Below are 72,089 nucleotides of genomic sequence, written 5' to 3' on the forward strand. Positions count from 1 at the left end.
TCAGAAACCTTGAGTAAGTTTGAACACCAGCTGCTGGCACTTTAAGGGGCCTTGGGGCAGGAGCCTCCCCCCTCCCTGCACTCAGACAACTGGAGTTGGTGAGGGCTGAATACAGGGAAATGGTAGAGAGGGGTTAAAAGTCAGCTGCGGTCTACCCAGCACAGGCTCTATGAGGTGGCAGATAAGGCAGGGAAACTCCTTGCTTGGCTAGGTAGAAGGGAGATGGAACCAAGGTGGTTACAGGAGATAGTGACTCTGGACGGAGTTAGATCGTCCTCAAAGAAAGACTTTGCGGAGGCCTTTGCCTGCTATTATAGTGACTTGTATAAGGCAGGTCCATTAAAAGACGCTTGTCACATTGCAGAATATTTGCAGAACATATCTGTCCCTGTCCTGGATGCAGAGACTCAGGCAGATTTAGAAGGGGATATCATCTTGGAAGAGGTTACAGCCGCCTTGACACGGCTTTGCCCGGGCAAAGTTCCTGGCCCCCAACAGGTTCCCGGATGAGCTATTTTACAGACTATGAGATATCCTAGCTCCCCCATCTTCTAGATATGTTCTTCGAGGTCAAACGGCAAGGAGTTCACCCTGCTGATTTGAGAAGGGCCAAAATAGCTGTTATTCACAACAAAGGAAGGCCTAAATTGTCATATGCATTCTATAGACCAATTTCTCTCCTTAATGTGGAGGTGAAAGTCCTAGCCACGGTATAAGCAACCTGCCTTCAATGTGTTATTCCACCCCTAGTTCATAAAAAACAATCTGGCTTCATGCCGGGACGCTCTACAAGACACAATCGGAGGCGAACACACAACTGGCTGAATGCCAAACTGGAACGCCCAGATCCACGCATATTTCTGGCCCTTGAGGCTGAGAAAGCATTTGATGCAGTGCACTGGCCATTCTTGGAAGCCACACTAGTGCGATTCGGATTTGGCCCTCAATATAGGGAATGGGTGAGGCTGCTCTACTGTAATCCAGTGGCGGCAGTGAAAGTAAATGGGATTCTTCCATCTGAATTCCCCATTGCGCGGAGTACTAGGCAGGGATGTCCCCTGTCCCTTTTGTTGTTTGCTCTCACTATAGAATCCCAGGCATGCAGGATTCACACCCACCCCGGGCTACATTGCTTCAAGTTGAGGGAGGAAGGGACTGATGAGAAGCACATTTCCTTGTATGATGATCATATACACCTGTACGCCGCGAGGCCTACAATCCCTTCTGCAACTTTTCTACCTGTTTCAGGAATATGGGAGATACTCAGGGTATCGGATTAACTGAGACAAATCAATATTATATGCCCCACAGAAAGACACAGCAATCCATTCTCTCCCTATTCATCTGCAACGCTCAAGTGAGGGATTCAAATATCTTGGTATTTTCATGACACATAGGGCAGACCTCTGTCATACTAATAATCTAGGGAGGGTGATGAGCCTGCCGAGCTGACCTGGACCGTTGGAGCTCTTCCTCTCACATTGATGGGAAGGTGGCCATGTTTAAGATGATTCCTCTCCTGAAGCTCCTATATGTTGTGCAAAATTGAAAATGTCACTTACCCAGTGTACATCTGTTCGTGGCATTAGTCGCTGCAGATTCACATGTTAAGCACAGTCCGCTGCCTGGTGTTGGGCTCGGAGTATTACAAGTTGTTTTTCTTCGAAGAAGTCTTTTTTGGTCACGGGACCGAAGGACTCCTCCCTCTTCGGCTCCATTGCGCATGGGCGTCAACTCCATCTTAGATTGTTTTCCCCGCAGAGGGTGAGGCTGGAGTTGTTTGCTATAAATAGTGCCCATGCAATGGAGTGAATACTCCCGGGGAGGCGGGAGGGCACATGTGAATCTGCAGCGACTAATGCCACGAACAGATGTACACTGGGTAAGTGACATTTTCAGTTCGATGGCATATGTTGCTGCAGATACACATGTTGAGCATAGACTATAAAGCAGTTACCTCCCCTAAAAGTGGTGGTTTAGCCTGTAGGAGTTGAAGTAGTTTGGAATAATGTTCTTAGTACAGCTTGGCCCACTGTAGCTTGTTGTGCATTTAGTACATCTACACAGTAGTGTTTAGTAAATGTATGAGGCGTAGACCAGGTTGCAGCCTTACATATTTCGCTCATAGGAATGTTTCCTAGAAAGGCCATTGTAGCACCTTTCTTTCTGGTTGAGTGTGCTTTTGGTGTAATAGGCAATTCTCTCTTGGCTTTAAGATAGCATGTTTGAATACATCTGACTATCCATCTAGCAATGCCTTGTTTAGAGATTGGATTTCCTATGTGTGGTTTTTGAAAAGCTATGAACAGTTGTTTTGTTTTCCTGATTAACTTTGTTCTGTCAATGTAGTACATTAGTGCTCTTTTGATGTCTAATGTATGTAGTGCCCTTTCAGCCACGGAATCTGGCTGTGGGAAGAACACTGGTAATTCTACTGTTTGATTTAAATGGAATGGGGAGTTTACTTTTGGTAGAAATTTTGGATTTGTTCTTAGAACTATTTTATTTTTGTGTATTTGAATAAATTGGTTCTTGTATGGTAAATGCCTGTATTTCACTTACTCTTCTGAGGGATGTGATTGCAATGAGAAATGCGACTTTCCACGTTAAATATTGCATTTCACAGGAATGCATGGGTTCAAAAGGTGGACCCATGAGTCTTGTTAAGACGATGTTAAGGTTCCATGAAGGAACTGGTGGTGTTCTTGGTGGTATAATTCTTTTTAGCCCTTCCATGAATGCTTTAATAACTGGTATTCTAAATAGAGACGATGAATGAGTAGTTTGTAGGTAAGCAGATATTGCTGCGAGGTGTATTTTTATAGATGAAAAAGCGAGGGTTGCTTTTTGCAAATGTAGTAAGTATCCCACTATGTCCTTTGTAGAGGCATGCAATGGTTGGATTTGATTGGTATGGCAGTAGCAAACAAATCTTTTCCACTTAGATGCATAGCAGTGTCTAGTGGAAGCTTTTCTAGCTTGTTTTATGACCTCCATACATTCTTGTGTGAGGTCTAAGTGTCCGAATTCTAGGATTTCAGGAGCCAAATTGCTAGATTCAATGATGCTGGGTTTGGATGCCTGATCTGTTGTTTGTGTTGTGTTAACAGATCTGGTCTGTTGGGTAGTTTGACATGCGGTACTAGTGAAAGGTCTAGTAGAGTTGTATACCAAGGTTGTCTTGCCCATGTGGGTGCTATCAGTATGAGTTTGAGTTGGTTTTGACTCAATTTGTTTACTAGATATGGAAGGAGAGGGAGCGGGGGAAAAGTGTATGCCAATATCCCTGACCAACTCATCCATAGATCATTGCCTTGTGATTCGCGGTGTGGGTACCTGGATGCGAAGTTTTGGCATTTTGCGTTTTCTTTTGTTGCGAACAAATCTATCTGGGGTGTTCCCCAAATTTGAAAGTAATTGTTCCGAACTTGGGGGTGAATTTCCCATTCGTGGACTTGTTGGTGATCTCGCGAAAGGTTGTCTGCTAGTTGGTTTTGGATCCCTGGAATAAATTGTGCTATTAGGCGAATGTGGTTGTGAATTGCCCACTGCCATATTTTTTGTGTTAGGAGACACAATTGTGTTGAGTGTGTTCCTCCTTGTTTGTTTAAATAATACATTGTTGTCATGTTGTCTGTTTAGGCAAGAATGTATTTGTGTGTTATTATGGGTTGAAAGGCTTTTAACGCTAGAAATACTGCTAACAGTTCTAGGTAATTTATATGAAATTTTGTTTGGTGTACGTCCCATTGTCCTTGAATGCTGTGGTGATTGAGGTGTGCTCCCCACCCTGTCATGGAAGCATCTGTTGTTATAACGTATTGAGGCACTGGGTCCTGAAATGTCCGCCCTTTGTTTAAATTGTTGCTGTTCCACCATAGAAGCGAGAGGTATGTTTGGCGGTCTACCAACACCAGATCTAGAAGTTGACCCTGTGCTTGTGACCATTGTGATGCTAGGCACTGTTGTAAGGGTCGCATGTGTAGTCTTGCGTTTGGGACAATGGCTATGCATGATGACATCATGCCTAGAAGTTTTAGCACAAATTTTGCTTGTATCTTTTGGTTTGGAAACATAGCACTTATTACCTTGTGGAATGCTTGAACTCTTTGTGGACTTGGAGTGGCAATTCCTTTTGATGTGTTGATGGTTGCCCCTAGATATTGTTGTGTCTGAAACGGTTCGAGGTGTGACTTTGTATAGTTGATGGAGAAACCCAGTTTGTGAAGGGTTTGTATGACATATGTGGTGTTGTTTGTGCACTTTCTTACTGTGTTGGTCTTGATTAGCCAATCGTCTAGGTAAGGAAACACATGTATTTGTTATCTCCTGATATGTGCTGCTACTACTGCTAGACATTTTGTGAATACTCTTGGTGCAGTTGTTATTCCGAATGGCAACACCTTGAATTGGTAATGTATTCCTTTGAATACGAACCTTAGGTACTTTCTGTGAGAAGGATGTATCGGTATATGAAAGTACGCATCTTTTAGGTCTAATGTGGTCATGTAATCTTGCTGTTTGAGCAGTGAAATGATGTCTTGTAGTGTGACCATGTGAAAGTGGTCCGATATGATGTAGGTATTTAGTGTCCTGAGATCTAATATTGGTCTTAATGTTTTGTCTTTTTTTGGAATTAGAAAGTACAGGGAGTAAACTCCTGTGTTTTTTTGTTGTACTGGTACTAATTCTATTGCATCCTTTTGCAGTAGTGCTTGAACTTCTAGTCCTAAAAGTTCTAAATGTTGTAGTGACATTTTGCGTGTTTTTGGAGGGATGTTTGGTGGGAATTTGTGGAATTCTATGCAATAGCCATGTTGGATTATTGCTGGTACCCAATTGTCTGTTGTAATCTGCTGCCAAGATTGGTAGAATTGGCTTAGTCTTCCCCCCACTGGTGTTGAGTGAAGGGGTTGTGTGACTTGAAAGTCACTGTTTAGGTGGAGGTGTTTTTGGAGTTTGGAATTTTCCCCTACTCCTTGGGAATTGACCCCCTCTATATCCCCTGAAACCTCCCCTTTGGAATGAACCCTGATAGGGTGTGGTTCTTCTTTGTTGGCTGGTGGTGTCTGTGGGTTGGCCACGAAACCCCCCTCTAAATGGAGTTTTTCTAAAAGAGCCTCTGCTCTGCGGGGAGTAGAGTGCGCCCATGGCTTTGGCCGTGTCTGTGTCCTTTTTAAGTTTTCCAATGGCTGTGTCCACTTCAAGGCCAAAAAGTTGTTTTTCGTTGAAGGGCATATTAAGGACAGCCTGCTGGATTTCAGGTTTGAACCGTGAAGTGCGGAGCCATGCGTGTCTCCTTATGGTGACAGCAGTGTTGACTGTTCTTGCTGCAGTATCGGCTGCGTCCATTGAAGAGCGGATTTGATTGTTCAAGATCGTTTGTCCCTCTTCAACTATTTGCTGCGCCCTTTTTTGGTATTCCTGGGGAAGATGGTCTATGAGAAGTTGCATCTCATCCCAGTGTGCGCGGTCATATCGGGCTAGCAGCGCTTGAGAATTTGCGATGCGCCATTGGTTGGCTGCCTGTGATGCGACTCTTTTTCCTGCCGCATCAAATTTTCGGCTTTCTTTGTTCGGAGGTGGGGCGTCGCCAGATGTATGGGAATTTGCTCTTTTGCGAGCTGCCCCTACTACTACGGAGTCAGGTGGTAACTGCAAAGTAATAAACACTGGGTCTGTGGGTGGTGGTTTATATTTCTTATCCACCCTTGGGGTGATGGCTCTTGATTTTACGGGCTCTTCAAAAATTTGTTTTGCGTGCCGTAACATCCCTGGTAGCATTGGGAGACATTGATATTGGCTATGTGTAGCCGAGAGGGTGTTAAATAAAAAATCATCCTCTATAGGATCGGAATGCAGTTGGACATTGTGGAATTCTGCTGCCCTAGCCACCAGTTGCGAGTATGAGGTACTGTCCTCTGGCGGTGACGGCTTTGTGGGGTATGAATCGGGATCATTGTCCGGCACTGGGGTGTCGTATAAGTCCCAAGCGTCTTGATCCTGATTATCTTGACTTATAGTAGTTTGCGCTGGTGAGTGCATTTGTGGCGGAGTTTGTGCCGGCGATGCCTGTTGTGGTGGAGAGGGCGGAGGCGTGACTTTTTTAACCACTTTGGCTTGTGGTTGTGCGTCATCCTTGAGAAATCCGATCCTTCTTTTTCTCATTATTGGGGGAAGGGTTGATATCTTCCCTGTGTCTTGTTGGATGTACAGTCTCTTTTGTGTGTAGTCTGATTCTACACTTTGGAGCTCTTGTCCAAATCTGTGCATCTGGCCACTTATTCCTTGTTCCTCTGTGTAGGAAGGAGGTGTGGAACTTTTCGGCGCTGAGAGAGAATCTTTTTTCGGCTTCGGTACCGACTGAATTTTTGTGGCTTTCGGCAGTGTGTCTCGGTGCCGATGTTTTTCGGTGCCGGCATCTTGTTTTTGCTTCTCGGAGCCGCTATCTCGGCTCCGAGGTTGCTTTATGGCGGTCCCTCGACCGGAGTCGGGTGTCTTCGCTATGGGCGTGCCCTTTTTCGGTGCCTTCGACGGGTCGCCGGTTTTATGGGTCGAGCCATGGCCTGTTGGCAGTGGCGTCCCCTGGGCTTTTGTTTTTTCGATGGTCTTTATTTTCAACGTCTTACTCACTGTTTGTTGTTGTTGTTCGACGTCGGAGTCTCCGGATTCTGAGTCCGGAACCGAGAATGTTTTCTCTTCGTCGTCGAAACGTTGTTTTGTCGGCGTGGACGCCATTTGTAGACGCCTGGCTCTTCGGTCCCGGAGTGTTTTTCTGGACCGGAAGGCTCGACAGGCCTCACAGGTATCCTCCTTGTGCTCGGGGGACAAGCACAAGTTACAGACCAAGTGCTGATCTGTATAAGGATACTTACTGTGACATTTTGGGCAGAAACGGAACGGGGTCCGTTCCATCGGCTTCGGCGTCACACGCGGTCGGGCCGACCAGGCCCCGATGGGGGATCGAAGCTACCCCAAAGTCTTCCGATGATCGGTGTCGATGTACCTAACTATCCCGATACCAAACGGAACAATACCGACGCTTTCTTCCGAGATTCTGACTAACTTTCCGAACCGAAACACGGAGCGAAAAGGAACACGTCCGAACACGACAGCGGAAAAAAACAATCTAAGATGGAGTCGACGCCCATGCGCAATGGAGCCGAAGAGGGAGGAGTCCTTCGGTCCCGTGACCAAAAAAGACTTCTTCGAAGAAAAACAACTTGTAATACTCCGAGCCCAACACCAGGCAGCGGACTGTGCTCAACATGTGTATCTGCAGCAACATATGCCATCGAACACATATTTCCAGATAGCCTGGGGACTTCTCATGACCTTAGCACGACACATGTGGCTCTTCCTGTGGGAGGGGAAACCCCCGAGAATTGCTCTCAAAATGCTACAGCGCAATCAATATACAGGGGACCTATCTCTCCCAGACCCGGAGGCATATTAATGGGCAGCCCACCTGATTAACATAAATGACTGGATGTTTGCATCTGAGGATCATCCCACCTTCCAATTAAAGAGATTGCAATGGGAAGGGAAATACTGTATTCACTACTTATACAGAGGAGGGTGGAGACAACATCTACTGCCGGACACTCCGGTGTTCCTCAGGGCACGGCCTAGGGCTACAACAGTAATGGATGGCATCACCGACCCATGAGGGGAAACCCCCGTATGGGAGGGATGTTGGTTGCCGGAAATTAGTAAAAAGGTGGGAGATGTGATGAAAGGGGGTGACATCATGCCTTGTGCGTCCTTTTAAGCAGAATATGCACTTAGCAAGGCACAATGCCTCATGTATACGCACCTGCGACACATATGGAAAACGGAGGACCTCCCGGGAGAGAGGGTACCTGACTATGCCCCACTGGAAGGTAGGTTTTTGATGGAGGGCTTAGACACAAAAGCGATGTCTCTGACGTATAGGACTATCAATAATAACATGTCAGACACACTTCTAAAACTGCGTGGATGGTGGGTGACCGACTTAGGGGAATTAAAGGATACAGACTGGGAGGCAGCGCTGATGTTCCCAAGAGAAGTGGCTATCAGGTCGAGACTCAGACTGATCCAATTTAAAATCCTTCACAGGATATATTATGATAGACAACGTTTACATAGTATGGGAAGGGTGCAACAACCGAATTGTCTTAGATGTTGTAGGAATACTGGCACCTTCCTACACATGCTTCTTTGGTGCTCCGAGATATGTACCACTGTGGATGCATGGAGAAGGGGGTTGGATGAGTTTATGATGGCAGAAAAGGTAACATACATGAATAGAGGCTGTCTGTGGAAGTTTGGGAGGGTGTTGGGGGGAGGGGGGGACTGGAAGGCATGTTACTCCTTGGATGAATAGATGCCTGCTGAGTCTTGACTCTACAGGTCATGCCGAAGAATATATACTGCTGAATGGCATCTAGATTATGATGTTGACAGATGGCGAAAGAGACCAGTGACTTTATGGATCAACTATATGTTCATGTGTCTGTGCGTGGTTGGAGGAGGGGGAACTGTTTGTTATTTCTCTCTAGTTCTGGTGCTTTGATGATATACCAGTATGTAAAGCTAATTTGGATATGCTATGCACCTGTTGAAAATCAAATAAAAAGATTTATTTAAAAAAACAACATACAAGCCCTCTCACCAGGGGCTAACAACAATCTTCACAGTGAAAACCCCCATCATTGACCAGACAAACCCTTGCCTACCATAGTAATCTGGGAGATGACATGCAACAATATACTGTAAAATAATGTGATGACAACCAACTGCTAAAGTTTTACTGGCTTTAACAAAGGCTTTTCACAACAAATAAGCTAGACCGACTGCCTTTGTCATAAGGTTTTATAATAAGCAAAGTAGGCCTAGGCATCAGACATAATATCTCCCAGTGCACCAATCAGGTCTAGAGCTTGTTTCCATAACCAACTCAGGCCTACAGCATTGAGTGTACACTATTCCACAAAGCAACCATCAGGCACAGAGTCCTAAAATTAAAAATATATGCAAAATTACAGTTGGCTAAGAAAAATACTATTTCTCTGAAGAGGGCCTAACAAGGATTCTCTCACAGCAAACCTTCTATATCCATGGTTTGTCACACTGGGTAACCAGCACCAAAATTCTTGCCTACCATGGTAATCTGTGCAATTCCATGTTAAAAAAAAGCCTGTAGGATACACTAAAAAGAATCCATCCTTAAATGCTTATTGACTTTAGCATATGCTTTTCACAATCAATACATCAGGCCTGGTGCCTTCATCATAGCATTTCATAAGAAACAGGTCAGGTGGATAACCGTGACCATTGGCTTTCCACCTTAATTAACAGAGTCCTGCTGTATCAAGTATATGATTTGCCACAATTCAAAAAGTGCAATACAACTAGCCTTTTTATTGGCCCAGTCAAATCATGTACTCAGGTGACCAATCATGTGGTGGGGCCTATTCCCCACTTTCATTAGTACTCAGAAAGTTCACTGTTGTTTATCACATATGGCCACACACGCCAGAACTAAAAAATCAGTGTTGATTAGTGGAGCCCTGTGCATCCCATACTGCTCTCTAACACAAAACTGCACTCTAAAGTCTTAAGGTTAATGACGGAAGGGAAAGGTTAAGGGACTCCAATACATTCCTCATGACTGTCCTTCTCCCATTTGTGCTGCTGCCACACAAACACACACACACGCACTATAAATGACTTTGCAGTCTAAGACATTTTAACAACATTACAATGCCATGGTGTATCCCTGAAAGTTTAAGCTCAGGTAGCCATACTGCTGCTGGGTCAGGCAGATGGCTAAATAAACAAAATAATCACAGCTGCATGCAGAAGAAGCACATTCTTCTGTGGAAGCACATAATTTCTGCACAATCAAAATATGTAGTCTGGCTACCAACATGTGGCCAGAGCCAAATACCCTCTGTATTATGCTACTGAAAGCTCTTTTCTAGGTTGACCAGATTATGCCTGGCGCTATCTACGCTGTCAAGCCAGACCTAATAATGGGCCCGACAAGGATCCATTTTAAAGACAGTTTTTGATTACCACTAGGTCTTCAAATTTCCTCTTACAAAAGTGCTTATTAGTGCCTTTCAGAAAAAAGCTGTAGCTATAGGGGTGCCAGTTCATTTAAATAGGATTAATAAGGCCGGCGCAAAGAAACCCAGAAGCGTAGTGTGTGCTACCTAAGTGCTGTTTGCAGTTCTTGTAAAGAGGGAGCATGTTATTTGTTGGTCCGGAAAGCCGTATATAGCCAAAATTAGGAGCATACAATATTTTTGCGCAACAAAAGTATAGGTGCTTATTTTGTATGTTCTATTGGCACCACATACCTGTATTTAATTTCCAGCTCCACTTTTTGTGGGGTTAGAACAATTGCACCTGCGATTCCTTACACATGCATGGAATAATCATAAATACCTGGATAGGTGGGGAAAAACACATTAACGGAGACATGGTGATAGAAGGAAGTTTGCCCTTAAGAATGATAAAATATGATTTAATCAGTCACAAAGGCACGTTTTTGGAGAGTTCCACACCTCTCGTTACAAAATCCAGTGGCACATTACAGGCCACAGAATGGCAACTTAAGTGTCCTTGAAGCTGTAACTTGCTTTGTCTTCAGTTAGGCCAATACAAAAACACACAAAAAATTCGAACCGCAGAAGTGACGTGGCGGCAGCAATACTAGGATGCAGAAATGCAGACAGCAGTAGGACAGAATTGGACATGCCTGTGCAGATGGCAGTCTCTACCCTCCAACTCACATCATTGAATGTGCACAGAAATGATGTGAGTTGGAGGGTAGAGACTGCCATCTGCACAGGCATGTCCAATTCTGTCCTAGAACAGCAGGACAGACCAAGGTGCAAGTCTAGAAAAGAAAAGTCTGTCTCAAGAATCTCACTTGCTTACATACATTTCGTTCAGAGTCGGGATTCAATAAAGCAATACATTTTGGTTATGCAATGACTTTGTACAATAAATACAATGTTATATACACACGTCTACTTTGGGATGCCAGTTCTGCGTCACATGTATGCTGTTCTGTAGCACTGCAGGAAGTGTCCGTATCTTATGCCAGGTTATGTCCAGGCCAAGATTTCCCCCGACGCTCCACTGTGACAGGCACATGGCATATCGTCTCGAAGGGCAGAAGGGACACACAGCTGCTCGTCTGTACACGTCCTAAAGTGGAGCATGCTCCAGCAGCTGGGCGTCGTGGAAGATGAATGCCACGCGCCCTAAGCATTCGTGAACTCTGCCGCATTCGATGGAACGGTCCTTTTCAAAGCTGCGCGTGCATCCTTAACTAGGTCTACATGCAGAGTGGGAGCGTTGCCTAATGAGTTACCAATGCAGAGGCATCATGCAAGCAGCAAAGAACAACGGTGTGGAGCGAGAAAAAAATCTGCAAAACATATTTAACTGAGTGCATCATCCGGTCATATTCAACCATAGAGGCATCAACCAATCAGTAAAAACCAACAGAGGCCTAATTTACAGTCATATGACTACTAAAAGCAAAACCTAATTGAAAAAAAAAAAACAATCGAGTGGCATACAGTTATCAATAATGACAATGAGGGGCGTTGCTCTATCACCGTAATCAAATAAGACAATTCACATAATTTAATGGAGAAGCATCTCACAGTCATAGCATCCAACTTTGAATTTCAACCCATCAAAGCATCTAATGCCATGACTTCACCCTATCGCAGCACCCAACAGAGATGCTTTACACAATCATCTCATCCTATGGCAGCAGTACCAAACTACCACCAGACTGAATTGTTTTCCCAGTAACTGGCATCTAACGGATTTGCGTCATATGACTAAGAATATCTACAAGAACTGAAGAACCCAGTTGGATAAAATAAACTATTTTATACGTGCTAACATTGCTTTTGTTTTGTTCTGTAGGCCATTTAAATAAATATGTACAAACACATACTCTTAAGCAGGATACTGTTTGAAGCGCATGCAAATATTTCAATTTGTAAACAAATATATATATATACATATATTCCTATAAAAATAGAAAAAGTGTCATAGGACGATGGAGATTTCCTTTTCTCAGCTCCTTAAAGGTATGCTCACAAGAAGTGAGTTGATTAGAAGGGTAGCAATGTTTCCACCTACACCTCGGAACCTATAGAAAAGGCATGTCTTTTGTCATTAAAAAGAGTTCAGTGTCACCAAAAATCCTCTTTCAGCGCTCTGGAACATGTTGCTCGTCATCTGAGTCCTGCAGAGGGCGAGACAAAACAAGATGGTCACAAATTAAGCTAACGGGATCAACAGTCGGCCAGAAGTGCCTGGTGTACAAAACTATTAAGTCTTTAAATCGCATTGCAGCCTGGAACATGATGAAGGTTTGATGAAGGTTTGGTTGGGAGGCAAAACTCATTATTTTCCCCTCTCACTACCATGTCGATCTGAGTTAATTATTGAAAATATAAATTAAGCAAATAAGCTATTTTATTATCTGAAACCTAGAAATAAGTTGGCCCCCAAGACACGTTTGAGTCCCTCATGTCGCAGCAGCGCTGAATTGGAAAGCTGGACCCATGCTGCTCCACTGGGATGCACAACCCCCTGACACCCAACCACGGTAGCGGCTGTGGTGAAACGAGTGCACACATCTCCATACTGACATTCGGCTATATCCACGGACTATTCTTACAAGGCCACGTTTGTGCACTAAAGGGTTTTCTAACGGTAACGTTATTTGCCTTTTTTTTTTTTAACAGGGATTGCTAGTATGTGGCATCACCTTGCAGTGACAATAGTATCTAACTGCAGCCATGTCCCCAAACAGTCTTACCCTTTTAATTCCACCCTGACTCAGCAGCAAATATTTTCCCTAGTGCTGTACCCCGGCAGTGCATCCTTCTTTAACAGACCCTCTGAATAGGGACAGATGTGGGCAACAGTTAGACTGACAGCCACACCGCAGTACTCAGCCTCAGGGTTTGGCTCTTACGATCGAGTAGAGTTAGCTCTAGATGTGTCGCCACCCTGAACAAATATCCCATAAAGGACTAATAACATAACTTTAGTGCAAGACGTGTGCCAAGTGCGACTTACATCAATGCAGTTGGCACATCCCAGGCACATGCGCATCAGGCATCCGGGCTTCCTGTCCATGCCGGTCCTGTGTAAGAGAGAGATTTAACATGCAGAGTGGTCACAGATATGTAAAACAAATGTTGGGGGAGGGTGGCTTCAGTACAACAAGATACATTCTCAATCACCTCACGTAGATCCGCATCATCTACAACTTCGACTCACTCATCCGAAGCGGCATTATCCAGGTCTGACACCACCAAAGTTCTGGAAGTGCAGCTGCGCCCGGTTATGTTATTCTTATTTGTAGAGGGCACATATCAACAGAGGGTGTTCTGGTGCATGTGAAAGAGCAGACTGGCCTGTCTGGGGAGCCTACTGGGACAGCTGGGTCTTCAGTTTCTTCAGAATTCAAGGACAAAGTTGGCTGATCCGATGTGGAAGGGGAGAGTGTACCACACTTTGAGGGTGATGTATGAGAAAGACAGTCCCCCAGCTTTGGCTTGTCCCATGCAGGGGGCGAGAGCGAGGAGTAGGCTGGCTGAGGCGAGATGCCTGGTGGGGTGGGGAAATGGATGCATTTGTTGAGGTAGACTGGACCCGAGTTGTGTAGAATGTTGTGGGTGTGTAAGGAGCTTGGAGAGTTTGTGCTTCTGGATCGGAAGCCGGTGGAGTTCTTGGACAGGCTTGGTTATGCGAGTTTGATGAGGTGGGGGTTGCTGCAGTCAAGCCTGCTAGTGATGAGGGAAATGTGTTACTGGCCTGCAGGTGCCCGGTGGGAGCCATTTGAAGACCCCAAAAGGAACCACATATAGCTCTGCCAATGCACCTTAATGCTGAACTGCAGCAGTCCACGCTTTTTTATTATGGCATCACACACAGTTGTAAACTCGCTACGTCTGTAATACATCCACTACACCAACATATACACATCAGCCTGCGCTCCTCAGACCTATTCATCATCACCCATCCCCTTTCCCAGCACTGGGATCCATACTCACAGATGTGTCAATGCGTCTCAATCATGACCTGCAGTGGGGTCACACTACAGAGACATTGCCAAAGAATGTAATATGGCATACGGAAAGCAGTACACAAGGCACACAAGTTAATGTGTCAGTGAGTGTTAGCAATTATACAGTTTGCAGCAGGCATTCAGTTTCAGAAGGACTGGTGGGCCACCAGACATATGACAGGCAAGGGCCTTTAGCTCATGACAAATAGTGCATTAGGTGCACAAGGAACGAGGGAATGATGTGCACGAATCCTGCGTAGAATGACCTACCTGCTCACGAGGCACGTGGTGCATACAAAAAAACCAAAAAACAAGTGGGTATAAGGAACATACTGTAGACTGCATGAGGACCACGAGCCATTTGATATACAATCCAGACAGCGCACAAGGCACATGAAGCAAGCTTATCTCACCTATGCAAAAGATTAAACATCCCATAACATCTAATTCTACCCTCCCCCAGACACTCACTCTTTGGAGACTTCGATGGAAGACTTCTTGACGCTCTTCCTTCGCGTTCCAAGAACACCATTCTTCCTCCCCATTCTCACCAGCAGCAGCACCACCACGACCGTTGATGGTGCAAACACCAGGATAGACAAGAGTGTAGTTTCAGAGAGTTGAAAAAAGATGCCTTTTGAGAGAAGAAGTGAACAGGTACCTTAGGTAAACCAGTGCACGAAAACATGTACTTCAGAAATCTCATTGAACACGACTGAACGTGCAGTTACAATTGAGAATACAAAACAAAAAAAGTTAATACACCACCTTAAAAGGCATTAATTGAAGCATCTGTTACTGATTCCATAGTTGGAAAATCTGATGCTTATTAAGTGGCTGGGATTTCAGGATGTGTAATAAGCAAACGACCATATTAAAATTGGTAATAGGAAGAAATGATAGTTTTTCTCTTAGTGAAGAGGGAAGAATCGCTTAAGATCTTCAAAAGGCTCATACTTAAAATGACAGCAGAGGACCTGCAAATGGAAGAAATCTGAACTCTGCGAAGGTTGTCTCTCAACAACTTGTTCAAAGAAAGCAACAGATCAGTTTCATAGGCAATACACTGGATAATGGCACTGGGATGATCAGATTATATTCAAGCGGTTTGATTTATGCATCTGATTAGAATCAAATGGTTTAAGTGCAAAGTGTTAAAAAAATATATTGATTTGAATCTAAGTCCTTAATTCTAAACTTAATTTTCATCTTTAACACTATCAATCTCCCTTGCTTTTATGAAACTCTTCTCCCAAGAATAAAGCTTACGTTTATCCTTACTTTTAACGCTTGCATTGACCCAACGCCTACCCTCAACCCATATCATAATGTTAATATTAACCCTATATCTAACATTCGCACTAACTCTTCACTTGTATCTACTATCGCTCCACCTCAACTAATCTCCATCTACAATTTTGTGTCTCGCTATTCAAACCATTAGGTTCAAAGTAGGTGCAATTAAATCACAATGAGTCAGACTAGTTACTGAATAAAAATGTATACACACTGGACCATGCGCTGCTCAACCTCATCCTTGAGAGCTGCTCAACCTCATACTTGAAGCACTTACTTTTCTCAGTCACTGTGAACACTGTGTGTGGAAGGTTGCTGAAGACGTCGGGGGGATTTTTGACGGTGCAATAGAAGGTCCCATTGTCTTGTAGGGTCAGGCCTTCAACGGCAATAGAAGCATCTTTCCAAGGTATGCTCCCCTTCCACAAGATGCGGCCCTTAAAGATGCCAGTGGTTGTCGGATATGCTTCACCCTGGTAATGCAAAATCTACGAAAGAAAAAGTATGCCTTGTAACATTTGCAGTGGAAAAAAACACTAACACATAACATTTGCAGTGGAAATAAAACACCAACACAAGGACGATAACCATAACTTAATTGCAGTACACCATCAGTATTTCTAGGTTTCGGAACCTCGTTCAGACAACTCACCATCTCCAGGGGACCTCCATTCTGTGGCTTGTACTTCCAGTCCACAGTCACCTTCTCAGAGATCGCAAAGTCAGACTTAAAGCTGCACGGAAGTTTTGCCTGACCCCCAATAACTCCGAACACTTCAGAATCCATCTTGACAGTCACAGAGAGAACTCTAGATACACCTGCTGAGAAAAGAAGCAGGGTTAGTCTCAGAGGTAAGGTGAGATCGATTTAGAAAAGGCAGCTCTCCCCTTATTCCGTCCTCTTCATTTCTCCTCATCCCACAAACAAAATCTTCACTCCCATCTCTTCTTCTTCCTCTGCCAACCTTATGCTCAAGCTATGCCCTACCAGCAATCTTTCTTTCTCCCATTACACCTCCACCACCCTCCATTCAAACATTATATTCGCCTCTCCCTCCTTCTCCTCTGTCCACACCTGTGTCATCACATTCTCTCCAACATTTGCCCATCCATAACAATGTCTCCAATCTTATTCGAGCTTCTCTAGAATCTATCACCAATGTATCTTCCTACACTACTAACTTCCGCTGAATGCTCCACAACTGCAGATCTACTGAAAAACCAAGACTTGGACTGCAGTCTCAATCAACAACATAGACCATATGCTCTTGATAAAAACCTGATTCAACAACACCGCTCGGTCATTCCTAGACTTTCTGATTCCCCTATAACTAGGTTATCACACGTTCCAACAAAGAAGACAAAAAATGTGGCAGAGACGCAGTAATTCACACAGGATCTGTTCCCTTCAAATGTGCAGGAACAGAGGTTTGACCATCTTTTTAATGTCTCACTGTAGACATTGAGCCCTAAACCCTCAAACCCATTAAAGTCAACATTATCTATTATCCACCCAGGAACAACAAATCCTTTGCTGAACATTGTATTGTCTTCATCACCTCACATCTGGATCTGTCTAACCATCATCATGTATCCCTGGGAGACTCATCTCCACACGGATGACCCTAGGGACAAGGCCTTCCAAACCTTTGAAACCTTCCTTTGGGATTCAGCAGAATCCCACTCGTATAAAAGGGGCTACACTAGACTTGATCACACAGGGAAAGATCTCATAAGTGCCTTCCACCCCATTCCTGTCAAATGGTCTGACCCACATTAAGTTTCTTTTGAGCTATCTTTCTCTAAGGCTATGACACCTGGTCTACCAAAAAGACCTAAAATAATGACCAGAGGCACCAACAACATTATTCTTGCCGACCTCGTGTCTTTGCTGACTCTGAGATTCCCACACCCTAGTGCTTAACAGTACACTCATTTCGCAAACAACCTTTTTCAGGAACCCACTGAGTGATGAATTTGCCCTCTTCTTTGACACGGAGATAAAAAATACAATTCTAATCACTTCCACCATTCCATACAGTACTCCCATTGATAAATCACCCACCAACTTGTCTACTTTCAGGGGCATCTCCAGGTGAGCTCATGATCACCACCACCTAACCTTCAAATCACTTCCATGATGCCCTTTCTGTTCAGCATGCCAAAGAAAGGAGAAATGTCCTCATGCCCCAGTGGGCCAGCCTTATCAATCTGTCTCAACACGAAGGATTGTTTCTTGATTCATTGTAAATTGGACAACTTTTCCCAGGACTAAAACGCCCTCTGATTTTCCTGACACCCTCAGCTACTATTGTTTAATCTTAGGACTTAAACTTTGCCAAAATACAACTCAACCAGTTCATTAAAGAGAACAATCTGCACAACACGTTTCAATCGGTTTCAGGCCTGGTCAGAGTACTGAGACTGAGATTCTGTAAATAACTGATGATGGACTCATGATTTTGAACAAAGGCATTATTTGTCTCCTTATTCTCCTGGCAACTTTTGGCATAGTCAAGCACAAAATCCTTATCCACACTCTAAAAGACTGCATGGGTGTTAGAAGCCCAGTACTGAATTGATTCACCTCCTACCTAGGTAAATCATCCACATCTCGTGAAGGTGGAACATGCTGTCACACCTGGTATCCATTATCCCATGTGTTCCACAAAGATCTGTGCTTGCCCCACTCTGTACAATCGGCCAATTAAATTGACCAATAATCTTGTCAAAATGTCATTCTGCATGATCTCACCCCATCTCAAGCTTAATCCAAGTTAAACCACTTCTTTCTCTTTTCACCACAGCCTCCCTCTCTGCCCAGGCAAAAGTGGCCAAGCTCAAACAGCATTCCTGGCTGCTCCCCATCGACTACCAATAACACCAAGTATCTTGGCTTCACCCTGGACAACTTCAGTCATGCTGCTAAACATGCAAACTACCAACTCAAAGTCATTCATAGCATCGAACCGTTCCTTCCTGAATAAGACCTCAAAGAAGTAATCCAAGCTATTTTCCTTTCAAGACTTATTATAGGAGCGCCATGTCTCCTGCTATTCCCAATATCTCACCTACTCCCATTAAAGCCTCTTTGAACACTGTTGCTTGTATGGCCACATGATCTTGTTACTTTCATCACATCTCCCCAGTACTGTCACCTTATTGACTACAGATCCAGGTACAAAATTGCCTGCATAGTTCAACGTTTTGCACATGGACAATCTCATTATTTGGCCAGCAAACTGAAGCTTTGCAGCAGCACTCATCAACTCCGGAGCACTGACTCTCTTATTCATGGAGTCTCAACATTCCAGAAAATTAGCATATGACTGAACTCTCAGGCTTGTGTATAGTTGCTCTTATTTTCTCTAATTTAGACTTATTGTAACTTGTCACCTATTGAGGTTTTCCATCCCACTCGGTCTCTCTCCTATTTGCTATCCTTCTCCATGCTTAGTTTCTGCTTTTTTCTGTATGTTTTTTTTGCTGGCATTTGCAAAGCTCTTGGCCTTTGTACCTTGGCCCTGATATGTGCTTGATAAAAATTTGAATAAATAAATAGCTTGACAGGTTTCCACTTCAACTCTAAAGAAATCTTCAGCAGAAAAAAAAATCTATTATTTCACCGGCTGGCACACTATAAGACCAAAATCTCATGTTGCTGTATTAAAAGTGCCTGAATGGGAGGCTGGCTCCGATTTATTAAAATGTATGATTACTCCGGAGATAAATCATAAAATGGAAGGTTCATACTGGTGAGGAGCAAAAAATAAATGAACGAAAAGATTGTGGTTATAAACAGGTTGCCATTAGTGGGAGGGTTGGGGCCTGGGAAGTAAATAATTTGATCGCCAAGTCAAAAGGCACAGTGATAGTGACTGTCCTGAAGGAGGCCAATTGCCAAATTCCTATTGAAATAGAGCAGATCACCAACAGTGGCACCACAGCATCTCCAGCATCATACGGCAAACATCTTGGCCTGGATTCCCTACTCCATTTCCAAATTCCCAACCTCCTTGGAACACAGCTCTCTCCGTCTCTGATGACACACTACCAAAACATAATTCTCAGACTACAGACCTCCTACAGCTCAATGAAAGTGATTGATATCCTCCTATCCACCCTGCATCTCCTCCTGCCTGAGAGTTGCTCCCCACTATCCACACCAAAACAATGGATAGAAAGACTCCCTTCCACAAATGAAAGAAATTGTCTGGCACAGAAATGGCTGCTGTGGTGCGTCTCCATCTGTCTTCGTTGGGGTCTTTTAGCAGACCAGACAATCTTCTCACTGGCTCTCCACCACAAACCCTATAACTGAACACACAAACAAATCCCACCATTTCTTTAAGCAGAGACTCGAATTCAACTTGTTGTAACATTTGGTTCCCTACGTTTCCTAAACCCTGACAAAGTACCCAGTTTCACCACCTAATGTTCTACCTTTTAGGCCACTTTTGAAATTACAGGTGACAGCAATCATACCCCTCACTTAAAACCCCTTTGCTATTCTCCATCCCCTGCTACGGGGTGACTTCTAGGGTTTTAAACTTACTCCAGGACAGCACAACACTATGTTATGCACCCATCTAAAGCTTGTCTTTTCAAGTCAAAATTGTGAAGCTCATTAATTCAATTGAGATGCACCAAGACTACAGCTCTCACAATATATTAGAATTTTGAAATAATCCCTTAAGTGGGTAAACCTGGTATCCAGCCACGATTCAGCAATATGGGAACGTCATGTACTAACCTACCCACCCTTCTTCTATTAGACTGTATAACAGCCAGCCTTTAGCAGGCGTATACCTCACTACCCATAACCTCGCAAACCCTTCATGGTTTACAACTATGGTAACAGCTTTAGGTGAGCAAGCCAAGCAATGCTAACATGGCTCAAATGTCTGGCTCAGCCTATGGACCAAGGGTACTTGGCTGTCAAAAAAGAGCCGGACTTAAATACTGCACACTTCCCTTCCTCTTATGTAGTTTTTAGCACAAAAGCTGCTAAGTGCAGAATATTTTAGTGCAAATAAAATCTAAAGTGTTTGTCTGAGCTTAAACGCTTCTCAACAGTTCAACTTCAGAACATGTGAAACTTTTTGCAGACGACCTACATTCTTCTATGTGTTTCATTGAAGACTTGTAGCACCATAAGTGCCAACTCTCTGGGATCCCAGATACCTTTTTTTTTTTTACTAATATGTGTAATTGCCTTTTCCGGAGTGTTTATCCTTCCTGAAAATAGTTTTGTTTTTTTAAGTCAGAAGAAGTAACATGCACATAATAACAAACACATTGTGCTGTGCTTTCCCTTAAGATCAAAATTGTTTTTAAGTAGAGTTTTCCACAGGCGATCAGTGCATTTATGTAACACAGTGAATTTTTTAGCTCCTGCCACACATTAACTACCAGCACTGTCTTATGGGTTTGAACGGGATAAAGAAGACATGAATAGTTTTCTTGTCAGTCTAGTGGCTAAATTGCTCAACGTGTTACCAGGAAGCACAGGATCAAATACTGGCTTCCACCGTGTACCAAATGATGCAATCTTGGTAAAGCCATTTTACTTCACTGTGTTCTTTTCCTTGATCGTCACATTTAAGAGCCCCTTTAACTGATTCAGTTCAGAGTGTGCCATAAACAAAAAAAGCCTCTTGTGTTTTGGTTTGATAGAATATAGTGCTAATCTATTTATAAAACCACAGGTCGTACTATTTCAGAGTGCTCCCGCTCCGAATGGGAAGGTCTGATTCTACCTTATGTCTGAGCAGCTGAGGGCAAGTGGGAACCTTTACACATACTATGGGGCTGCACTAAAATTCAGTGTTTCTGACGGGAGTGGTATGGATAATGGGCCAAGTCACTGGACAAGAGATCCCCCCCCCTGACGGTCAAATGGCACCTCCTAAATATCAGAGGTGAGGAGATATGGCATAGGTACCGGACAACTCGGTTGGTTGCCGTAGCTGGGGAGGCTACGTGCAATATAAAATGGACTTGATGAGCGTGAAATCCCCCCCTCCACCTGGCATTGTGGATTGGGAAATTTATATGGATTGGTGCCAACGGGCGCAGCAAGCAGTTTATAAAAGTCCAGCTTGGGGAGGGGGGTTAAGATTGTCATCTATGCGTACTGAAAAAAAGTCAGTTCACAATACCTGTGACATCCAGGTAAACGATACAATTTACGCTGATCAATGTATACACTGTACGACTAACTTGTTCATCGTGTTGCGGTCTACTGTGCAATTGTTCAATAAAAAAGTTTTTTAAAAATCTATATATAAAACCAATACTAGCTATATGTAAAGGCAGATTACAATCGACATTCCTCTTAATTGACTTATGGCGTTGTTGTCAAGGGGGTGGGTTCAGGAATGGTTTTAAGTGCAAGTTCAGAACATTTTATTAAGTGTCATCTGATGCAGTGATGTATCAAATCAAAACACTACAGAGTGTTAAAGAAACACACTTTTAACTATTTAAAGCTTTTATCATATTTTATATGACTTTTGTTGCTAAATTTATATAGCAAATATTGCAATAGCAGACCTATTGGCTTTGCTGTTCGAGATTCTGGAAATGTGACTAACAAGTTAGCAGCCCGGTCTTACCTTGGGCGAGACTCCGTTCCGACGACGACACACCTAGGAGGTGCCCGTTAAAAAGCTAATGATTAATAGTTCGTCAGGGAGCCTTGACATGTACCTACGTAAATTAATTTATCCCAACACTTAACAAGATAAGGGCCCTGGTGCAGGTATAATCGTTCACCAAGGTAAGACAGAGGGAGCGAGAGAGGGGTTTGAAACAATTGTTCGGGCAGGCCTTCATCTGATGAGGGGCATTGTTTCATACACAATCACTTTTTTGTGTAACTCCATGATTGAATCTACAAGTGTGATAGCAAATCTCTTCTTCTATACACGCGCGATGTCAAACATCCCGCCGAAGGCACATTTTGGGACAAGGAGAAACGAAAACAAGCATTGGGAAAGCCAATAAGTCTGGCTTTGGCTGTCGCCTTTGTGCTTTGTCAAAGCGTATTTTCTCATGTTTTTTGTTAAACTTTATTTTGAGCGATGTGACAGGCTCGCGATATTATTATTTTTTTTAAATACGTTGTCTAAAAGCAAAAAAAACAAAAAAACATGGTTGTCAAAAAGCTCAAATTGCAAGAGTGGCCCCTGGCGCTGAAGTAAACTACTTTGAGTGTGGACGTTCTCCTTGTGAAAGAGCAGAATGTCGTCACTCGCAATGAAGTTAAAGACAGTGAAATGGATTCACCCCCCCCCCACACACGCTGTACGCCACAGTGGGCAGAAAAATATGTGAATAGCACAACAAACTAATGGATGAAGAGGGGTGGCAGAAAGCACTTCTAAGTACATATTATATATAATCTTACAAAGTCTTGACTAATGCTGTACCTAAAAGTAGGGAACTAGAAACCATCAGAGAAGAGAGGAAGCCAAACATATAAACCACATTCCCTAGTCAAAGCAGACAACACAGTTGGAGCCCCTTAAAATCGAAAACTCAGCTGGTCCTGGAAGACTAGATCGGATTTATGCACAAGTTACATGCATTAAATTTTATTTTACTGGTCCTGTTTACTTGTTAACATAAGACTGCTCCCTAGCCTAGTGCGCACTGCAGATGTGTGGTGTGTGTAAACTTCAGGTCAGAAGCTCCATGCACAGCAGTGCAAACTCAGTATTCATCTACATGCGGTTGATAGAATGAGCACAACTTGGAAGACCAATGGGAACCTGAAATTTAGAACGCACCAATATGAGGTTTCAGTAATAGGTGAGCATTATATAAATGATTAAATAAAATATAGGGGTGAACGGCCTAGTGAGTGCAAAAAAGGGAGAAAGAGGCTACAATGACCCTGCGGTGACAAGTTTCAAAACTTTAAAGAAATGTCACTGAACTGCTATGGGACAACTTGCTAATCATTCTAGAGGACAAGGCAGAGGCTTATATCTCATTACCCTTAATTCGACATATGTTGCTGAGTGTTCTAGAAAAGTCAATAAACCTGCTATAAAAGCTTGCTCAGCATTCGTGTGTCGTTGCTTGCTTAGAATTCTAAAAGGAAGTCACTTAGGGTGCTTTGACAAAGCATGCTCGGCATTCATAAAAATACCATTAACATAGAGGCAGGGTTCAGCTTTTCAAATATGCGGTTTTCAAGATGAAGGAAGAATAATATATGGGGAAATTGAAAACTGGAAGACGTCTGTATCACTTTTATGACACCTAAATCCAAGCTTGTCAAGAGGTCCTAGATATGATGACAAAGTAAAACCAAACAACTCACACTGGAAAAACATCTGCAGTTTCGTTGTTTACAACTGGAACATGGACAAGATCTGATCACAAAAAAGTAAATAACAGCTCGTCTTAGCCATGACATTTAGAAAAGATCTGACGGGGAATGTGTGAGCCATTTTCAGGCATCAGATTCTGACTGTACAACTCCAGCTGAAAATCTTCTGACTGTACGAAGAAGAACCAGAGACACTGGTGTATGTTCATAGACTTTACAAGCATGTTCACAACCATCACAAAATGCCCTACCACACCTCCATTACGTACAGGCCTGAATATGGTATGTTAGACTCATAAACATTTCTATTACACGTGCGAAGTTTCCCAATCTCTTGTTATATGAAAGTTTCTGAGTTTTGAAAGCACAAAAACTTTGCACAATTTTTAGGCGGAGGCCAGATTTGAGCAAAGAAAAACTCTCATGAGGGTCTATATTGAGCAAAAATGTTCTCACAAGGTAATGTTTAAAGCAGGAAATGTCTTGCGGGAGACTAATTCGACCAGAAAACGTCTTTCAAACTGGTTCCAGCAGAAAAAGTATTGTGAAAGAAACTTTTTCTTCGTGAGTGTCCCCTAGCCCGTATCTAGGGTGACCTTTGAACATGAGGTTTACACTAGGGCTCAATTATCATGTGAGGGGCCAAAAATAAATAAATTTAACAAAGTTTTGTGTTTTTTGCGCACATCCTGTGAAATTTCACAAAACATTCGCATTTCTTCACTCCTCTGGTACATAGCAACAATGCAGATCTGGCACAGAGCTGGCTCAGAACCATCAATAGTGCCACATGTGACATTCCTTGGATAGTTCTGAAGATCCACAGCAAACACCAGGACACCGCAACATATGTTTCAAAGTATCACAAATGTGCTGTGTAAGGCCTTTTAGTATGTTGAAAATGATTGGAAACACCAAATCTGATATCTCAGTGTTTGCCAATGGCCTAGCAAGTATGTTCAGAGCCAAAACAAGCAGTTCATATGATATCCAGGATGCTCAGAACCAAGCACCTCATCTGACATCATATGATATCCGCGAGAATGTTAAGGATTTCAAACAACCCATGTGATAACTAATGGTACGGTTATGACCATGACAAACATGCTGAACCATGCACACACCTTAGGTAACATTTCCATTGAAAACCACTGCAAACAGCCCATATGATACCTCATTATGTGTTCAAAAACCCCACATACAGCCAAAAGTGACCTCTGTGCACGTTTATACCCTCTCAAACACCCCCTATAGCATTTTCATGTATGTCTGAACCATCAGAATTGTCATATGCAACACATCAATAGATGCAATTAAAGTCACCAACATCTTTTGTGAAACCAAAGTGTATTTCAGAACCCTGACAAACACTTTAAGTAACGCCTCAATGTACGGCTACAACTTTTGAAACCATTTTTAGCGCTTTCCCAAAGCACCACTTCTGAAAAACAGGTATATATTCACATCTGTTGCAAGGACCACATGGAAATCTCAGTGTATGTTTTGAACCATTAGAGTATAAGATGATTCAATATAGATTCATAATCACCACAAATGCCACATAGGAGTGGGACAACTGTGTGAGCAGACCATCACAAGCTCTCCACGTGTCACTTCATGATATGATCAGAACCATGGTAAATGTTACATGTAAAACCTTGGTGTAGGTTTAGAGACACTGCAAACAGCCCATGTGACACTTTTCATTTATTTTCAGACTTGCATACCGATCCAGTGTAACATCTCAAGGCTTGTCAGTACCATCGCACACTCCCCCTCTGACATCTTAATTTATGTTCAGATGAAACATCCCATCTAACACCCAAGAAGTATATGCCAGTGTCTCATGTCCTATTCAGTTATGAAACCAAGTCCTTGACCACCAGTGGCGAAAAGTGAGAGTTAATGGACTGTACCATAGAGAGAAGGCTTTGCTCCCCTGGGTGGAACTACACCTAGCATACACCTCTTGGAAGACATCTTCTGACAGTGGTCTTGCAGTGGACACAGATAATGGGATAAGTTATAGACCTTGGGATGTTGATGTACGATGGTGTCTATTCTCCAAAACGTTTATCGTCCCCTTTCGTATACCTACTGTCAAGGTGTCAAGTACAATTCCTGAAGGAGCAGCAATCTCACATAAAAGAAAAAGGAGGAACACATGACCTGGAATTCAGGCCACTCACATTAAAGACAACTAACCTGGACAAAATCAATCCTTGGGAAGGCAATGAGTATGCAATCATTTATCATCGCACGTAAAACATAGGCATTCACACATTCTGTTTTTTTTACGCACAAGTGCAGTTTATTACGCGAAGGCATTCCCAACTGGTTTTACCAGGGCTGGGGGAAGATTTTTCAAAAAAATGCTTTGGGTGCTGAATCCATACAAGAGATAAGTGAATGTGACAAACAGCACGATGATTGATGTACCTTGCAAATATAAAATAGTAACTTATGCGTCCATCATGCACTTCCTTTGTGGTGGCGGGATAAACGAAATAGCCATCAGCTTCAGGTGACAGAGTAAAACTCCCTCTGGGTGGAACCAAACGTCGCAGTACCATTCTTTAAATAATTCGTAACTATATGTTCTAAAGACAGCTGCACTGTCAAGCCAGACTTAAAAAGACTTGACAAACATAATGTGGTCCCTGTATCGCAGGACTGCACCGCCTACAAACACATCGCTCTTCCCTACACAGTAATTAGGCTTTCACACTCTGCAGAATCGGGTGCCAATGTGCCACGACAGAGCGGCTGTCATCCAACTGCTGCCTCGGCTGTTCCTGGCAAGAGCACATTATTGATTGTAAAGGAAGCCAAGAAAAAAACAGGAAGAAGATGCATCAGTTGCGCAAAAGGCCCTGTAAGCCGGATGACAGGCGTTGTGCGTATCCCTGCAATGCAGCCCTGGTAGTCAGGCTGGGCAGGATGCACAGGAAGTGACTTCAACATACCAGGTGAGGCATCACTCCTAACAGAAGCCTCTGGCCGAAAATCCCTCAGTTGCAAATTGCCGTAAGTCATACGCAAAACTTTCAGCCAACCCTAGTTTTCTATCAACAGCAGGTTGCATTCTATTACTTGTAGTTATGTTGTTCACTGCAGGTACGAGGGTAATAAAATACAAAAAACAGGTTAGTATTGAAGGTGGTGTTGGCTAGAAAGCCACGGCTTGCCAAGGTGTGAAACGTTCCCAGGGGTCAACAACTAGAGATATGAATAGCCAGAAAGCCTTCCAAGAGGAAACACTCCAGAAAGCAAAGACTGGAAAACAGACTAACTAAAAACTGCTAAAATATCTCCAACATATAAATCTCCCTCGGGAAAAATGGCAACCGATTGCATATTTCTAATTCCAACCGAACTCACTTCCTACCACTTAAGTGTGGGGCTAGGGCAACTTACTATTTTTAATCTAATGCCAGTTTATGTGACAGCAAAAGCTCTGTAATGAATATGTAGGCCAGTCAACACTTTTGTACAGAGATATTGATGAACGGCCATTAATTTGGTGTAAGATATATAGATTTTTTTTTTTTTTTAACTTTCTTTGTTAAATGTTCATATGTTGCACCGCAATGGAACAGCAGTGTGCACAAAACACAACACATCTACCCAGTCTAAGGATCCAGCATAGTACAGACAGGTCAATCCATGGCAGGCATACAGCCACACCTTCCTCTTCCTCGCAACCCCCATGCAAAGACAGCAGCTTCACCAAAGGGACTACAGTCTCCCCTCCGGGGGGGGGGGGGGGCGCCCAGATCCCTCGTTTTATTAGTGGCAGGTGAAGTTAAGGTGTGTTCCCCAGCCAGAGAGCTCCTCCCTCCAGGGAGATCCACTACATCCTCCGCCCCTTCAACAAAGCTATCCAGGAGCACCACCCCTGTCTGCGCGTTCTCTTGCACCTTGCCATCTCGTCTAGACAATTTAATGTGCTTCTGTCCTGCTAGGACCCATCCCTTAACATCTTTGTAAAATAAGGGAAACTGAGGGCTCCTGCTACTCAATCAGCAGACCGCAACTCGTCTGTGAGCTCATACCAGCGCTAAGTTCAGGAATTTATGTTGGATCTTTCTTCCTTAGGTGCCACTCCCAGGATACCTTGCAGCACCCAGGGCTCCATTGGGAGGCCTGTAACCGCTGTCAATGTAGCGAAGACAAACTCCTAGTAACGCCACACCAGCGGGGCAATTCCAGGCTAATTACAAGAAAAGAGCCCTCGCCGCAGGTACATGGGACACGCGGACATCCCCTTCCACCCCACATAAACCTTCGAGGGATCACCGGAGTAAAACACATAGGATTTAAGAAATTGTGTTGTATAAGCTGGATTTGTGCATTACTCAAGACTGCTCGCACCTGATTACATGCCCTATCCCACTCCTCATCCAGGAGCTGGACACCAATATCAATTGTCTAATTGGACTTCCTCCTTGATTCTCAGTAGCATCACCCTTTAGGGCTCTCTACATGTGCATTTTGGTGTATCACAAGATGTCCAGTTGCAGGACAGCTTCTAATGTCAGGGCGGGAGGAGGGGCTTGTGGGAAACTAATCCAGATCCCCCTAGCCATCCTTGCCAGCTTTTCATATTGGAGGAACTGACCAGTGCCCACATCAAACAAGCCTGTGCTTCAGAGAACGAAAGAAAGGTGTCACTCGGGTACACATCCCCCAGGGTCTCAACTTCCCTCCCGCCATTGTCATTGTCTCCGGTATCTGTCTGAATGGCTGGAGCTGCCAAATAAAGTACATGCATTGTGCCGGTATGCAGGAGTCCTGCATGAGAAGCGCCACCGCTTAATTATCTCCAAGCATTCCCCTTAAGAGTCTTCCTTCCAGGCTGTCCTCCCCAGTTGCCCATCTAGTGGCATATTGTATATGGGACATGTAGTAATAGGCCTGCAAGTCCCAGAGTCTCAGACCTCCCTCCTTCTTAAGATTGCTCTTTAATAAACCTAAGGAGACCCTGCCTCGCCCACCCGCCCGCTCAGACCAGTGTTTTCGGCAGGCTATCCAGCGCTATAAATGTGGCCAAGGGGAGAGGACAAATCGAATTCTGCAGAGTATGCAGGTAGCACGGCAGAACCAGCATTTTTGCTAACGCCACCAGTCCCATGACAGAGTGTGGCAGCAATGTCCAGAGGTCAATCGACGACCGGAGACCCCTAATCACTCTCTCCATATCATACTCATATGGTTTGTCGCAGGTATGAGCAAACAGTAACCCCAGATATCGAAATTTGTCAGGCTCCCACCTCAGTGCTAAATCCGGGAGCACATGAGGTGGGCAAAAACAGTCCCTCCATGGGGAATAGGAGGCTCTTCCGAACGTTGATAGGTGGACCAGAGACCTACCCAACGTGATCCAGACACCTCAACAGAAGAGGGACTGGTGACTGTGGCAGTAGCAGGAGCAGCAGCGCATTAGTGGCATACAGGGACACCAGGTGAGTGACATCTCCCACTCTGATTCCCCACTCTGCCATGTTTGATTGAATGTGGGGCGCTAAAGCTCAATAGCAAGTGGCAACAATAACGGGGACAGAGGGCACCCCTGCCATGTCACCTGCTGTACGGCCCACGCTGCGGACCTGCATGAAACCTGCCGATGGGTTGCTCATAGACCAATTTAAGCCCTTTACAGAAACCCAGACCAAACCCCATACGATTCAACACCTCTCACAAGTACCCCCAGTTAAGCCTATCGAAAGCCTTTTTCAGGTCGATTGACACAGACATTTTTAATGAGATAAATTTTTCAGTCCATTATTTTAGTGCCTACATTCACATACTACTCTTTAACTACAGATACACCTTTGGTTTTGATCATATGGAACTGTTCATGGACTGCATGTCTGTACTAGTCCTTTAATTCTAGAGCGATCCAGTGCTCACAGACAAGTTCTTTGACCCTCCTACACACTTTGTTCCTCACGGCAACAGCGAAAAAGCTGCTTGTTGCCCTGAACAGATACAAATATGATTTTAAAGCTTGTGGAATAGATTTTTGCAGCTTCTGAAATAAGCACTCTCTACCGTTAGTTACATTGACAGATTGTTCTATTTATTTTTATTTTAGGTCCTATTGAGATAGTCTGATAACCTAATCCCACAAGCATCACTAAAGTAGAGTAATTAAAACCAAACAATTAATGATAATTGTATTGTCTTGCAATGTGTATATATAGCACTTACTACCCCTATGTTTGACACTAAAGCGCTTGCCTATATGGGTAACACACTACTCCGTGTAGGGAGAGTGATTGGAAGTGTATTGTCTTTGTTTTGATCCTGGGTGGGAAACTTTTCTAAGGCGTGCAATATGACCACTGAGGAGCGGTTACAATGTTACTGGACGCAGCGCTTAGCAGTGTGGGAGGCAGGCACGCACTTAAGGGTTTTCGGTAAACTTCCATCTTTGAAATAATCTGTATCTTTCTTTGTGGCATTTCATATACTCATGGCACACTCAGCTGGTAACTTCACTGGTATGTCCATTCTGAGACATTTTGTTTAAATGTTATGCTCCACACCAGGCATAGGATAGTGGGAAAATGGTCACGAAATCTGAGGAGATAAACTTTGTTAATTACATTGCATATCTGTTGTCATTGTGAGGTGTCAAGAAGTGGTCACAATAACTTACTTTATAGAGACCTGGAACGGAGGACAAACTTAAAGACCTCCATTGGCCAGCAGCATCCAACATTTCTCTTCAGTTTCTCCATGCCTGTTCAATTGGTAATAGGTGTTTTTTTTTTGGTGTGTCCTGGCACAATACTAGGTGATGAACATGACCTTTAGCAATTTTAGCGCATGCATGTGTGTGTGTGTGTGTATGTACCCTATATGAACTACAATCAACTGTGCGACTGCTAAGACTTATATTAGAATTAGTTTGGGTTATATTTTGTATTGTAACTACATTTGTATAATACTACACCGTTCAAGGCGTGGTAGCACTTTACACCTGGCAGTTTACTGCTCCGGAAACCCCAGGGATTATTTTTTTTTTGGTTGTTGTTGGTTATTGAGATTAGTATTATGCTCCAAAGGAAACCATTACATGCACTTACTCCAGGTCCTAGGTGGTAGACTAAATTAACAGTAGTTGGGTTAGATCTTTAGTAGAAAAAAGGGGGGGGGGGGTTAATTGATGCACCTATTGTCAGTGTTAATAGATGAGCTACAGGGAATTAGGTATTGTTAGGTTGCAGATTATGACTCTTAAATGACAGGTTTTGATCTTTGAGGTGAGTTGTGGAATGAGGTGTGGGAAATTTGCAGGGATAAATTAATAGGGTTTAATGCAAACATACATGCGACTTGGAGTAGGCTGTGCTCATAGAGGAGGCATGTCGAGGATGGAAAGGAAGGAGAGAGTTGGAAGGTTGTAAATAGTGGTCAGTTTTCATGCACTGCTAGCAAGCAAAACTATAGAAAGACCATCAACAGCGGCTCCTCTGCAATTGTGGAGGTGCGTCGCCCCACTGGCTAAGCGCCAGCAGCTGAAAAAGAAAACAGTATTTTGTTTTAGCTGAGTCAGCATGTGGAGGGAGGGGGCGGGGTTGGGCCGTGGGAGGCAGGAGGAGGAATATAGTACACTCAAGTGCACATGTTAGTTTAGCTGGCCGTCTTAGGCTGGCCAAAGTGACATGCAGACTTAGGTTTCCCCAAACCAGCTGTATTACACAGCCGGGTTGGAGAAACAGCACAGACTCCTGTGCAGTGAGAAGCGGCAGACCAAGCTGCTCAGACTATTCCCGACGCTGTTCTCATGAGAGGTATAGCATGAGAGCAGCTTCATGATTGTGTGTTGTGGGGGGGGGGGGGGAGGGGGGGAGACCTGTGCTGGTGTCCCAGGGACTGCTGGGACACTTTCAGAGGAGAGAAGTGAGGAGGTCGGCAGCGCCAGGACAGGTACGTTTTTTTATTTATTTTTTATTTGCCCCTCGCACCCCTCCCCCTCTTCATGAGGTTTGCAGCAGCCACCACTGAAAACCATGTCAGTTAATTTATGTTATTTATGGCTTTTACAGTTAAATACCAGCACAATCCATCAATTCAGGTCAATAGAGTGCAGCACTCTGGGGGGAAAAAAACAAAATCACATTATACAAGTGAGAAACCACTGTTGAAAAAACACACCAATAATCAGGGATATGGAATTCCTATTTCCCAATGACCGGGACATATTGTTTAGGGTCAAGGGCAAAAAGTTTTTATGTTTATTTTGTCCTTTGGACAAGTAGGCGGGAACCGTTTGCAGCTGAGGTAATGTGTGTCCATATGTTAATGCTGTTCGAACTTTTATTTAGGGTTCAATAATGAGAAGCCTTCATTATAAGGGTAAGCGGTGTAAATAAATGTATTAATGTCAGACTGGATAAGGACAGTAGTTCCATAAAAATAAAAATAAAAGTGTACACATGTTTGAAAAGTTTAGCAATATGAGGCTAAGTATAATGCTCCCAGAATGCTCTCTAATTAGATGCAAATGTTTGCAGAAGCTTGTAAGCAAGGGTGATGATTACTTTCAAAATAAAATGTTCAGAAAAAATGCAAATAAGGAAAATAATGTTTTGCTACTATGAAAATGTAGGTGCTATTTCTTTAAAAAGTAATTTAGTAAAAGGTGTTGATGCATGCTATTATTTCCAATAATCAGTGTAACCGTTTTTAACAAGATTATCGGAAGCATGAAAATAAACAAGCACTGGCAAAGCCAACCGATCCAACATTTTTTGTGAGCCTTTTGGTTTCGTCAACACGTGTCTTGTTTGACCTGGCTTTTATAACACTTTATTGTTGTGGGAGCTGCAAGTCCCTCACCATTGTAACAAACACTGGCAAAAAGAAAAAAAGGTTTTGGTCTCAAAAAACGCACATTGCTACCAGTGAAGTAACAGGAGCCCCGCCGCTCCATCCAGGTGGCCCCGTCAGCACAGCACCTGCCATGAGTGAGGCTGGGGTGAGGACCCCCTCCATGTTCTTTGCAGCGGGCCCCCTCTAGTTTGGTTACACCACTGATTGCCACAGTAGTTCCTGGCACTGAACAAAACTACTTTATGTGCCAATATGCTCCTTTTTGAAGAGCAGAGTGTGATCACCCACATTAAAGGCAGCCTATTGATAGAGAGACAAATAAAAGTTTAATAAAAACAAAATGTCTTTGTTAACGCCAGACCTAATTAGGGACCCAATTCTTAAAGAAAAATCACAACAAAGGTGTACCCATGGTATATGCCTTTGAATTAGTGGCTTTCATGAAGTCACAAGAACTTACAGAAGTAGACCAGGAAACTGTACACCTAGAAAATATTTGTGAACTGTATTTTAGCTCAAGCAAATAGGCATGTGTAGATTTGTTCATATGAAAATCTATTGAGCGTTTGTATGTTCACTTTCCTCTAACCACTTTTTTTCCAACCCTGAAAGAACTTCTACTTCTGCCATTGTCAGGAGTACATTTACTACCTTTCTCATTATGGAAAAAGATTAGAGAAGAGCTGGTGAAAAATCCTTAAAACATACAAGTGAGTAGGTTTGCAGACTCAAAATCATTCCAGCCCTAGAACTATTGCTTACTGCTTCCTCCAGCCCTAGTATGCAGATCTGCGGAAAGGTGGCAAAATAAGGAAATTGCTATAGTAGGGATTGAAATTGCAAGTATTCAAGCCCTATTATGGTAGTAGCTCTGGCATAATCAGAGAGGCTAGTATCAGAGCTCTTACATAATGAGATTGCTGCCATAATGTGTCGCCGTACTACATGGCACCAAAGGGACAAGTAGATTTTTTTTACAGGACAAGTAGTTTTAAGAAGCAATCAGTCCCATGGACAAGTAGATATTTTCTTAAATTCCACACCCATGAATAATAGTTGTGAAATATGATAAAAGGTTATTTTCCTAAACCTGACCTGCACACTGTGGTGCAACATAATGAGAAGGGTACCCGAAGGCTGTTAAGTGTGAAAATTGTTATTGAAATTTTAAATTTTACAACTTCACACTTCTGGACAATTTTTCAATATTTTAAGGAACACAATCTATCATCTAGGCTGATTCGCGTAAGTCCACTTTGCACGGTCAAGGAACATTGTAAAGTTCTGCTAGCTAAAAAAAAACAAAAAAAAAAAAACAATGAGTGACAAAGGTGTCACACATATGCAACGCAAATATTATGGGACCAACAAACACTTCCCTATTATAGTTGGGTTGATATCTCACGCTCTCTGATATCGTGCTGAAGAAATTTAATTTCAACAGTAAAATCCTCCCAAAGAATCAACAAGCTATCCACCTAAAGATGTAATTGCAATAAATGCACAGAAGCACGCAATTGTTTAATAGCTCATAAGCAACCCTAGAAGCAAGCACCTTCCCATTCACTTGCCCATTTCCCAAGAAACACAGATATCACACGTCCAACTTTACTCTTAACTACTCAATGCTTCTTATGTTCCATGGAGTCTGCTCCTGATAGTTCTCATTTCCAGTACTCTTTCTGATTTAAAGCAGCTTAAGGCCTATCATTAAGTTCTACATATTTTGATAAAGGGGGAGGGCTGTCCCTGGTTCCATTGCATTGTCCGATACAGTCATTTTATAGATGAAAATGCTGCCTTCCATCAATAAAACTATGAATACATTCGGGGGGCCACCATCAGTGCCCGGTGCTCATAAAGGGGGTACGTACGAATTCTAAAATGCCGCCCTAACGAGAAGTGTAAGTACTTGTCCACAAAATAGATAGCAAATTGATTAAAAAAATATACTAGTTCTGTGCCACTTGCGATATAAAGATGTGGACAGTTTCTCAATAGTGTAGTCAAGTGACGAAATAAAACTATAATATCTTTGCGAAAATATACTAATGCGGACACATTAACCACATACAACATTGTTAATAACTGTTCCTACTAACTGATTGAAGGCATGGAAACTACCAGAAGTAATGTCACAAAATAACAGCGACTCTGTGGTAAGTGTTAGAAGCGTCTCGATGAAAGCGGAGAAACTACTTCTTACAAGTACTGGCAAAGCTGAAGGCCCATTAGAAATGTAGCTGGCATGCTCAGAAAAGTGGGTGAAATCGATGTAAATGTACTGATTAAAAGTGCTGATGGCGGTCCCCTGAAAACTTCCAGTAAAGTTCCATTAGACGTATAGTAACCTCGCCGAGGAGCGCTGATAAAACTCTATTGAGCGTAATGCACACGAACTGGAAAGTTAAAACCCTATGCCAGAACTAGGCTGTGATGCGCCAGTTTAATCCTGCGATCCCACCGACGCTGTTGCAACCCTGCCAGGTGAGGCCCGCCGCACTGCTCCCGAGACTCACCCAGTAACAGCAGCAGAAGGCTCCTGAGCTCCATCCCCTCCGCTGCTCCGGCTGAGGGCAGCTCTCTCGAATGTTGATAGTGGTTGTCGTAAACTGAGAGGCTCAGGTGATACCGGAAATGACGCAAATCCGGCGAAACAAGAAGTAGTAGAACTGGAGATTACAGAAATAGGACAAGCGAGTTGGTCAGGGAACGGGCAGAGCAGGTGTGACAGTTAACAGGGCAGTGCACGCGGCTTCTGGGAGAGCTATAAACAATGCGATCCAGGTAGGCGATCCCACTAGACAAAGTAAGTCTGTTATACAAATATTAAGCTAGTGCAGGTGATTCCGGAAATGCTCAAGTCCGCCCGGCGCCCCTCCCACATAGACTGCTCCCAAAACAGGTATGCAAAGAAGCCCAACGTCCTGCCAATAATCGTTCGAAAGCAGCCAAGCACACACACTGATGTGGACAGGCTCCGAAAGAAATGAAATTGACACTTTTGGGGGTCGCCTCCCGTAAGAAAGTTGAAAAATAATTACAAATGAAGAAATAACTTATCCATTCATTTCCCTCGTAATTTCACAAATCACAGGCAGCAGATATCTCAATTTAAATTGCAGATCACACCACAGATCCAGAAAAATAGGTCGGTGTCCACGGGTAATGGTTTTGATGCAGATAGGATGCATAGTCGCCCCGTTTTCTGCGAGATTGTGGCGTTTATGCAGTTTTAATCTGTAGCATTCCCACACATAGGTGGTGCAGGACGTTAAATGTCCTGCTTTTTGCCTGTCCGCAGAACGTGAAACATTTTCAAGCATTCCTGTCAATCATTTTCAATGTTGTGAAGGACACGGAGGCGAGGATTATGCTTCTTAAACGTTAGTGCATTTTTTCAGCACCCGATTAAAACCCATAAAAACACAAAGCTATATTTCCCATAAACTCATCGACCAAACAGGGCAAACTCCTTATATCAGAGCCGACCCAACTTATTCCTCCCCTTTCTTTGCCATAAACACAAAGGTCAAATAACATAATTTGTCCATGATCTTCAAACCATCCACTTGACAAGGTCAGCCGCACCTCAGGAAAAGACCATGGAACATCAATCCGGTCTGAGAGGAAGATTCATTAAAACAACTTGAGGGCGAAGCAGCCAGCAATGAAACTGAGGAGCTCAAACAGGAAACTGTTCCGCTCTGCTTGTGCGACACAACACAAGGAGCAGCCTCCACTATAACACAATACATTCATATAGAGAGAGAATAATCAACAACATGAATAGAGCACTACGTTGCATCAATAACCATGAGGGTGGGATAAACCTTGCCTCCGTGTCTTTGATGGAATTGAAAATTCTCATAGCGAAGCCTTGGACATTTTGTATTCTATGTCAGGACCGGAGGCTCTGACTATGCTTGTTCAGAGCTGATCCACAACCGCAGAAGCAACATTAGCATAAGGTTTCTAATAGAAACGTTTACATGTGGTCCTAAGATTAATCCACAACTATCATGATGCCCACCAGACGAGTACCCAAAGCAAAATATTTTGAATGGCCCTGACAGAATGGGCCCCTAAAACATCCACTCCAGCCAGCAATTACCTGACCCAACATGCTAATGTGGCAGAAATCACAGGCCCAAAGCGCTTCTCAGCACAATCAACAATTGCCCAGTTGTGTCACATCTAATCTGATTAGGAACAAATTGGTAAACTTTAAGACATTGAACAACACACTGTTTAGAATTGTCTGGAAAACGGGGGTAAGCGATGCACTTAGAAAAGGTCTTTGTATATCTGGTAACATAGAAAGAAACTCCTTCCTTATTTAAAATTTTACCTGCAACGTGGAGAACTCTCACATCCAAACCTCTGTGGAAAGAGATGAGCCATACAAGCACAGTCACCTTGGCAGACAGTTACTTACGAGACAAAAGGAAATTATCTATCCAGTTCTGAAGCAATCTAAGCACCCATCTACATACCAAAGGTGGGAATAGCGAGAAACAGAGGGATTCGAAACACAAATGCCTCACATGGCTTTACAGATCAAAGGATGTTCGCCAATAGGTTTACCATCAAGAGTTAGATGACTGTCAGAGATGGTGGAGCAAAAATTGTTAAGCGATCTAGAAGCCAGGCCATCTACCATTAAAGAAGAAAGACAATTTACTACATGTGGTAATTCTGACCCGAAGGGATCAAAACGGTGTGAATGACACTGATGAAGCGGAAAATGAAGGTTTTACATTTATTAACGCGTAAACGTAGTGTGAAATAATCATGTGTGACTTTAACCGAACTAATAAAGATTGTACGGGGACAAAATGTGCCCTCAGAGTAGTTTGCCAACATTTATAAGCGTGCTTTATATAACGTGATGTATTAGAATTGCACTAATCCGACATAATCATAAACGTGTGCTACGATTTGCTTGTTTGAAATGCTTTAGCTTAGCATTACTTTAGTGCAGGCTTCGGCCTAGTTGCCTGGTCTCACGGTTTAGATGCTCGTATTTTTCCAACGTGCTATTAAACGTGTATTTTTGCTTGAAGCTGTACTTTTCCACTGAGACCGTTCACATGCTTATCTTAAGGTTTCGTGCCAGCCTGGCATATTTTCTCTTTACTCCAAGGTCGATTTGCAGGTGCGGACAATGGAGGCTCTGAAAGTGAGTTAATTGGTATAAAATGTTGCAACTTGCGTACCCATCTCCAAGGATAATGTATGCTTAAGTAAAGGCTTGAGAACTGTCGTTTTTGATTGGACAATTTGAAGCTAACCTATGAACCCTCCAATGGAAGACCCTACTGGATTTGAACTATTGTCTATAAAACCCAGGTGCACGAGAAGAAGGTAGCCATTACCAGCTCGGTACCCGCCATTTTGTAGACTTCGTAGCTATTATGGCCCACTTTGCTGCGACGCCATTTTGAAAGAGACTTTGATGCTTTCTCTAATCGAGAGAAAGAGACTTTAATGATTCTTGCCCTAGAGACTTTAACTTTGATCCCCTTGCATGAAGTAGTAGTTTTACCTTGCCGCCGTGAGGCAATTGCCCCGTCCACCCCTGCCCCTTTGCCCCGTTCCATGCTGATCGAAACGGTACCCATGCTGACCGAAGAACGGTACCTGTGAGACGAAGACTTCCTTGATTGCTGATCGTAATTGGTAAATATGAAAGGAAATTGTAAAATTGCATTGTGTTTCCTTTAGGTAACCAACTGCTGATTTTGATAAGAGCCTTAGCTAGGAGTTTTTCTAAATTAATGTTGCTAAATTGTTTTTGCATGAAGTCCCACATGCCGATGCTAATTTGAGGTTAGACGAGGATTCCTTATGTCGCACGATGCAATTTGAGATCTTGTTATGCTGACTAAATGTATGCAATTAGTTCATTACAGATTATCGTATTAGTGATTTGTATTGCTATTATCGAATGCCTTGTGATTCAAATGCTACATAGATTGCACTTGTTTCGCCGATATGGACAGCTATTAATGTTCATATATGTTTATCATTTGGTGTTGAGACACATCTATATCGTGCTAGCTTTGTTAATATAGGGAAATACAATTCACTAACTTTGAATAAACTGTTGTGGTTATTCCTGGCTGAAAGGTCAGGGTTCGCAGAAATGTATTCTGGATTAATTGTTAAGTGTTATGTCGATCAAGGTATTGCTTATGTTCGTTATTGATTACTGATTGGATTAAAATTAACCGATATAGAGTACGGAGAGTCCCACTTAGTCAAAAGATTCATCGGCCTAAAGAGCGTCCGAATACAGGTAAATTATTAGTACGGACCGCTCTATCAACACCAACTGACCCATCACCTCCTCACAGGATTGTGAGTAGATGAAGACTGGTAAACAAAGAACTCAGCCTGCTGCAAAAGCCCAAGCAATCTCCAGCGACCCCTGAAAGATGCCACGCCATGAGATGCAGTGAGTTTTGCAACACTAGTGGATGAAGAGTCCCCCACCGGATCTGTCAGAAGTCCCAGAAAGGACAGAATCCGATCTGAAAAGTAGCACAAGAGATCCATCAGAATCAGGAACCAGGACTGGGCTTTCCACAGAGAAGTCACTAGTACCAGGTTCGCCTTCTGAAACTTCACCCGAGCCAGTACTCGAGGGATCATCAGAAACGGGGAAAGGTGTACCTTAGGCCCGGACTCCAGTCCTGCATGAAGGTGTACATGGACAAGGCAAGAGGGGCCAGCCTTTAAACTGAAAAACCAAGGAAGCTGACTTGAGCTGAAATGCACAAAGATTGATCTGACAAGGTCCCCAGCAACGTTGAAGCCATTGAAAGAGAGGAAGATGAATCTCCAAACGCTGGTGTCCCCCAAGAACTAGGATTTCCAATCAATAATCACACAGTAGCCACCAGAGAGATGTTCCACGGTCACTGAAAACTTCTGCTGTAACCAAAAGTGCCAAAAGGCATTGGCGATTTGCACCAACATGTATGACATGGTGACCCCTAGCTTGTTCACATAACATCAGCCAGCATATTGCAAAAGGAGGACTTCTGAGGGGATAGAGCTCTAATGGCAAAGGACCCTGCCAACAGTTCCTGGCAATTGATGTGAAGACAAAGTTCGTCCCCTGACCCATGGCCCGCCCATAGAGACTAACCCACGATGTATTCCCAATCCCCAGCTGCTCACATTTGACTCAATGATGATATCCAGCTGGGATCCAAGGATTGTCCTGCTATTCCACACCTCCTTGTGATGTAACCACCAATTCATCTCCTCAGGGGTCTCCCAAGTCAGGTGAACCAGATCTGAGTAGGACAAACCGTTTTTTGGAGGCGATGGGTGCAACAATGAAGGGTACCTGAAAAGATGGCTTGGATCAAGGAGGGAAGAAGACTCATCATTCACACGATTTTACACAGCAAGACTGTCAATTTAGAGAGGATGATCCTCAACTCTCATTTGACATCTTGCACTTTCTCAGCGGCAGTACTAATTGCGCTGTCATCATATCTGTTTGAACACCCAGGAACTCTGTGGAGTGTGACAGGGTCAACAGACATTTTCACATTCAGGGGAAAAAAACAGTTGCTGATGGAAGAGATATTGTCCAGTCCAGGTGCATTAGGAGACCCTTCCCTTGGGCCAAAAGAAGGAGATCATCTAGGTAAATATTGAGGCGAAGTCCTTGAGCTCTCATGAACTCAACAATGGCAATAGTGAACAGCCAAGGCTTACACATGGAGGTGGTAAGAGCATGGGAACTCAAGTGCAGTATGTCATAGTATTCTCACTCGACAAGCCCAATATACAAACCAGTTGTATTTTTTTTTTTTTTTAGATGGGCTGAAGTAGCAAATGGATTCAGGAATGAAACCCCCAAAACTGCACACACCAAATCATTGTTAACGTGCTTGCCAATAAACATCTCCTAATGTCTCTGCATACCACTGGTTCCAAGTGCTAAAGTATCCTCTGAAAGGGTAACAAAGTTGACCACCCTGCAGACAAATGATATGTGTATTATCGCATCAAATTATATTAAAGTAGCTCAGTGGGATAATGCACCTGCTAATAAATCTGACTTTAGAATAGGGTAGAAGCACTTTAGAGAGAGTTAGGAGCTTGGGTCACTGAAATATTTGCGGACTTTGAAGTCAACATGATTGTGAGGCAGTCCGTGGATTTCTTTGCTGCTGTAATGGGGTAGGATCACAGTAAACCAATAAATTGTCGCAATGAATAGCCTTGGGCCTTTTGGGTTATAAGAGTTTTTGTGGCAAGTCCAGCATTGAGGAATGTTGCAGAAGTACACAGGGACAATGATCACCTTTTGCTGGGTCACAGATAGTGAGAGATTCCCCGGATGGAGCCACAGAAAATAAAAGATGTACTACACAGTGTTCAAACAGTACTACCAAGCATATCACCTCAAGCAATTGTCCTACTTTATAACAATAAGTATATTATTAACACAAACATTTATGTCCTGTTGCCATCTTCCTCCCTGGCAAGGGTCACTAATTGCATAGTTAGCAGTAAAAGAACAAAAGCTCCGACACAGCAGACAGGAGGATTGTTGAGATGCTAGTGCCCAGTGGATAGCCAACCTTGCCTTCTTGTCTCTATTTTGGTTCTTGGTGAATTCAACACAGGAATGCGGAATTGCATTAAGGGCATCAAGTCCAGATCCATGCCAGTATAGTGAGAAAACTCAGTGAGAGGAACACCCGCTCCAAATATCTGTGTGTAACCTGCAAGTCACATGCTTGAATCCTGTGGAAAAGTTGACAGTCATATTTCTCATTTCAATAAATGAGTAAAGTAACATTTAAACGGGATACCAAGTCAGCAATTCAGTCTGTGCTGTGCACTACATAAACATGAATATTACAACTGCAAAAGTGCCATATATTTGTACTTCAATATCCCCTTCCGACTTAAGACTTATTTATCCGAACAGGGTAACATTTCTCTTAAATAACTTGTAGGAGAGGACACTAAAAGACAACTGCCTTATGTACACCAGGACAAGAGAAGAGGGGTTGTCCCAGTGGGAAATACAGATGACACATTTAATGTCAATACATAGGAGAACAGAAGAATCGTGTGGACTGATGGCTGAACACACATTAAACACCACCAAATGCCTTGTTTCAAACTGTTTTCCCCAAATCCCCACTCCGTCCATGTGGTTACATAACTGTGAAGTCTGTTGGTAAACTGAATGCAGAACGGCAAGTCCCAAATTCATTTTATGGCCCCTCATATAGTGGTCCTTCGTCTGTGGAGTGAAACTTTCTATCTAGCACACAGCATTTCGATTCAAAGTGATCTGTTCCGATTAAATACACTGTATTATAAATTCCACCTATTCTGATGAACACCTACTAGACTTTAAACCACCAACTAAATTCATATTCCTGATGAAGGCTCTATACATAACTTTGCAAATAAGCTGAAACACTTATGCACTCTTAGAGGGGTCGAAAGTCAAATTAGCTTTCACTTTGGAACGAAGGAGACCTCATGTCATCACAGACTGTGGATTTGCTAAATTAAGAACTATTTCACTTTCCTCTTCTCCCTTTTTAATGATTTTAAATGTCACCCCCACTTTTTACTTACTAAATATACAATACCCTATTGGTTAATTTCATTTCTTTCACTTGGTTTATTAACTCTATCTTTTGTATATTTCTCTTTTGAATATGTATGAATTTTGTATCAGAATTTTACTGACAAGATACAGCAATAAACTGGCGAGTACTTATAAAAATTAACTTTATCATTTTCAGTGAATGAACATCTCACGTTTTTTTTTTTAATCTACAGCATAAATGTCAAAATAACCAGCATTCACAAGGCACGTCAGTCTTGCTTACCTTTACAAACATGCAAAACCGATTGACATTCCCAATGTTTGTTTAAACAATTTTCATTATTTGTCAAGATTAATGTTGTACAGACGACATTTCTGCTGCAAATTTTGTAGTGATCACTAGGTGGCAATGAAAGACAGCAAACTGGTGTTTAAACATTTCTCTGTTTGATTGCTGCGTCCAGAGCAGGACAAATGCCGAATCTGACAGTGAAACCAACAAGCATTTGCAATGCAATAGGTCTCGTATTTGCTCGAGTTAGAGCTATTGGCATTGTACATTCATAACTAGACCTTTCTAGTGAGGGATGAATCAGTCCCTGTAGCGCCCATCATACAAGCCCAAGCTCTACAGTGCCCACGCCAGGCTGCAGCCCCAGATGCCGCCACCAGAGTATGGTCAGACAAAAGGTTAAAACAATCCTGGCTGGGTAAATGCCTAGCACGAAAGCAAGTCATGTTTTTTTTATAAAGTACCAATGTGTGTAAAATCAGTGTGTAGCCCAAATGAATACAGCATATTTTAAGGCCTATAAATATTTTGCTGGGCTCGGGTGGAAACAAAATTATGAATGCAGGCCCCACATAGTACTTCTTCTGTTTATTACATGTATCCTGAGCACTTGCTTCGAAGTCTGAAAAACATGAAACATCCATGCCCTTGAAATAAAGCTTAAAATGTCCTTATGTGTCCCTGTGTAATGTAACTAGTAGTCATGTACAGATCTCCAACTGCAACAAAACAAAAAAATAAAAAGCTTTGCTTTGCGACAGAAGTATTAAAGTGTGTGTGTATATGTATATATATATATATATATATATATATAGGTACTGGTCACAGCATTGCCAATTTTTAGTCTTATTTTGATGTCAATGGCTGTCCTGGGTTTTTATACTGAAAATCTGGACATCCCATTGTCCTAGAACCACCACAGGCTGAGTTACGAGCAAAAAGTTTTTGAAAAGTAGTGCCCTGCAAAGCATTATGGGGCTCGTTTTCATACCACGCAAATTATAGTGTGTTGACTGCAATGCTCAGAACAGCCCCTAGAGGACACCACAATAAAAATAGCATTTGGAAGAAACATGGTCATGTAACCATACCGCCATTCCTTAGAGAGCATAACCACATGAAAAAAGAACCGGAGAAAGTAATGCAGTGTAACCACATATTTAGCCCCTTAGCAAATCATTAAGGGACAAGTTTCCGTGCCACACATACTTTAGTATTTTGATATGCTTCTGCAGGCAGGTCGCTCCCCGCTCCACCATCCGCGCCACCTCCACTCCGTATCTTTTCTCCTCCTTTTCCCCACCGCTGCGTCCCCTGCGGCCCTTCCCGCCTCCCCCCTCCTCCTCACCAGCTAGATTGCTTTTTTTCCCCGCCGCTGCGTCCCCTCCCGCCTCCCCCCCTCCTCACCATCTAGAGTGCCTTTTTTCCCACCGCTGCGCCTTCTGCGGCCCCTCCCGCCTCCCTCCTCCTCCTCACCATCTAGATTGCCTTTTTTCCCCGCCGCGGTGCCCCCTGCGGCCCCACCCCCCCCAGACTTCCCATTCGACAAGCCCTCCCTCCTCCCAGCTGCCACTCCCACCCTCCCCCCCTCTTATGGCAGCCGCGGAGGGGGCGCGCCGCTGGCGCGCCAAAGGCAAGCCTGTCTGCGCCCGTCCGTGCCAAGACTGCACCCAGCGCCAGTCCCCCTGGCCCTCTCAGACACACCTACTCCCCCCTCACCCTCCACTCTCTCAACCCAGGCCCCCGCCCTACATGCACCCCATCTAGCCCCACACACACTCATGGCCCGTTCACCTGCCACACCTATCATTTCTCCTGCTCCTCATCCCTCACACCACACACCAACCATATCGACCCCACCTTCAACAAACACAACACCCCCAATGCAAGACTCACTCGCTCTGCCCCCACCAACCAACCCCGCCCCACCCCAGCCCACAACCAGAACACACCCCGCAACAACACCCTCATGCACCACACCAACACCATACCAACACCACCCCCCCACCACAACCACCTCAACTGCCTGCTCCTCAACACCCGCTCCCTTCACAAACATGCCATAGAACTCTGAGACCTCATCACATCACACTCACCTGACATCGCCTTCCTCACGGAAACCTGGACCAACCCCTCCTCAGAACCCGACATAGCCATCGCCACCCCCAAGGGATACAAACTCCAACGCAAAGACCGCCTCAACAGACCAGGTGGTGGCATCGCCATCCTACACAGAGAAACCATCAAAGTCAGCACCAGCTCCCAAGACACTATCAACAACACAGAACACATGCACTTCCTGATCCACATCAACAACAACTCCACCCTCAGAGGTACATTAGTCTACAGACCACCAGGACCACGCCCCGCTTCTGCGACACCATCGCCGACACCATCAGCTTGTACGCCCTCACCTCCACAGACTACATCCTCCTCTGTGATTTCAACTTTCACTTAGAAAACCTACAAGACCACAACTCTACCTCCCTCATAGACAACCTCACCAATCTCGGACTCAAACAACTGGTCACCGCACCCACCCACTCAGCAGGACACACGCTCAACGCAATTTTCACCGCAAGCCAACACATAGCCTACACCCACACCACCGAACTCCTCTGGACTGACCACCACTGCGTCCACTTCTCCTTCACCAAACCCCCCACACACTACCATCAACACACCACACCCTACCGCATGTGGGACAAGATCCCCACAGAACGACTAAACTCCCCACTGGCCCATAACCCCTCCCCCACACACCAACGACCCCATCACAGGAGCACACAACCTCTCCAAATGGATCACCACCTGCGCAGACACACTAGCCCCCCCTCAGAAAACACATCGCCACCCGCAACATCAAGAACGCCCCATGGTTCACCCCTGAACTCCAAGACTCAAAGCGCAAATGCTGCCAAGCTGAGAAAAGACGGCGACTAGAACCTTCTACAACCAACTTCTCCACCCTCAAAACCACCATTCGCACCCATCACCAACTCATACGCACCGCCAAAAGAGATCACTAAAAGACACGCCTTGACAACAACTCTCAAAACAGCAAAGAACTCTTCACCATCATTAATGAACTTGCCAAACCCAAAGCCAGCAACATAGACCCCTCACACACACAGCCCCTATGTGACGCTCTCTCCAACCACTTCCTCCACAAATTCCTGGACATCCACAACAGCTTCATACCACACACACCCCTCACTCACCCAACCCAACCTCCACTCTTGACCCCCCCCACCACTCTCTCCACCTGGACCCCCACCACACACGAAGAAACCGAAAACACCATGAACTCCATCCACTCCGGATCCCCCTCTGACCCCTTCCCACATCACATCTACAACAAAGCCAGCCCAACCATCGCCCCAATACTCTACAACATAATCAACTCCTCTTTCGACTCCGCCACCTCCCCAGACCCCTGGAAGCACGCAGAAATCACCGCTCTCCTAAAAAAAACAAAAAAAAACAAGCAGACCCGGAGATCCTCTCCAAATACCGCCCCATCTCCCTCCTCCCTTTCCCCGCCAAGGTTGCCGAGAAATTAGTCAACGCCGCCTATCCCACTTCCTCGAAGCAAACAACACTCTTGACTCCTCACAATCCGGGTTCCGCAAGACGACATCAGGACCAAAGTCGACGAAGGCAAGACCGTTGCACTCATCCTCCTAGACCTCTCCGCAGCCTTTGACTCCGCCTGCCACCACACACTCCGCACACGCCTCCACAACATGGGAATTCGCCAGAAAGCCTTAGACTGGCTCACCTCCTTCCTCACCGACCGGACCCAGAGAGTCCACCTTCCACCCTTCCACTCCAACACTACCAAGATCACGTGCGGAGTCCCCCAAGGGTCCTCCCTCAGCCCCACACTCTTCAACATCTACATGATCCCCCCTAGCCAACATCCTCCAAGCACACGGAATCACTATCCTCTCCTATGCAGATGACACCCAACTCATCCTCTCCCTCACCCGCAACCCCACCACCGCCAAAACCAACCTACACGCTGCTCTCCTCAACACCGCCAAATGGATGACCACTAACCACCTCAAGCTCAACTCCAACAAAACCGAGATCATCATCTTTGGCCCCAACAAAACCACATGGGATGACTCCTGGTGGCCCACCGCAAACCACGCACGCAACCTCAGCATCATCCTGGACCCCTCCCTCTCCATGACACAGCAAATCAATGATCTAACCTCCTCCTGCTTCCACACACTCCGCACTCTAAAAATAAATCCTTCAAATGGATTCCCCCAGAGACAAGGAAGACAGTCACCCATGCAATCATCAGCAGCAGACTGGACTATGGTAACGCCCTCTACGGCGGCTCCACACTCAAACTTAAACGCAAAGTCCAGAGAATCCAAAACACAGCCGCACGCCTCGTCCTTGGCCTCCCCCGCCACAAACGAATCTCACCACACCTCAAATCCCTCCACTGGCTCCCCATAGACAAGAGAATCACATTCAAGATCCTCATCCACGCACACAAATCCTTCCACAACACCGGCCCAAACTACCTCAATGAAAGAGTGAACTTCTAAACTCCCACACACAACCTCCGATCAGCCGACCTCGCCCTAGCCACAGTCCTCCGCATCCAATGCACCACCACAGGAGGCAGGTCCTTCTCCTACTTCACCCCCAAAACCTGGAACTCCCTCACCACCAACCTTCGCAAAACCAAAGACCTCCTGCTCTTCAGAAAGAACCTCAAGACATGGTTGTTCGATCAGTGACCCTCCCTGACCCCCCCCCTTAATTTCCCCCCCCCACCCCCAGCGCCTTGAGACCCTGACGGGTGAGTAGCGCGCTCTACAATTTTCTTTGATTTATTTTTTTTATAGTATTTTGATATGACTGTAATGCTTAGAACAGCCTCTAAAGGATACCACAATGAAAATAACATTTCTAAGATTCACAGTCATTTAACTATATAGTTAGCCCCTTGAGAACATACCCACACAAAAAAGAAAATGGCAATAAATAATGCAGTATAACCATATATTTAGCCCCTAAAAGCATAGTGCATTACATATATTCAGGGGTGCAGGCCTATAACAATATTATAAATATGGGTCTTAAAACACAAGCTCTTCCCAGCTGTAAAACAAAAGTTCTATTCATGAGAGAGTTTAAATAGAATGGTGGGGGTTATTTTGGGGTGCCCGCTAACCTAGTGTGGGGACCCAAAGATGATGCAGACAGAAAGAACACATGGCCGTAAATGTTTTGTTGGGGGTCCCATTGTCCTAGGACCACCACAAGCTGAGTTATGAGCAAAAATGTTTTGTAAAAGTAATGCCCTGCAAAGCCATGGAGCACGAAGGGGAGAGATAAAAGCAAAATTGAAATGACTGATTAGGTAACAGTGTGAACAATGTGATGAGCGCTTTAATACCGCTGATCGAGTTTGCACTGTTCGCGCTCTGTGAAACTTCAAAGAGCCATGGCGCCCATGGAGTGTGAAGGAGAGAGACAAAAGAAAAAAAGTTCTTCGCCCTCTAAAGGTATATCAGCCATCGTGCAATAATCAATTAAACAGGGGCAGAATGCAAGGCATGACAAAAACAGCCTCAAGGCGGGACAAACGTAAAGCATTTACCAATGACATCAAGTGATTTTTGAAAGGCAATCCCACGAACGAGTGAAAGTGATGGCCGTGGTTAAAAGCCCACAATACTTGCAACATGTCAAAGCGCTTGCACGCTCGACCTAAAAAGCTCCAGACGCTGGGTCAAACATAGAAAAGGTGGAAAGCAGTGGCGTAACAAAATTTGAGGGGCACCCTCTCCGAACTCACTGAGGAGCTCTCAGATCAAGGCACTGTGCCAAAAGGGCCCCCTGGAGGTCGGTGGACCACGTGGAAAGCAACAAATAGGAGCAAGGCAACTGAGAGTGACATGAAAGGCATCCAATCCTGAGCAAGGATTGACTCTAGCATAGCGTTGGGGGAAGGGGAGCATGGTGGGGAAATGGGTTTGGGGTGTTACAAGCCCCTAATACATATTATTTTCTGATAAATAGTAAATTGTTGGGTACATGTGCTTTCAGCCGGGTATGGCGAGATGTCTGTTGGACTTCACTAGGAATTTTTGCATACACACAGACAAAAATGCACACTCTCTCCCCCTCTCGGTTTTAAATTTCCTCAAAAATATTGGTTATTTTACAAAATAGTGTGTTTTCTTTGTTAGTACTCCTACCTATCTGCATTCCTCTCCCGTTCCACTGCCCCACAGGCCCCTCTCATGCGCCCTGCTTCTCGTATAATTGTAAATTATATGCCAGCCTGATTGTCGGAGAATAGCGATTCTCCAATTAACATGGAAAAAGGATCTTGAGTTCAAAGACAAAGGACGCTAATATCATGCAATAACCTTTATCACTGCACCAACATGCAGCCCCTTGAAGAACAATAATACATCATAAAGCTTTAGAATGGCCAGACAATATATGCAAGCATGGCACACAGTCATCATCCTCTTTAAGCTGCGATGAAACAGGATAGCATCTTCATCTTGTGCAAAACTCAATGATCAGTTGTCGCAAATAGAAAATTCAAAATGAATCCACAAGCACTTGATGCTGTAACACTAACCATTATAAACCTGTTAAACAAATAATATCTTGCTTATTTTTTTAATATTATATATTTTCTTTTTATTCTTCTCTTCTCATAGAATGGGATAATATTAGTCTCCATTGTCCTTCATGAAATCAATATTCTCTTTGTATGTTCATTGGATAAATCGCCATTTCATTACAAGACAGGGGGCTACCATTATGCATGTTTAAAGCCACCCAGGGCCACACAACTCACATGCTCCACAGGTTTTAAATAAAATTTTGCAAAAGTATTCACAGTAGACAAATGCCCATATTGCTCTGAGCCTTGGTAAAGGTTGAGACATACTTTCCTAGATATTTGACAAATATCTCCCCAAAGAGAAGCCCCGTTGAGTCCCCCATGTCCTCTTTAGTAAACAAATCGACTAACTTGGGGTTCTTATTAAGACAGCTTTCCTCCCCTCAGTAAGCAGGCCACATTTGCGTTCCCCAACATACAAATGACACCCTGTGCCCAGCCTCTCAAAAGGTCCACATTAACCCTGGTAATTCCTGCTTCTGGCCTCCTCTGCCATATCAAGTCTGTGAGTCAAAGGTACCAGCATATCTAGGACTTTGTCTTGACACTGCTTCAGGCACTTCTCAATCCCCTTCCTGGGGGGTCCTTACTAAATTTGAACAAAAAAGATTATAAGTTCAGGGTCTAAGTTGGGAGTAGTACATGTCTTATCTCCAGTGGATGGCCTGGGGCACTCAGCCCTTATCTGCAGGTATCTTTATCCAAAGATTTTCTGTACCATAGTTTCAAAAATGGTCCATTGGCCACTGTTCCACACTCTGCAGGTGTTTTATCCTATTAGGATTGAACATATCCCACCCGAAGGGGTCCTTCACCTTAGAGGTAGATGTCTGATCAAAATCATCAACCAGGCTCTCAAAGAGATCTGAGCTCTCCTGACTTCTGAAGGTCTAAGACGTATCCATCCCACTATAAATAGTCCTATTCCATTGTTTTGTCCTCAAACAAGGAATTCTGTCCATCCCATGACTCCTTTGTGCCATAAAAGTCACTCTTTCTCAGCACGTTGCTATGAGCAACTATTAATGAGAATATAATTATTATTCTTTAGTTTTTTATGTTAGCACGTGTTGGAATGTTATGTGGTCATTTAGTTCTGGTTCTGGGTCTCTCGTGTGTGTGCATTTGAAGCTTGGCAGTTGAGGCTGGAGAGCTTTGAGCAGCATTGGGTGGACACCAGTGCGCGTTCACATTAATTAAAGAATACACACATCATCTTCCTGGAGTGGTGTGTGATCCTTGCCTGAGGTCACCATATATTTTTGGCAATACGATTGGTCTGAATCAGCACACAATGGGAGCTGGGAAGGGACTCTATTGGTCCCAATTGGGGGGGGGGGGGTTGAATGAAGGGAAGAGGTACATTCTGGTGATAGTGGACTATCCCTCTAAATAGGTCTCTTACAATTTTTTGAGGGAGCCCAATACAGAAAGTGCGATCACGTTCCTCAAGGAATTGTTTCATAGTAAGGGTATTCCAAAGTTTTTAGTCACGAACAACAGGATGCACTTTGGGTTTCATTGGAAGGTTGATTGTATGAAAAATGTAGGAATCAAATACTTCCACTGCTGCTCTGTACAGCGGTGAAATGACATGCTTAAGAAAGTGAAAGATATATAATTTTTGGTGGGAGACTGTCAAGGTTTGGAGACCAGATGGAACAAAGAAAAGTAACTTCAAATGTTTCCCCAACACAAGAGTTGTTCAAGTATCCAAACATGTTGTGAGTTTTGAGTAGAAAATGGTGGAACAAAAAAGGATGTAGCCAAAGTGAACAAAGAGGGATGAAGTTATAGTTTTGAGTTTAACATGAATAGCTAAACCACAAATGAGTGGGTATATCATCCTTTGTATATGCAGATTGTTCTGGAGCTAAATCAGGGGTTGGTTTGCCTAGTTCAGCCTTGGAAAAATTTAACAGGATGCAGACGAGTCAAGAGGTTGTTAAAAGATCTCAAACACAAGGTACTAATACACAGTCTGAGTCAGATTCTAAGTTCTTCTGATGATGTATCACCTATTTGTGAACTGAACAATCAAGTCTCGAGATGTGGGAGAAAGGTTGAAAAACCCAAGTATTAAAAGTATTATGTTATGTAGATATTTTTGATTTGTTTTTTTAAGCGGTGGCTGGGTGGGAGAGAATTTGTTAATTACGTTAGGTTTACCTGTGAAATGTGTTAAGGGGAACATTCTGGTTGTGTATATGGGGGATGGGGTTTGGGGAATATTCTTATTCTTTAGTGTCTTTATGTTGGCACGTGTTGGAATGTCATGTGGTAATTTAGATCTGGTGCCGAGTCTCTTGTGCACTCGAGGCCGGACAGTTGAGGCTGGAGAGCTTGGAGCGGCAGCGAGTGGACACCGGTGCTGGTTCACATTAGAGAAGAATAAACTTCTGCAACTTCTTCCTGGAGTCCTGTGTGATCCTAGCTTAAGGTCACAACAACAACCTTTCCCAGCACCCCATCAAGGTGGCCTCGTCTTCTTGTGCTGAGAGCACCTTTATCTATCGTAGCACGCAGGCTACCAGTGCCATAGGCATTGTTTTGGCCTTCTGAAGATGCTTAGTCTTTTGGTGACCCTCGCCCCCCTTACGAGCAATAGAGGCAGAAGGGGAGTCCCTCTCAGACACCTTCCTCCGAAGGAGTGTCGTCCTTCCTGTATTCAAGTGTGAGGTCCAGCGCCTCTCTCACCGAGGACCTAAGTTCCTCCTTCAGAACAGAGAACCGCACTAAATCGACTGCAGGATGACACCTAGAAGTTTCCATCATAAACCCAAATAACAAAACTAGGCTGTCAACAATAAATACGTGTAAAATATACCCTTTAGGGTTAGAGTGACATAAGTTGTTAGACAAAGTCTCTATTAATTCAGTTTTGCTGAAAAAAACCCTGATCAGGGCAGTTGGTGGAACTCAGGCACTTCTGTAAGCTCCAGTTTAAGAAACGAGCACTTTAGAGGCTCTAATAATATAATTTTGCGGGGGGGGGGGTAAAAGAAACTACTGCAGATCACCAGTAGTTACAAAGTATTTCACAAACGGGTGGTTGCCTGGTCGCGTGCTGATGCAGCACTGCCAGGCAATGTTCCCAAATTTCAGTGGAGGATGCCTAATCCTCTTTCATGTTCCAATGCACATGAGATCGCGGAGCTGAAGCTTCCGCAATCGCCCACTTCCCCTAAAGCAGGGGCAGTGGCGGTTGGTGAAGTTTGAGAGTGGTGGGGCTGGGCTTGGCCCGGGGTGGGGGAGGAAGAGGTTCAGATTTTGGGGGGTCGGGAGCATGGCAATTTTTGGGATGCTAGTCACCATTTCCTGTGCAAATCGTATTTAACATAAATGAGATAAAATGGTGCTGCGTGTTGGCCCATGCTTACACTATATTATAGACACTCATGCAAAATGCACTGAATAAAATGAGCAAATTTGTCATGTATTCACACTTTACTGTATAGGCAATGTACACAAACTAGGCACCTAATGCATATGCACAGTATGCCACACAGACTGTACAAACCATATACATTATACAGGCACGTTATCAAAATACTGTGCATTGATAATATGCACACATTATATCGTACCCATGCTAAACTCACCTGCAGATATACAGTATATAGCTTGTTTTTGTGTATGTGGACTAAATAAAACAATATTATGAGCACTAATAGCATTGCCACAACACATACACTAAAAAATCCTCTACAAGCTAATACTGCACGCAATAGTGGACAGTTAAAGCATGCATGTCAACTATTGAGCATTTAGAAAATGCAGCAAGCAGACCTTTTTATTTTAACACACACATACAACTTATGTCCACAAACTAGTGTGCGGCTCTGCCCACACACAAAGCGCACATCCATCCAAGAAGGCGGTGGCAGGATACTGACGTACCCCCGGAGAAAACAAAAGTAAACTATTTTTAAAGTCAAAGAACATCAACTACACAAATCGAAGCATTTATAGAAGCCTCACGAATATCCAATCATTCCCACCACGAAGAAAAAAATGCACGTTTTCTTTTCAATCGGATATTACTGCAACATCGCAATCGGAGAGATTGAAAACAAAATAGGACAAATACTATTTCACAAATGCAAAATAAAATCCCAAACTTGGCTCCGCCCATTTGCATGCTATCCAATGCACACTGATCGGACTCTGAAGAGCACAGCTTTCAAGCCCAGGCTTTAAGGGTATTAACACGTACTGGCTGCAAGCTACACGAAAATAGATAAGTGACATTAACACCTGACCACTTAAAATAATGGCTATTGAAATATATATTAAACACTTTACTAGAAAATTGATGAAAATTCCTGCCTGTGTGACATAGCTATGAGTTCTCAAGAAAGCCACTACAACTACAGCAAGGGGCCTGAATTCCAGCAGAGAGGCCCTGTATTGAAGGGGCATGGAGTGTTGACCACAACATTCTGGTGGGTAGTATGTGAAAAGCTGGAGTCAGTGGTTAGCAGCTGGCACAGGCAGGCAGTGAAAAGCTGAAACTGGCGGCTATTATAAGGAACTCATACAAATATTAAGAACTTTATGCCACCCCTGCTCTAAGGCTATTCCACATTTTCAGCTAGACTGTAAAGCCAGAAGGGATTGTGGTGCGTATGTTTACAGTGATATAACACTTCTATGTGGAAAATGTTTCAAATATATGTGCCGTCTCTAGCATCCCATTTTAACTCCACGCCGATTAGCGAGTGCTACAGTGCAATTAATTATTCTGCCTTGTCCCAATTATTTATCCAAGTGATTGTACTTATTTATTTATGTCATTGGTCTCAGGCTCAGTGACCTTAGAGTTCAACATAGGAACTCGTTGAGTGTCTATGAAACCCCACATAAATAGTTCAATAAAAATAGCCACTGTCTTCCAAAATTCCTGAAACAGCACAAACGAGGTAATTATTTTCCAAGCAAGGAAAAGGGCATTCATTTTAACAGGCCCTTCAATAAATGCAAGTATCCAAATGGGCTAACTAAGTTAGTGGATGAGAAAAAGCATGTGTACTGACTGAGGCAGGACAACTCCAAATGGCATGTCAATGATCTGCCCAAAGAGTGTTTCAAAGTTGGTGACGGAGATGAGGACCATGAAGCAGTGGCTGAGAGGAGTTTTGAATAGTGCTGTAGAAGAGATTCCGCAGGGCACAGAGTCTAAGGTCTGTGCTGCTATGAATATCCACTCAAACTGATGACAGCAAGGAACTATGGGGTATGGCATTAGTTTTGGTGCTGCCACAGATTTACAAATACTTGTAAATCGGGAGCAGCGTCAAAAGCAATGGGTGTTGCGGGGGAACGCACACAGCAACACCCATTGCACACCCTCTAGACAAAACTCCCATCTCTCTCCCTGGTAGGAACATTAATCACAAGAGATATCTTGACATTTTAATTGCTTCCTGAAAGCTGAACGCAGAAGGAACTTTTCAGCAGGTGCTTTAAATTCGCAAGTTTTGGAAGTTATTGCTAAACACAGTATCCCCCTGAGGTCAGCGCCCCCCAATCCAGGTCAGCACCCAGTGCAGCCACACCGCCCTAATGCCGGCCCTGTGAATACCCTACCCCGGGGAACCTAATTAAAAGCCTATGAGTAAAATACATTCAGATATACCATTTTCTAGTCATGTTTGGTATTTAAATTAATTCAGGAAACCTTACCTGTTTTTCCATAGGGTCAGAAAGGGGATGGTTGTACGGTCAAAGCTGTCAGAAGAATTTGGAACTTTTGCCATAAGAATTTGGATGTGACAGTTATATTGTAGGGAACCCTGAAATGTCTTCTATTTCAATTGTAGTCCATAGTTGACATTGGATTACACATCGAGCCTCTACCCCTGAACATTTCAGTCTGATGTGTATTTTGAAATCAGCAGCGGTGGCTTGTACTCTTTGAAAGTGGTGGGACGAGTGAAGTGCCCCACCACTTCGCAAGAGAAACAAAATAAAACACCCCATCCATCCAAAACTCCAAAGTAAACCACCCCTTTCTCCAAAAGCCCAAATAACACTAACTATAAAAAAAACACAACAATACACTTACAGTGCTGCACACTTACATACATTACACACATGCATTACACACATGCACTACAGATTTTTTAAAAGGCACATACCCATGGGCTGCGCCTCCTCCTCCATATTCTTCTGCTCTCCAACAGAGAAAGAGCTCCCCTAATCAACCCAGATGCTGCTCTCATGCTATTAACCTGCATGAGAGAAGCGCCTGGATTGGATGGAGCATCCTGGCTGGATGCCTGGTCTCCATTCAGCTGTCTCAAGACAGCTGAGTGGAGAGCTTTAAAGTGCGCATGTCGCTTTGGCCGGTGCATAGCAGCCGGCCAAAGTGACATGCACACTTTGGAGCATCCAGTCCAGGCACTGCTCCAGTCCTCTGCTGCCCGAAGCAGAGGGAGTCCTGTGCTGCTGGCAACAGAGGACACGCCCAGCATGACTCTGGGCAGGTGCACTGTGCAGAAAAAATAAAATGGCAATTACATCTTTTCATTGCCATTCTATTTTTTCCTGCGCTGCTCGCAGAGGGCCAGGGGATGACGTTCCCCTGCCCTTCGAGAAGAAACCACCGCTGGATATTAGTGATTTCAGAGCCCCACTTATCCCCAGTTTTTAATTCTGGTCCAGCCTATCAAGGGATCATTGTTACTGAAGCATGCACGCCACGCAACAAGAGAGTGGACCATCCGCATAGGCGTGGTTAGACCTCACCATGCAAAGAAAACATCTTCCAGGCAGCCCTATGTAAGTACCTCTAATGTTTCACTGGATGGCAGAGTGTTTTCAATTTGGCACCAACCAATTATTTCCACATTATTGTGGGCTGCTTAACACTGATCAGCGGATGGGGGCTAGTGAAGAATCAGCCTTCCTTTGCAATATTACGTGATTACTTTAGTGGGTGAGTCCTTCTCCACCCCCACTCCCCCTACATGTTATCCTATAGCGTATTATGTGCGCTACAGTGGTTAGTATGGTTTTAAATCACACATATCATGTTAATTGCACTGTCTGTTTTTTACACCAACACTAAGATGGTGTCTGGAGAGAATCTGTCTCCCTGGCCACACAACATGTTTGCACTAATGGATGAATCCATCACTGCCCCTAAACATGTTCATGGGCAGTTTCAACATATACCTTGTTTGGCATGTTTTTCGGTCACAACTGTGCGCACGCTTGGCACCTTCCCCTGCAGGAGTTTTAATTGGTTTGCATGCCCTTTGGGGACTTCTGGACCAGCGTTCACTATATCTGCTCTGTGGCTGGTTCAAGGGAAAAGCCAGAAAATGGAAACACCACACACTCCGAACAAAAGCTCTTACTATATGGCACCAAAGGAACAAAGAAAGTCATCACAACCCTTCCCAAAAGAGCGCTCCTGTTTTAATTGTATCCATTCACCCTTTCCTCCTTCCATTCGCCTGCTGATATCCACCATTTCATCCGCCTACCCTTTCACCCTCTTTCATTTATTCATCATCCAATATTGAACTTAATCATCCATCCGCCCTTTTACCCATCCAGCCTCTTTCACTCATCCATCCATTCTTTTACTCATCCATCTTACATCCATCCTTTCACTTTTACCCAACTGTTTTACTCACCCATCTATCCACCCTTTCACTCATACATCCATCCACCCTTTCACTCACACATCCATCCATCAGCCATCCAATCATTCACTCACTCATACACCCATTCACCCTTTCACGTTATTTATGACCCCAGCTGACATTTTTGTTGCCTCATATGGTGACATGGAGGGAATCTTCAAGTCAGGCGAGTCGGGACTCAGGGATGCAGACTAATTCAAATAAACACACGCACATGCAATGCGCAACACCTTGGTCTTTGCTTCACTGTCCCCATGAGTCTGCTTGCTGGCAGCAAATCTAAGGCATGCCGGAGCTCAAAAGGCATCCAGCATGAACTGCAGCGTGGGAAGCAGCACCAAGAGTCTGCGCAGTGTGTCTTCAAAAGTCCTGCGCACACTCGATTTCGTGGCTTCCTGCTTGTAGTCTCTACCTCATCCTTTAGCAACTCGTCACAGGGTCTGGTACCACCCCCACCCTGTGACGAGCTGGAAAAGGGTGTGGTGACAATGGTCTCCTCTCACTGATTGACGTGGAGGCCGAGAGCTGCAGGGCTTGAATCTGAAACGCCCAGGGCTAACTCTGCCTCCACGTCATCAGGGGGTGGAGACTGAACCTTGATGCAGTGTCTTTGCCGAGTTGATTACCTCACAGGCCTCAGGGCTGTGAGATTGTCATTTCAGCAAAATTCTCTGGACTTTGTGCCTGCCCAGGAAAGCGTCACTCCACTGTCATCACTGCAACGAGTACGGTCAGGTCAGTTCGTAGTGTAGAGCAGCCTCAAAGATAATTCAACATGTAAATACACTGTGTTCACAAGTTGTTTTAACGAAGCAGTTTCAGCTTTGCTGCGATGCATTATTTTTCACTGAGAATGTAAAGGGGGTCGGAGCCCCGACGCCCTTGAAGAGAAACCGCCACTGAGCAGGGGGAAGCAAAGGGGTGCTTACTTCGAGCGGGAGCACCTCGGAGGGACGGTGATTGCTTACGTTTAAACTGGATACTCCACATAAAAGCAAGAAACAGTTTGGCTATCAGTGAAGAAGCTGATCAAAGGCCATGAAGCCGGGTGTTATAGACTGGGTCCCTGAGCCACAAGAGGTACTAAACAAAACATATTAAACAGCCAAATTAAAAAGATAACATTTATATTCAGCTCTCTACTAATTACCAAGCCTAACCATAAATTGGAAGGGCAGCCCCGCGCTATCTTAAAAACCAGCTCTGAACTTAATAAAAATGAATTAGCAAAAGTACTTATCTGTTATGGAGCTGCCAATGAGAGAGAATGATGACTGCATGCCCTGGATATTCTAAAGCTTTATGATGTATTATTCTTTTAAGGGCTGCATGTTGGGGAAGCAATAAAAGGTTATTGCATAATGGTAGCCTCCTGTCTTGTAATGAAATCTGAAGCTCGCCCCTCTCCCCCCTCCCCACCCCCCAACCAATCTGACCAAGCTACAACCCTAGGTATGCAGTGTTTATCCCAGGCAGACAGCTAAATCGGTCTGTAGAGATACCACAAAAATGTCAATATTTACATTTGAATACTGATACCCAGGGGTTGTTCATTTCCTCTGTCTCTTTACATCAAATTTGTTAACTACGTTTGCCTTTGGGACAATCCTTTCTTTTTCATATGATTTCATTTTCTGGTCCTGACTTGGTGATTGGGTTGCTTCATTTCTGTTGATATATTTCTATACATAGCAGCTTCAGGGCCATAGAGAACTTTTAAAACCCAGGAAATCATCATCCTCCACGCGGACAAAACATGTTTTCACTTTATAAGCAAACACCACACATATTGCCTTAAGAAGATTTTGCATCAAATAGATTTTATTGTCTTATAAAACTTGAAAACTCGTGAAAATCATAGGTTCTTAGTATTTCATTGACATCTTTTTTTTCTAGTCATATCCCTTGTTCACATACAAAAACGTGTCTGCTTTGTAGAAAGTCACCACATTTAAATATTGATAGATGCGTATGTGTTCTTAACTACACATGTAAACACTTCTAAAAGTGTAAGATGACTGATTGGCAGTAAGGGAAAAAGGGTAGAGACACTGATTATTTGTGTTTGTTCCCTTGTCTGTTAATAAAAATGTGCACTGTTGGTACTTTCAACAGGACTGATGTGCCACCATGCAGTGCCAGGTTTGCAAGACTCACGAAGTACAGCTTGGGTTAAAGAAACAGATTCTACTATGGGGCAGAGGGGTTGATGGTGTCATTTTCTAGTCAGGCAACACAGTCTCAAGCAAAGTCCTTTGAAGACGAATATCATTATGCTATTTATGACCTGTTTTGATTGCGTAGGATATCTGGGTAAACAGGTTACATTGGGTGAGGAGCTCAAAATGAGGAGTTTCTTTACCAAGATAGCAGCTACGATTCGGGTCATGCTGGCCACACACCTTGGTGAGTGTTTGAATCCTAAGATAACGAGATGTATTTACCTACTCTAAGTATACTAGCGAACACATTGTCCAAGACTTTTCACATCTTGGTCCGATGATGCCACTAACATTTCTACTTTAAACACACTGAATAAAACTGTTAGACAATCTTCTGATTGCCAAAAAGGCCAATCTGAGAGTATGGGCATGTATGAGAATCTTGGTTTCATTAACAAAAAAAATAACAATCCTTGTTGTAGTCTGATGAGTGCATGTGGGAATTATTTGTCTCATTGTGTAGTGTGCTATCCAAGAATCTGCGATTGCCTTCATATGAAGAGGTGAACTGTTTCACTTTATATAGATTCACATCTAGGATTCTTTGTTTTAATGCAATATAAACCTATCTGAAAATCTTGAACTGTCTTACCCGAGCGAAGTCATTTCAATGTTCACAAATGCCACTAGTTGAGGAGGCCATCTGAGAATATGGAGTTCTCAGAAACTGATGTAATTTCTGACATGCCTACTGTTCTGGTCCCCAATGTGGTCATTTCAAAGATACCTATTGTGTCAACTCTTATTGCACTCATATCTCAATGTCACACCGTATCATTGCTCTACATTAATCAGGCTAGAAAGCATAATGAGCACACACCACCAGAGTGTGAGAAACGATAATGTCAAACAATAGGAAATCCAAAAAAAAAGAGCAAAGTTAAAAACAAAAACAACGTTAAAAAAAAAACCAGTATTCAAATACCCTGCAATACATACATTTTCATCTACAAGCATCCCAGAAACATCGTATAACATCTTATTCTCTGTAAGGTAAACTTCTCTATATAAATGCAAATTTTTCTTATAAAGTGCAGCATTATATTTACATTTTAAAAATATAAACCTTGGGAAAGACTGTACGATTCAAATTAACAGGCATTTGTAAGGTTATTGGAGAATCAAAATAATCAAAATTACAATAGCAGATGAAAAAACTTTTTTTTTTTTTCATAGCAGCACTTGAAGGATCTGCTTAGTAGTTGTTATCGGATTACTTCAAGACATGTACACTCTGGATATCGTTTTCCATTTCATACATGCTTGATTTCTTGAATTTCTTCCATTATTATTCCAGCTTTATTTCCAAAGACTAGCATTTTCTAACCTTAAGCCTAAACACCTAAGTTTTGATTTTTCCCTGACAACTTAACCAAATATTATATTTATCAAAGTGATCGACTGACATGGAAATTTAAAAACTATTTCTCAGTACATTTGAGATGGACTGATATTGCTGATTCGCGTCCCAAAGAAATGTATAGCATTTTTGTATGCGACTAAAATTATAACATAATATCCACAGTCTCTTAAATAGTTTTGTCAGAAGAGTTATCAACATCCAGAAACATGTTTGGTGGTTTAAAAATACTATGTAACTGGTATAACAGAAGGCAGGGAGACCTCTGCATTCATGATTTAGGAGCAATGTCATGAAATCCTCTTTAGTTTCTAAGATGTGGGTGATGGCCAGAATGATCTGTTCGTTTCTGTGTCATACACAGCTGGTCAAAACCTCCAAAGCTGGGGGCATCAGTGCCCATGTAACAGTCTAATGTCTTAAATTTCCAGGCTAGGCGAGGGGTGGTAAGGACGGCATACAGTTATTCATAATGACCAACTATGAGCCCTCTTGCCATTATTAGACCACGGTCCGGAGGTCACTTCTCACTGAAGACCATATCTGCAAAGTCAACAAGAAAAGGGTTAGTTGTTGCAGCTAATAATGGAAGCAGGTGAAGCAATGGCAGATTAGCAACCCAACAAGACACTCTTCAGTCTGCAACTTCAGAAGTTCTGACCTAATCTCAATCATAGCTCAGACCCCAAGTGTGCAATATGCATTAGGTGCAAAGAACCACAGCAAGCCTGGTCCTTCGAGGACTGTACATTTATAAAACGAGGTTGTAAGTCAACAAGCTGTTTGAACTTGACAGATTTGTCTTTTTTCACTTCTCAGGAACACTTATGAAATAAATGTGAGAAAAGTTTGACTATAAATTAACTGTGCTGAAACAATACACTTTGAAGAACACTAACAACAGACTTACAAAAAAAACAAATACTGGAAACTTCCAATCAAGATTGCAGCTGACAAGGAGTGGGGCCATGGAGCTCTGTCCCACCCACTGAGTGTGGCACCAACTGGACCTTCACACTGACACCTCAGGATACTCACTTACCTCACCAGAAGTTAATAGGATTTCTAGCGGAGCCGATGAGAAAGTACTTTTGTCAGTGCCAAGCCACTTAGCATAGCGAAGACAGTAGCAACACGTCTTTACTGAGCGGCCATAGAACTGAGGCCACAACGGATCTCCCACAACTGAGCACAATACTGCATATCATGGTAGGGAGCTGTTACAACTGTCAGGCACTGACATTTTCAGACTCCCCACTGGAGAGAGCCACGTTTCCTCAGGTAAGGAACGAAACCAGGTCGTAAAGCTGTGGGAACAAACAGACAGCAAACCTGCACAACTAGCTACAGTGTGCTTAGTCCCTGATCAGGATGTGAAGATGCAGATTCATTGCACTACAAGCAGCTCAGCCGTGGAGCCAGTGTCTACTACGGTAGAGAGGGCTGGTGTGGCAAGAAGTCTAGAGCACTTCCCGAACAGACACAGGGGAACACTGAGCGCTGCACCAGGCAATAGATCAAGCAGGGGAGGGTTAGTAACAAAGGACAGGCCACCATCTTGTTCACAGTAACACCCTTTGATACTGCCTGACAAGATTACGAAGATGGCTACAGACAAAGCTAAGAGGCAGGAGACTCACCATCATAGATTCCTGCAAGCTCCAGTGACGAGGTTGGCACACTGAGGATACCAAGATAAAACATAAAAAGCTTCCACAACACCCACCACTGCATAAGCATCTGAGCTGGCTCCAAAAAGCTAACTATTTGAAAACGGATTAATCGCTTGACTGAGAGTCAGAGGCTACCACCAGAAGAGAGGGGGGACCTTCAAGGCCTTTTAAACAGGGGAAGGCTACTGTCCCTGGTTTAAAAGGCTCTGCTCGTCTACTTAACTGGGACCATGTGTGGGGGACGTGAGTAGTTGGTGCACAAGACATTCGTACTGACGAGGCAGGATTAGTGTGGAGTTTGTGCCTAATAGGCTAAGTGCAGCTCAAATGGAGGTCAATTGGGTGATACTGACGGGTCCTTTGTTAAACCTGGGAGGAGGATCTAGAAAACCCCCCATCCCTTCTTCCTTCCTATGCCAGAATGCTAGCTCCACCTATTCTTGCCTACAGGTGTTCGACAATGGATGTGGCAGGTCTGTGTCCAATAATCAGAAGCATGAGACCTGCCGGAAAATATCCCTCGGGGTTTACAGTGTGCATGCAATGCCCAATTAGGAGGGACCCCAAATTTTGAACAGTAGATGACTTGATACCTTGTTTATAAATACCCAGAAGGTGCTGTGAATATGTTTCAGGAACTCTAACTTTAGAGAGGAATCACATACCAGTGTAGTTGGAAGGACAACTGAACTTCAGGGTTAGAATCTCCAATAAACAGCACCACTATTGTTGGTACCTGAAGTCCTGCATCCTGCTAGAAGTGCTTTCCTGCCTACCTTAAAGGAATAAGCCTGCTCGCTGTGGACGGGAGTGCAGGAGTTAATCATGCAGAAGTAAACTCTAGAAAAGGAGCCAGCAGCCCACATACCTGGAGGGAAGACTAGAACTGTAAACAGCTGTTATTACTGTGACCCGTGCAAAAGAAAGGATCTTTGCAAAAGCCCAGCTAGGTCCCATAAATGTCGAGGTAAGGATATGTCTATAGCAACAACTGAAGAAGTCCAACACAACTGACCATTCAAGAGGATAAGCTGGAATTGCCACATATTACATTGGGGCAGCAGAGAGAAGCAGTGACAGAAGGCAAGACCAAAGACTCCGAGATGCAGAAAATGAAACCACAAAATACTTGTGCAGATCACATCAGCGTATGCCTTCAAGTCGCAATAAAATACAGTAATTCGAAAGGACCCTTTTGGATCTTGGACGCCACAATTATGGAACAATCTGCCAAGTTACATTGTGAAATTAAGCACTATTCAATAGTTTCGAAACTATGCAAACGTTTTCACTCTGTTCACTTTTCTTTCTTCTGGTTTTGTGTGGAAATGGTGTTTCATCTTCACTCTCGGTCTCGTTTCCATTCTAGTGGTTGGGGGGTGGGAGGGGTTTAAGCAATTGTGCAATATATACATTTAAAAAAATGCTATCTAACTTACAAACTCTCATATCCGCGGCTCAAATTAACTCATAATAATACTAAAACTGTACTCATTATTTAGCGATACTAATCCATCACTAATTCTTGTTGGGTTCCAGAGTAGCGTTCTACTCATCGAATAGCGCTTCGACGCCTCGTCAGGGGTAGTAAGCGCTATATAAATACGATTACAATACAATACAATACAATATGATAGGGTACACTGCAATGGTGGTATAGAGACTCACTCTGATCATTAGTTAATAGAAATGTAAGGTGGGGAAGGTATGCCACCACTTGCAGACAAAGGGGTTTCAGTTTAGTGAAAATATGGCTTTGACTATGGCTGTGCGGCAATCCTCGATAGCCGTATACCACAAACTGATTTTGGAAAGTAAAAAAAGTTAATGGGTAACAAGACTGAATGCAAATACCACTCTTCTAGGACACTTAAATGGTGGTTACTATTTGGCCACACTGGCGTGTTTATCTGTTTTAATGACGTGTTAGTACAAGAAAGTTAGAAGAGAGAAAATTAAAAAAAATATTTCCCTTAATGTCAAGAGCCTAAACTCACCCAAAAAAACAGCACAGAATGTGGACCCATAGAAGAATAAAACAAACAAGTGATTTTTCTACAAGAGACGCATCTGGGTAAGAAAAACATTCAGCATGAGACTTAAGTCTTACCACTGCTTTTCTGCATTGGCGCTGGAAGTAAGTGTAGGTAAGTGCCCCTTTGTGTATGGTCATCCCCCTACTTTTTACCCCACAAGCTGATTTTTATTATTCTGATAGAGCACTGGAGTCTGCTGTCCAGAGCCAAGTGTCTGTGCTCTCTCCCAAAACTGTCATGTTCGACTTGGTAATCCCAAATTGGCAAATACTTTACCCCTTGTAAGTCCCTATTATGTGGTACCAGGGGTACCCAGGGCATAGGTGGCAAAGTGGTCCCCAGGGCTGCAGCATGATTTTATGCCCCCCCCCCCCCCCCGGGTGACCCAAACTACTAACAGCAGGGCCTGCCATTGCAGACTGCTGGAGCGGTGCAAACTGTTCAAACTCGACTGTGCCCTCACCATGTGTGGCACAGGCCAGTACACAGCCTATAATCTATGCCAGGCACCCCCTAAAGTGAGCCTCCTCAGCCCAGGGGGCAGGGTGCATTGCATGAAAGGTGTGGACATCTAAGTGCAAGCCTATATGTCCCTTTAGTGACGTTCCCCATTGGAAACCATTTTAAGTGTTAACAGGGTATAAGATAATGGACTACCAAAGAGGGCACCCTTGAGATTGGCAGCTCCATAATGGTCCCACTAAATTATATAATGTTTGGTATCAAACAACATGCCTTCTCACCCCCGACATAAATCTTGTGCCCTGGGTAACATGGCATGCACCCAGGTGGCAACCTTAGAGGTTGCCCACGTTTCCCTGTGCTCTGGCTAACCAGCCCACGCTTTCCTGTGCCTGCTGTTGTCAAGACAATATTCTGACCTCCTGCCAGGCAGTGTGAACACTTCCAGGACTCCGGAACAAAGGCTTAGGCAGGAAGGAGGTCATACCTCCCTCCTTCCAAGCAAGCTATTGAATATGCACATAAGGCAGTGAGGTACAAAGGCTACACCACCTCTGATATGCATAAGTGAAGACATCCAGTGGAGGAAACAGAACTTCCAGTGGAGCAAACAGTTCTCCCCCATTGCCCCACAAGACTTAAAAAGATTGGCGATGAAGACTACCACGCCAATAAATGGTAGCACCATTTCTATGCCAGCTACCGAAGGCTCAAAATATCAGCACCTATACAGAAATCAGTGTTTTGGCTCGATTGGGTGTTACATTGTGGGCAAACTACATAGGCCAACCAAAGGGTTTTTGAAAGACCTTGGCTATAACCAAATCTACCCCCTTATATTGGAGACACCTATAGGTCATTACGGACACTGTGTGTGGGCCCAACCCACGAAAAGCAGCCTACACCAAATAAATAAAGCCTGAAATTGAAGATGCAGAGGTACTAAAACGAGGACTTATCTTACCACAATGTGCAGGGTAATGGCCCTTAAATTGCTCCTGTTAAACGGGGATCTCTGAATCGACAGGAGTCCAAGGTGGTGACGACTCACCTTTGGGACTCTGGTGAGTAAGGGTTGAAGGACATGTCTTGCTACGACCCAGCTGCCTCACGGAAAGGACTGCAGGAGCCAAATGGCCTGGGGCCAGGTACCCCAAACAGATAGACAATCACAGGGTTGAATTTTTTTCAAAGGTGCTTCTGCACTGTCCAGATTGTTCTTTTTATAAGCACTGTTTGTTCACCAAACCTTCACCTGCTGTGACCATGCTGTGTAGGTTTTGTAACCATCCCAAATTTTGCACGATTTGCCATTCTTTGTTGTTGCGTGGAAAACCTTTTTGAGCGGCTCTTCTTCCTGCATACTTGGATGAATGAATACGCAGTATAAAAATAAAATAAAAGTTTGGTGACCTACATTGTACCACTGATGGCAGCCTAGTTGTAGAAATGCACCCCTTCAAACTACTGATACTTAGAAGAAATCGCTGTCCCCATACCCATAGCTGCTTACACGATGGTTGGTAACCTCGCCCAGTGCCTTTGTTGAGGCGGCTTGCACTAAAAATACGAATATTTCTCTATAAAAAAATGGCTTTGCAAATTGCTATGAAATCTCCGAGAACTCTGATTTTATGCCACGGGTCACCATGCCCAATGAAAGACGACAGAGCGAGGGCAGATGCGCTACAGTTGTCTGCATGCATACACACAAAGTGGTATGTTACATCAGAACGTCGAATGGGTTTTGAAACAAATTTCAGTTTTCCGACATTTACGTTGCCACGCTTTTTCATACATATGTTTTTTTCTAACATCAGTGCTGTCGTCCGCAGCCAGGCGCATCCACATCACGTGTACTAACGACTCAGCACGTCCACAGTGACCCCGAAGCCCCCGTTGTGTCCCTGAGGGAAACATCTGCAATCTTAGCTCCATTCTTGGACTGTCCTTTCATCTTGCTTTCTTAACGCGAACCCCAGAGGAACCTTACAATAATTAACCTTAAGTCTATTTATTTTACAAGATAGATTCAAGGGGCATCAGCTCAAAGCGAGACCAGAAATCTGCGTCTTTACGCGCCGAGGAATACTGCAAGCGGTGATCCCAACAGAGAATCCGACACAGGAAACAGATGAGAAGGACGACTTTATGAAGCGTGTTTGTTGTACTAATATCAGTGCTTGCTCGTATTGCACCACTGTAAGTCATTACCTTCTTAATTAGTCCATCATGGGACTTCAGGGGGCTTGACGTCCATGCGAGGACTACTAGAGACTCTGGAGGGATTAAGTGAACGTTTGGCTGAGGAGAACGTGGGAGAGCTATGATAAATAATGAGCTGGGAACATCAGTGGCGTAACGAAACTTGAGGAGCCCCCTCCCCAAATCAAAGTACCTGTAGGAGGCCCACCCCCACCCGACCCAGTCATGGGCCTGCCGCCCCTGCACAGTATACTGTGCTGAGGGGGCTCCCTGGAGCTCGTACGCCCCCCCCCCCCCCCCCCGCCCCCCAACACAACCGCCCCCTCTCGCCTTTGTAACGACACTGGCGGGCATGGACGGCACTTAGGGGTCACAGCTGCTACCCCTGGAACTGTCTGTGCGACCCCTGGCCTCAGAGGCGGCAACATTAGTGCCAATTACACATGGGCAGTTTCACATGACTTATTTTCTGTCGTTTTTGTATATAAAAATAGTAAACTGTTTTATTATTCACTATTAATGTAATAACAAAAAAAATTAAGCACATCCAGCCGAAACGGAACCTTTGCGGGCACCTGCGTGTAAAAATGGTTTAAAAAACGTATGTTATGTGCATGCTTGCAGTTGAGTGTTTTTAAGTGAGAGAGCACGAGTGTGTGTGAGCAAGCGCGTCTCTATGGAAGCATGTGAGAGTCAGTGAGAGGTAATGAATGAGTGAGCTGTGTAGGATTGAGGCCTAGATTTACCATTCTTTCAGCCAAGGCAGTATTGCAACAAAGTTACTGTGCATCAAAGGGAGACAGAAAAATGTGCCATATCTACTAAAATATTATGCGTTTTTACTCCCCATGAACTGGTGCACTTTGGCAGCCTCGCACCAAAGCACAAACCCTTGCCGTAGCAAAATGGTGCAGTGCGTTCTCTGAAGGATAGATTTAGTACTGAAAGTGAGCCATTCTAGTAAAAAAAAAAAAAAAAAAGTTGCTTTAAGGCTTTTATCACTTTGTATGTGTGCTTTACAATGCAGCACACATGAAAGTTGAAAAAACAAGGCAAAATGAAAACATTTATCCTCGTTACTCCTGCCTACAGGAGACAAGAATTTAACACATCAATTTCTGTTTACCAATGTTTGTACATATAGATTGGCACCACAGTTCATGAGTGGTTGCATGGGAATGGCCCAGCACCGACATCGGTAGATAATCCTACCGCAACACTGCACCTTCAAAAAGTAATAGTAAGTGTGAGAGTGAGGTTAAGAGCGAATGCAAGTGAGTGAGACTGAATAAGAGTGAGTGTAAGGGGGTGTTTAAAAAAGAGGGATAATGAATGCGAGTGAGAATGTGACGTGATGCTTACAAGTTAGTCGCTGGTCCTGGTATTTCAAAAGGTAAGTACTGTATCAAAGATAGCCATGGTAATACACTGGTACCTGCAACACTAACACACTGAGGATAATCCTTGGAATAAGGGGCACATTTGGTAAAATACTGAGAGTATTTCATGGCATATAGGGGCAGCTTTGAAAAAATACTTGTCCAAATGAATTGAATTTCCTCAATCCAGTGACAGAATGCTATTACTAGCACAATGGAGGTAATTCTGTCCTAAAGGTGGACAACCTGGGATATGGGCACCAGTGGCAGCCATGGCAAAAGGCTGGTCCTGACATAAGGGTCCCCAATTATATAAGGATGGCACAAATTAAAATTTTGGCACTGGTCTTTTTTTTATTTTTTATATATATATATATATATATATATATATATATATATATATATATATATATATATATATATATATATATGTATATAAGGGGCCACCCATGGAATATGGGGGCATCCATGACAAAATGCTTGCCTAGTACAATGGAGGTAATGTTTGACATAAGGCAGCACCCACACTACATTTTTAAACAAAGGGGGTAAGCTCCTGCAGAACATCACGTTTCGTTGGCTTGGCACACCACAAAAGGATCTGACTATTTAATGAGTGCCCTTTCAGCGCACGTCATCTTAGCACATTTTTGTGAAAATTGTACTTTAAATATGTACAATTTCACCGCATTCTTTTCAAAATGTTGTCAGGAGGAGAAACTCCTAACAGAGGTCTGGCGTATTTTCTTTGCCTGCTCACTACAATTCAGGGCAACTATTATGTCCTAGAACTTTCAAACATCAAGTCAGCACCATAAGTGGTAACTTAAAATTATATTAGTTTGAGTATACAGTTATAATAGCCACACTGTTACTATGGACCTTCAGCGATGTCAATTTTTGTGATGTTAAGGTCATGTAACATGCTTCCTGGACGTCCAAGCAAGTCTCGTCCGAACTTTTCATGTTGTCCTCTGCAGTAACACAAGATCTCACGTCACATAACAAGTGATGGTTCGGCTTTATTTGAAGGCGTGAGATCTTAGTCTTGTTTTTTTACTGAAATGTAGCCAGTAGGTGAGGCCCAGTGGTGTTGTATGGAGTGTTTAACCCCAGGTTTTGACAAAGGATCTCAGATAAGGGTGATTGAGTAGCCTAGGCAATTTGGAATGGATAGAGACGACTCCTCTCGACCATACTGTTTGAATAGGGCCACAAAGGTCTTCCAGTACTCAAAGCCTTGAAATGCTGAAAAATCAAGGAATTCACATCTATTCAATGGGCAGCCATTAACCAGTTTCTTCAGTGAACGTGTGGCAAATGGGGAAAATACTTTAACAGCAGGTATTACCATTATGGCTCTAGTATCTGGACAGCCATAGCTCCAGGAAAACGAGAGAAGCCATTTATTATGATAGACCTAAAGAACGCAATTGCTACTTTATCCCAGATGTGTTCTGGAAGTACCAACATCTGTTTTTCCTGAGCATTATCTTTCCCCAAAGTCAAAGGAAAGGGATTATACATTTTGACAAACCAGAGGATACTGTGACACTAAAGCCGGACTCTCCGCTTGAATTTGAAGAGCGCGAGTGATGAGGGGGGAGCTCCCCTAAGAATGACCCCGTTTTGTACCTGCCAAAATGGTCTTTCATGTGGTTGTCCCTGTGCATTTTGTAAATGTGCTCGAAGTCTTTCCACCTTTGGATAAAACGAAATCCAGTATTGCACGGAGAGTGGGGTCCTGTCCTCTTGTTCAACGCAAACAAGCAAGTATGTTTAATGATGTATTAAGGATACTCTTGGGCAAGAGATGGTTTGAATTCATAGTAAGCGATGGGAAACCTGGAAACAAAGTCAGCAGGGGTTTTTGTCATTTACAGGCCAGTGAATTTTTCAGTTTGTAATGCTTTAAGCGGCCGCCTCATTTCTTAGTTCAGGGTGCCATTTTTGCTCTTAGATTGCCAAAGATGGTGAGCAATGCCTGATCTGTAATAATAGTTCTGACTTTCCAATAAAGACATGGAAGCATTCACAGACCCAGAAAACTATTGTCCTCCTTTTCTGCCTGTCAATAGATAGGCCTGCTCAGTACTGCTTAGGCACTGCTTCTATTGTTTAAAAAAAAAAAAAAAGCCACAGTCAATTGAATGGGGCTAATGAGCGAGTGAATAAAAGTCCCAGGCATTTGAGTGTCCTATTAATTGTACATGTTACATCTTAGAACGTAGTTCTGTTGCTGTAGTTGTATGGCTTTAAATGTATGGAACCTAATGTAGAATGGTACAGTGTAAGGGGTAAGATGGAACATGTGGAATTTCACTCCGCTGAGCAACACAAGATTACAGGGAGGTTTGTCAACGGCTGGAAAAAAAAAATACATGTCACACTGCTTGAGCTCTGAGACTTAGTGCAATTATTGTGTTCCATGCTGGGGGGGGGGGGGGAGTAATCAGTTCTAACAGCAACATGTGGTGCACAACAGCACAGGGGCATTTATGTTGATTTTGCTGCCATTTGAGTAGAAAATCTACTTGAGAAGCAGCCCTCTGACTGAAACCATTGGTGTTAGATAATCACTCCAGAAGGTTTCCTAGTGACCAGAACTCACATGAGGGGTACTCTAAGGGGGTCATTATGACCACGGCAGTGAGTATTAATGTGGCAGTAGTACTGCCAACAGGCTGGCAGTACATACTGCCAGATTAGGAGAATGGCAGGTTGGCTGCAGCCAAACGCCTTTTCTCCACCTAAATCTTGCTCGCCAGCTTGTTTCCTGGAGCCTCACTGTGTTCCTGTCTCACTGCATCGCTCAAACGGGAAAAAAAGAAAATACACCACACAGCAATTGGCAGAATATCGCAATAAAAGACTACCACAAAGTCACCACATTCCTCCAGTTCAACAAGCAAAATAAAAAAATTCCACCAAGGGCAAGTACTGTGGAATGTTAAAGATGAAAACAGCATAAATATTCTGTATAGTTCAGCTTTTATCCGACTGGGATTCTGGAGGTTTGCTTCCCAACATGTGTAGCAACTATGCATAAAGTCGGTTTGCCAACTTCTTCTCTGTCTGTATTACAGCAATTTTCACGTTGAAAGGGATTTGATCTCCACATGACAATTTGGAATGCTGACCGGAAACAAAGTTATGGCTGGATGAACAAAAAAGCCAGGATTAGCAGAAGTAGTAAAGTAGTCTGATCTTCACCTTGACTTGATTGTTACAGATCACAACCACAGTTGGGTTCACACCAACAAGCCATAGACGGGTAGAAAATATTGAGCCCAGTCTGGGAGCTGGCAGTGAATCTGCACATTCCATAAATATACCCAGACAAGGAGTAGATTGAGAGACTGAAAAAATATTACCATTCACCTCACCAACACCAGGAAGTACAATACCTGAGCTGCAATGATGCTTTAAAGTATTAAGGATACTTGGTCTGCCTAATTGTTATGCAATGCATCAAAGAATACATGATGATGCTACATGCACTTGCATCCTTTGTGGTAGGGAGGTATTTCTTCCTAAGGTCAAATGAGCACTATTGAGAAGTATGTATCAGTCCTATGCTCTCTTGCCTCTATTTCTACGTTCAAGGACACACATGAGGAGATTATCAGTGACCTACCTATTAATTGGACACGTAATCTTACAATCAAGAGAAATTATGTAGCATTAGGTATAAGTTGTGGGGTTTGTATGAACAAATAAGAAAACCAGCAGCATATGGTCTTCTAAATACAAAGATGGGAGTATTAGACGCTGAATTAGAAATGTGGGCAGATTATTGTTTGTCCTAGATCATAAATGATTAAACTAACTTTTATAATCTGTTTGGTATAAATCTGAGATGCACTGTAGGAAGTTGGCTCTGTATGCACTATTTCAAAATAAGAAATAGTATGCACAGAGTCCAAGGGTTCCCCTTAGAGGTAAGATA

General features: G+C 43.6%; 1 protein-coding gene and 1 long non-coding RNA gene across 4 annotated transcripts in view; both read right to left on the reverse strand.

Annotated features, from left to right (window-relative positions):
* Positions 1-11,617: 11,617 nt before the first annotated feature.
* MPZL3 (myelin protein zero like 3) lies at positions 11,618-35,443 on the reverse strand. Of its 2 annotated transcripts, none has more exons than XM_069224735.1 (6): positions 35,102-35,443; positions 16,050-16,219; positions 15,675-15,885; positions 14,573-14,735; positions 13,108-13,174; positions 11,618-12,265 (listed from the first exon to the last, which is right to left on the reverse strand). In XM_069224735.1, exons 1-6 carry the CDS (start codon positions 35,133-35,135, stop codon positions 12,230-12,232), a joined length of 681 nt encoding a protein of 226 aa, XP_069080836.1. In that variant the 5' UTR covers positions 35,136-35,443; the 3' UTR covers positions 11,618-12,229. The 2 variants fall into 2 exon arrangements, with proteins under 2 accessions (XP_069080836.1, XP_069080837.1); XM_069224736.1 differs by having other exon boundaries at positions 12,080-12,265; positions 16,050-16,216; positions 35,102-35,275.
* A 23,159-nt stretch (positions 35,444-58,602) lies between these two features.
* The window catches only part of LOC138285148 (uncharacterized), a 39,140-nt gene continuing 25,653 nt past the window's right edge, over positions 58,603-72,089 (reverse strand). For both annotated transcript variants that reach the window (XR_011201527.1, XR_011201526.1), the window contains exon 2: positions 58,603-60,928. This is a non-coding gene — a long non-coding RNA (uncharacterized lncRNA). The remainder of the gene's footprint in view (positions 60,929-72,089) is intronic.

Source organism: Pleurodeles waltl, chromosome 3_1, assembly GCF_031143425.1.
Source record: "Pleurodeles waltl isolate 20211129_DDA chromosome 3_1, aPleWal1.hap1.20221129, whole genome shotgun sequence".
Classification (NCBI taxonomy): domain Eukaryota; kingdom Metazoa; phylum Chordata; class Amphibia; order Caudata; family Salamandridae; genus Pleurodeles; species Pleurodeles waltl.

Coding starts and splice junctions, on each gene's coding strand:
- MPZL3 (XM_069224735.1), bottom strand. CDS start 35,135: ATGGAGCTCAGGAGCCTTCTGCTGCTGTTACTGG. Junction 15,886..16,049: donor ATGGAGGTCCCCTGGAGATG/GTGAGTTGTCTG, acceptor TTTCTTTCGTAG/ATTTTGCATTACCAGGGTGA. Junction 13,175..14,572: donor TCCATCGAAGTCTCCAAAGA/GTGAGTGTCTGG, acceptor TCTCTTACACAG/GACCGGCATGGACAGGAAGC.